This window comes from Sinohyriopsis cumingii, chromosome 6 (genome assembly GCF_028554795.1).
Source record: "Sinohyriopsis cumingii isolate HCF-2022 chromosome 6, ASM2855479v2, whole genome shotgun sequence".
Lineage (NCBI taxonomy): Eukaryota > Metazoa > Mollusca > Bivalvia > Unionida > Unionidae > Sinohyriopsis > Sinohyriopsis cumingii.
In genome coordinates, this window is record NC_142966.1 from 107,005,789 (window position 1) to 107,077,877 (window position 72,089).

General features: G+C 35.7%; 2 protein-coding genes and 1 long non-coding RNA gene across 3 annotated transcripts; all 3 read left to right on the top strand.

The window, feature by feature from the left end:
• Positions 1 to 7,349: 7,349 nt before the first annotated feature.
• On the top strand, positions 7,350 to 13,279 carry LOC149797659 (uncharacterized). Its single transcript, XM_089960787.1, has 9 exons — positions 7,350 to 7,460; positions 8,276 to 8,401; positions 9,030 to 9,094; positions 9,584 to 9,622; positions 10,642 to 10,680; positions 10,894 to 10,941; positions 11,972 to 12,034; positions 12,488 to 12,538; positions 13,234 to 13,279. Exons 1-9 carry the CDS (start codon positions 7,350 to 7,352, stop codon positions 13,277 to 13,279), a joined length of 588 nt encoding a protein of 195 aa, XP_089816913.1.
• Positions 13,280 to 20,276: 6,997 nt separating this feature from the next.
• On the top strand, positions 20,277 to 29,793 carry LOC149797660 (uncharacterized). Its single transcript, XM_089960455.1, has 7 exons — positions 20,277 to 20,453; positions 22,740 to 22,856; positions 23,283 to 23,441; positions 24,554 to 24,761; positions 25,382 to 25,477; positions 25,925 to 26,023; positions 28,914 to 29,793. Exons 1-7 carry the CDS (start codon positions 20,398 to 20,400, stop codon positions 29,193 to 29,195), a joined length of 1,017 nt encoding a protein of 338 aa, XP_089816581.1. The 5' UTR covers positions 20,277 to 20,397; the 3' UTR covers positions 29,196 to 29,793.
• Positions 29,794 to 45,309: 15,516 nt separating this feature from the next.
• Positions 45,310 to 52,751, top strand: LOC149797661 (uncharacterized). Its single transcript, XR_016421548.1, has 2 exons — positions 45,310 to 45,472; positions 50,043 to 52,751. It is a non-coding gene; the product is annotated as an uncharacterized LOC149797661 (long non-coding RNA).
• The last annotated feature ends 19,338 nt before the right edge of the window (positions 52,752 to 72,089 follow it).

The following is a 72,089-nucleotide window of genomic DNA, read 5'->3' on the forward strand; positions in this document are numbered from 1 at the left end:
ACTATCAATAGTGTCTATATTTGACAGAATTGTATAGTCAAAAAAGTTGTTTTACCTTAGTGAGATTCTTTAGTAATAACGTTTCTGAATTTTTAAGGTATCTGAATGAACAATAGCTGGACAAATATAATCCATTGATGAGACTTAACTAGCTTGACGCAAAAAGGTTTAGCGATCGATTCCTTTGGTAATAATGTCATCAGTGACATCTGTTTTTATATTCAGAATGTCCTCGTTGGCCTTGGATTTATGGATTTTCTAAGAATATATATATATATATATATATATATATATATATATATATATATATATATATATATATATATATATATATATATATGTGTGTGTGTGTGTGTGTGTGTGTGTGTGTGTGTGTGTGTGTGTGTTGTTCAGCATTAAGAGAGACAATACATCAGGTACCTTGTAACATCATTTCAAAACAAACGTTTAAGTTACTTCCTGTTCTATTTAGTCAACATCATGCCCTGGCACTACTCGCTTTTCACATTAATCGGTTAAAGATCAATCGATATCTCATGATTTGCATAATTGTCTCATACATGTACATTGGAACAGTCCCAAGCACTTCCCGCTTCCGATCGCTAAATAAAACAACAAATAAACAAAACCAAAATCATTAGGGAAATTGTAATATTCGTCGTCTGTATGAATATATTCTCCCAACGGCACGGCATTTACAGCATCAGTGGTAAAAACATCTGCACTTATACGTGACTGAATGGAATTTCGGCACATTTGGTAAAATACTCCTAATTATATAAAAGCTGTTAAACCTATTCAAAAGGCTACTATAGAAGTACTTTTACAAGCTTGACAGGGTGACAGCAAGCTTAATAAAAAAAACACCAAACATCTACAAATGTGACTGAAATTATAGAAAACGTATTGATCCTGTCAAATATCCATTCTCATTAGACTTGTATATCTGGGCTTGAAAATTATGATAGATATACCACTGCGAAGCTTTTAAGTACAACGTTCCTGTATGATCACAGTTGCTTCACTGACGAGAATTAGGTACACTTTAGTAAGTATCCCTCACAATTTTACATAACTTTACTGCAAGTCCCCGACAAATGCAAGTGCAAACATTTTTCGTACGTATGGTTGTGGAGAAAAAGATCGTGCATACTTTGTGTTCTTTAAATGCTGATCAAAATAGAAACTTGAACAAGGATAGGGTGTTACGGCACGAATGAATGGTGCCTTTTTCTCATATTCCGATCTTACAATTCAAATACTGGGAGCAAAAGTGAAATTAAAGTCCTGTTGAAACTTTATTCTAAGTATTATCAACTAATATCAAATATTTTCAGAAGGTTGCAGATGAAACAAAGGATTGCATAATATTACTTCCCATACAAAAGAAAATCTTACGCAAAATGATTTCTTAGATGTGCGAAATATTCATACGGATATCTTTGAGAGAAAAGAAACACACACTAAATGGCATAAGATTTTCTTACGCTTAAAAGTTATCAAAATTCTCTGCGTTATCTTCCTTTGCTTCATGACCGTGTAACCCCCATACTACATATACGGGACTGTCTATCCCCTAAACCACATGTACTGAAACGTCTAATCCCCATACCACATATACCGGCCGTCTAACTACCATTACACATACAGCGGACCGTCTAACCCCATACCACATATACCGGAACGTCTTATCCACATATCACATATACCAGACAATCTAACCCCCGTATCACATATAGCGGAACGTCTAAGCCCAGAACCACATACACCGGACTGTCTATCTCCCATACCACACCGTATGGTAATCCTGGGGTCTTGATACAAAATTTGTTAGACGATATGTGTCCTTCTGCTATTAATGCATATAGGAAAGTTTACTAAACCTAATTGACAAGTTTAACCGTTATTGAACTTTTAATATATTTCGAACTTTGAACTCTCATTTGAAGCCATAGGAAAGGAAGCGAATCATAATATCCCTTTTCCACAGTGTTACCATATCAAGTTCAATTAATTTAGACTCAGCGGTTCAATCGTTGATAGTGTTATGTATATTTAATTTAATCTTTTTTCTGTAATTTTTTAAATTTATGTTATTTCATTGCATGTTATTGTAATGTAACATTTTTAGCTGGACTTGACCTTATCCAAAACTGAGATAATTTCTGCTTGACCTGATTGACTTTTCTTTTTTATTCCATTTATGTAAACAATTAATAATAGCTTCATTATTCTCTGTGTGTATGAGCTAATTAACATAATTATTATTCAGGTACACAAGAAGTGGTAGATATATCGGGAAGATTAGAGTTTTGGAGATTCCTAAGTGAATGTTATAGACCATTGTGTTGTAAATAAACAAGGCTCATTAGATCATCCTAAAATGGGTTTTATTTTTCATTAAGTAATGATTATTATTAGAAAATGCTAATGTGACCTGAGGTCAAGCAGAGAACTATATTATCTTGTGATTGCGAGGATTTTGCCAGTCGTGCTTTAACATCTATCACTTTAAGTTGTATTATCTTGTGACCTGTTTGAGCTGAATTTTATTTTCTTCAAATTATTAAATTCAATTGATTATTTTCTCTGCAAATACAAAAGTACTCTGATAAAAATCTTGAAGAAAGACAGTCATTGGAATGTATACTGAATTCAATCCTTGAATAATATTTCCGTAATTCAACAAGAGACTGTTGACACATCAGCACTTCGCAGGCCATGACAGACACGTCATCGCGTTCAATTTGGGATCTCTTCGGGAATTGAATTGAGTTTTATTCAGGACTTTTTTTTACTAGGAGTTGTGTCTTTAATTCTTGGATTATTTTTGGATTTAATTCGTAATACCGTAAGTTCGTTTTTCTCATTTTCACTTTGTATTCTAGAGAAATAAATTATTTGTTAAATTTTACAAAGCTTGTTTTCTTCACTCTTTTCTGTTACTTATATTAAGAGCATAGACTCGTAACACTAGCGTTATGATTAGATCAGGGGTATCAAACTCAAACCACGCTGATGGCCGCATGACGGCATTTTCGAGGGCCCAAAGGTCGCACCACCTTTGCTATCTCTCAAGACACCTTGTGACGCCAATCATTTTGCGAGCCACAGGATACAGCTTGGCTGGTCGTGTGTTTGAGTATCCTGGACTAGAGTCCGTGGTTTTGTAATTAATAGTGTTATGACGACGTCAGGGAAAGGATTTCACAGTACCCCTGCTATTCTGAAAAAGCGTGGGGATAATGATGACATGACATAATCTATATGTTGGTTCAAGTGTATGCAGACAAAATCAATACATGGAGTACAGTTAAATAAAAAAAATCAAAGCGAATTATCTTCAAGACCATAATGCCAGAACGATTTATGCATCCAGTCATTTATGAGAACGAAAAACGGGAAGGGGAAAGATCTAGCACCGCTTCCCATTTTGAAATAGTGAAAAGACTATTCAGGGTCTAACGGTTCTGAATGCTATTTAAAAGGCATTGTTTTCTCTCGACCTAAATATACTTGTATTGAATACATGTATAGTGTGTGAAATATGCTAATGTATTACAGTAATGGATATTCGTCAAAGAGAGGACCCCGTGTAATCGAATCCTTCACTGTCTTGTACATGACACATAAACATTCACATGGATATGCCCGACATTTAAATATGGCTACCTAACAAGAGTATAGGTAAGTATTTCTCTTCCTCCTCAAATCATCCTCCATGCTTTTCTAAGATATCTATACAAATCAGCAGAATAAACATAGCACTGTAACCTACTTTTTTGCAAAATTTCGTAAGCCTAAAGAGCTGTAAGGTTGTATACCGTAGCTTTATTGGTGGCAGGGTACAGTTTCGTATATTGGCCCCTGGCAAGTTTCTTAACTTAAGGCTATAGTGTGATTTTTCAGTATTATTGTTTACTATTTCAAGATATGGATATATTTGTGAACAAGGTGTTTCGGGCTTGTGTTGTTCTTGAAATGGATCTCAGGCATATATACTTTCCATAGTTACACTGTAGTATGTTGATAGTGAAATACCACTAGTAGGCTATTAAGAAGAACTAGCCTCCCATTGCAGTAAACAATTGGGTTTGGGGCAAGTATCTCAAAAACGGCTTGGATGACGACTATTTTCAATCGCATCAGCCTGTTTAGTACACACTGTTTTACAGAATTGTCATCCAGGAAGAGGGCCTGTATTTGCACGGAGAGCATCACATGGTGTCAAAAATGAAATTCAGACATGAAGATTGCAGGTAGAAATTTGGGGTTGGGTGCATAAACATCTTCTGCTATGAAATGCCATTGACTTTTTTGGTCAATGCAATACTATTCGTATGCTTTGTTTTAATATAGGTATCAAAACATATGGACCTTTTTGACCTCACTTGTGTTTTTGATTTTGTATGATTTTTATACTAGGTCGCTGATTGCGGCATTCAATTTATACATAAAAACTGGTCCCTGCCCCCTATTACCAATTCTTGGACGCTAATTCAAATATATCTACATCTCACAATCTCGTTGTCATACTTGAAAAAGCGCGTCTTCCAGGCCTTGGGGTTTGGGAAAAAGCAATTTTCAGGGGAGCATTGACAGAAGCAAATTCAAAGGCATCAGGCTTCTCTCTCTCCTTCCCTCTCTCTCTCTCTCTCTCTCTCTCTCTCTCTCTCTCTCTCTCTCTATATATATATATATATATATATATATATATATATATATATATATATAGTGCACAATTGAATTGTTCAAATTATATGGCGGCGAAGGAAACAGCCCCACTATGCTCTACCAGAATCATCCTGTCTCCCTGTGGACACTCATAGGTTTAAGAGGTGCACTCAATAACGTCTCCTGTAGCACAGGCTAATTAAAGTACTCTAACAAAATTACTTTTTTATATCATTTGGCAGATTTATGCATATTGAAATGTTTACAAAGTTTGTATGCACGCATGTATCGAAGGGGTAATGAATGCTCTTGTATACATCCTACCTTGTACGTCACCAATATACTGATGAAATAAGCATATGTAGATACAATGAGTGTATTTTAATCATGTCAATAACTGACCTTTGTTGCTCCCTTCACCATTATTAAAACGTCTTCAAAGTTATCATAAATTAAATCGGTAGGTGATATCTCAGAGAATATTGCAAAATAGAAATAAAATGATAAATCAATCGCAAGCTGTTGTCAGGAGAGCGAAAATGAATATTCATTTGTTTTATTTATAACAAACGAAGACAATAAACTTTTATTCGTCTCCTGTATGCAATGGTCTTGCCAAGTTTTAAATTTAAAACTGTTGAATCATAATGAAATAAAATAATTCGTGAAAAGTACCTAAATCGTGTTCGTGCTCTGACATATTTCTTTACCTTTCTTTCAATTAGTCACACCACGCACATGGAAACGTATGCAATGCATAGACCGAAGTACTTGTTTTGTCGACAGTGACTAATGTAACTTTCCACCAATTCCTATTGCGTGTCGTCCGTCTCACGCTTCTATCAAACTTCAATGGAAAAAAAAAAAGATTTTTTAGATGAAGTGGTCAAATTCACCACAAGTAACTCTATCCGGAATTGAAGCTGAGGCGTGTTACGCGTGCAAACGGCTTTAAGTAATGTACTGCCTGAAAATATTTCCGAAATCGGTAACCATGTAACCGTGGCTGTCTATAATGCCTGATCTACCTGTCCCAATGTAATGATGCGATTTTACACCTAACCATAATAAGACTATTTAGTGGGGTTTTACTGATAACTGTATAATTGAACGACAACACTCACCGACGGTTTAAATTTCATTATATCCTTCACACACCCTTCGATGTTCACCCTCATATGGTTGCCGAATCTAAGTGCTTCCTCCAATTAAATGTGGCTTTGCTAATAGACGACGAAATTGACAAAATTGATAAACCGCACCTTACATACAGGTTATTGTACTACTAATACTGACAACAATATTTTTCAAATTACATGACTTATGTCTAAAAACATATCTGTTTTTAGTTAATTTATGTTTTTATTTTAACGGGACTTCTGGTTAGTAACATCATACTTAAAGAAACACAGTTTTAAATTTACAAGCTACAATACAGTGTCTTAGTCGTTCCTGATCCTACCAAAACATTATATGTTGATTCAGTGTTCATTCCTGGACTGAAGAAAGTAGGGTCCAGTGTCCGTTCCTGGTTACAAGGTGGAAGTCATTCAAACACACGAAATAATGAGGAACAAATAGCGATACCGGTTTCTCATTTATTCAAGAAAACTCAAACAAACAGTATTATCAGTCTCCCTTTCTGCCTGCCTTACGTAACAGGATTTGAATTTCTCGTTATTCTCTGTGCGCTACTTTGGAATAAATGCAACATTGAATTTGATGAAGATTTTAGTTTCTCTTCTTTACATTGTCTAGCCATGATATGTTTTCGAATTCTGCTCAGACTAATCGAAATCAGTAAGACAGTTATGTCAAGCCATGAAATTGGTCGTCCTTTGCCTTTGCCAACTGGTGCACTACCTTCAATGAGCTAATGTGGGATGCGCTAGGTCTGATCAGTCTAAAGTCAACCGTAACGATCTTTAATTCTTATTTTCGGAGGGTGTATGGGCCTTACGTGCGTCACAGAAGAAACCTTGCTTCAAATATAAAACGAATTATCAGTGGTACAGCCGGAAATAAGCCCTGCCAAAATCCAGTTGCATTAGTGATTTTTTTTCATCGTGTATGCAGCAGTACACAAATTTTGATAGAACCGTCGTCACATATATTCATAAAAAACATGGTATAAAACTGAATTAATCTACAGTAAGAGGTACAAATATTTAGCAAGCGAAGCGAGTACAACATACAAGTTATCAATGGTCTAGATATAAATATATGCCAGCTGTACGTCCAACATGCATATCGATGAAAATTTTAAAATTCTAATATGTTTGATAAAGTGGCATAGTGCCGGTTATTTTTTATTCTCCACACATTTATAATATGTGGCAGAATTTGCAGACGTACCCCAAATACTGAGACAAGAGTAGAAAATACAATAATCCTCGGAATAATGAAGGAAAAGCAGAAATATTCAACATGAACAAGGTTGTTTATTACTTTTAACAAATGTTGGTTTTATCATCGTCAATAGATTATTTCGATGACATAATATATTGACTAGTTATCCAGATTTGCATTCCAAACAACCATCAAAACCCACTTTTTAAAAGTACTAATAAATAGAACCACCTACTAATCAACCAACACATACATTTAAATTTCAATTTTTCGTTAATAGGTATACCATCTTCGTTCTTGTGCCCAAGTCATCATAATTAGGCGCCATGGCGGACTCAAGGGAAGCGGAAAATTCGGTACTAAATCTGATGGCCATCGGTCTCAAGGCTCAGGTGGACATAGTGACCAGACGATCTGACCACGAGATCAACGAAATAGTAGATTCTATTGTGGCCGAGACACGAAAGTTAAGTTATTTGAAAAATGATATTATGCTCTTGTCTCGGAAATGCTCTGGATTCAAGTAAATTCTAGATTTGCAATATGATAAAAATACAGCTATCAATCTCCTGCTGAATACGAAACTGTTGACATGTAAATCAAACGCACTCTAAACAGTTAATCAAAGTATGTCCAAACATCACGTTTTGAAACATGTCACTCGTAAATAGGTACCGTTATAGTTAAAGAAACAGTGTCCGTCCAAATATTGCCTACAATAATGAATGCATAGAATTTCCGTTGTATTGGTAATAATACTGCACATAATATTTCTTGTGCAGCAATAATAATATGATCCAATTCATGTAATGTCCGTAATTTCTTGTATCATGTTCCTGTCTCTTTCTCTAGGCCGTCCTGAGTATCAAAATTAGTGAAATATTGATTAAAATGTTTCAGTTTTTAAACTATTGGTAAGTCTGGAACAGAATTATTGTTGAGACTCATTTCAGAACTCAGTATTGCAGAGAAATCTGTATTTCATTGCCCAATTTGAAATTTCTTTCAAAGGTTTACATTTACTATGAAATAAAAACAAAGTGTTGTTAAGTTTCATCAAGGTATTTCTGCCTTACCACAAGCATATTGGCTAATAAAGAGAAGTAAATAAAGTACACCAAAAGTTGTAATTACTGATTTATTGGTTTTCTTCAAACCATAGTCTTGCCTATGACTATCCTTTTATGTCACGCTGTTACTGTAAAGGAACTTAATCGTTTGACCTTGTTTTATTTTAACTGATTTTATTTAGACAGGGAAATGGGCCTACACTATTGAACATAAACTCACCAGATTGGAAGAAGCACTTAGATTCGGCAACCATATGAAGGTGAACATCGAAGGGTGTATGAAGGATATAATGAAATTTAAACCGTCGGTGAGTGTTGTCGTTCACTTATAATGTGCTGATGAAACATTATACTGATTGTTTTAGCTGATATTGAGAGTAAATGAAACATTTTAGGTTTATAGCCAAACACGTACATTATTATAGCTTTATTAGCATTTTTCTATAAACATTCTATGTGTTTCATGTCAAAAACAATCCATTGACTAGTATTAGCAAATTATTGAATACGTTTTAAATAAATATTTATGCAAGATATCTACTGTTCGTAAGTTGCATGATAACTAACAAAGTGCATTCAATGACATATGTGTATATATTTATTGAAAATCGTACTAAATGTATTTTGCACTACATTCTGTTGATTTCAAGCGGTAATTGATCATGATGTATATCAAACTAAAATCACAATTGACTGCAATAGTTTATTTCTAGGTTTCCATTTTATTTATTATGTTATCAACACTGGTCTGAAATGGCAATATATAACACTCACGTGTGCATGTGTGTCCCTGCTGCCAATCATGATGTCACGAGTTCGAAACTCCAATACTTTAATACTTTTCTATTTTTATTTTGAACTTTTCTTTTAATCTCAGTCATCTCATTTTCTTCCTATCCTTGGACCGGCAGTTAATCTAGTTTGCTTATATTCCAGACCATTTATAATAGATTCAAGGGAGATAATCAAAATAGAAAAAAGGAACAAGACCACGCTGAGAGGTAAGGACCTTATGAGACAGTAATACTCGCAAAGCTCTTTTACCATGTCGTTATATTGTGCAACTGTATCTTATTTTATTAATATATTGAAATTGATGATGATTATGATGATGATAATGAAAATGATTATTACTGTGGTTCAATGATAATTTTTTTAATAATAATAATAATAATAATAATAATAATAATAATAATAATGGTGATAATGAGATGATGATGATGATGATGATGAAATAAATACAGATTTATAGGAAATGGTATTAGTTGAAGTATACAAGTTCTATTTTGTAAATTTATTCCTTTCAAAAGCCGTCGTCTTTATGTAACTGAATGGTATAGTTTCCACTGTAGTTGTCGTCTCCACTTACGAAGTTAATTTCCTATTCCTACATGATGGAAAGGAAATGCAAGTCATCAAGTTTATTTCAAGTATATTAAATTTGTATAAAATTTAAGGTAGCATGGTTTTCTTTTTCTAAATTTGACTAGTTCAAAGAAATCAAAGAAAAACAAGCGGGGTCCGACAAGGTAAGTTTGTATTGCAATTATTTGTATGTTTCTTGTCTATTTCGCTGCCCGATATAAAACCTGACAAACATTATTTTCTTTTGCAGTATACATGCCTTTACTTAGAAATGTTTTCTTTGTAGATCTTATATCCGAAAATAACAGGAAATCTTGCAATGGTAAAATCTTAGGAGTTTGAAAACCAAATATTGAATTTCAGAATAAATTAGGGTTTGGATAAAGAAACATCAGAAACATTTCTGCCATTTATAATGTCTCTAACTGAATAACATGTTCCGTATGATATTCACAAATGTCTCTAACTTATTATACAGTGACGTCGGTGAAAATGAAACCATTATTCTGCAACTGTAGCGCTACTTTATTATCATAGCGAATAGTACGTTTACATTTTTTGTAGTAATAGAATGATATTAACTTGTGCTTATGATATATGCAATGATCAAAAGGATGTGTAAAATCGCTATGGAAAGCAAGAAAATATTAGTCTGAATTGTTATCGTCACTGCTAGTAGGATATTCTTTCTATCACAATAAAGTGCTACTTTCATACATTGCGACTGATGCATAGGTTGTAATATATTTAATATATGTTTGCCTAAATTGTTTTCTTACAATACGTTATATGGCTCTGATGTTCTAATGCTGAGTTTATAGTCATTATGCTTCTATATAAATACATTTATGTCTGCTTACAAAGCACGAAGAGCAAGATCATCGTGGTTGCAATGTAATGATTTAATATTTCACATCGTATACAACTCTGAATTAAGCACCGTATTTGCTTAGAGGATTATGGGACGTCAAAATGTCCACCTACACTGCTTGGCCGACAAAATATTTTCTCACATTGATTACGTAATACATTTATTATGGTGGGTACATTAGTGACATTAGTTTTACATTAAAATAGTTTTATGTCCACGAACGTTCATATATTTTAAAATCTCTACATGGTTAAGCACTTCACCACCAACCTTGTAAGTATCCCAAACTGATATTATTAAATCCTATTTCAGGGAGCGAAAGGTGTCCATAAGCTTCAGGAATGGACCGACGTGAGTGGTTTTATACAATTCCATGATATATATATATATATATATATATATATATATATATATATATATATATATATATATACTAACGTAACTTATGTGGTTGTTCCTAATCAGATATAGGTACAATGATAGTTCCAGTGCAATGTTTAAAATATATATACTAACATAAGCTTTTATCAATTACTTGTCTTTAAATTGTTTTCTTTTTTTTAGTCCAAGCACAACAAGGACAACCCCTAGTGAACAGAGCAGTATCGTTTTGTAGGTATATTTATTACCAGACTAAACTAACAAAATATAATATTACAAACCTGCAAATTAAAAACTGAATCAAACGTCTTCCCAGCTTGAGGATCGCATTAACAAAATGTACACTACAATATGCTATATTGACACTCTGAAATGAATATTGAGATGAAAGTTTAAATTGCTAGAAATAATTCATCTCTTTCTAATAACAAAATAATGCCGGATTAGAAAATTACACGTTCTGCTTCAAAAGCAAACATTTTCATTAAAAGGAGATTAAGCTGATTTTTGTTACAAGACGAAGACGGAAACATCATTAGATATGTTTTATTTATCGTTTCGAATTGAGGGTCATATCGTTCACCTTGGATGCAGTAGGTTGCGGGTTCAAACCCCATTCTAATCATGCCAAAGACTTATATATATGGTACTAACAGCTTCCTCAATTGGCGATCAGCATTAAGATGATGATGTTAGAACTGGTCGGACTGGTGTCACGATAATGTGAGTCTTATTGTTGTTGTTGTTGTGGGGTTTAACGCCATTTTTCAGCACGATAGGCTATACATGGCGGCCAGTATTAATGGTGGAGGAAGAACCCGAAAAACCCCGGAAAGAACCACCGACCCACGAGAAGCTACTGGCAAGCTTTCTCACATGCCCACATTGGATGAATCTTAGACTCGAACCGCCGCAGACAGAGGTGAGATGGCAGTGATCCGTAACGAGGAGCGCTTTAGACCACTAGGCCACTGATAATGTGAGTAGGTGGGATATAATGCTACATGTCTGCGGCATGATGTCCAATGCTTGGCATCACCATAGACTGCCACATGTATAAATCTTAGCTATATGACTGAAATTTCTAAAGCAACGTTAAAATTCTAAACACACATATTTGGGGGAGATTTTTAATTTGCCTGCCTGTTAGGATCTTAGTATGTATACTCATGCTTATTCAACGCTATTCAGAATTGAATGGCTTTTTACAATAGGAAAATATGGTAAAAATTTTTTCAATAATCAATGTTATACAATGCAGAGAAAGAACTTCCATTAAGAAGACTTCCAGTAAGAAGAGCGATGGAGGATCTAGCCCGAAATTGTAAGCCATTTTTTTTCTTCTCCCTTTAAATGCAATTGTTAATGATAATATCATATCAAAATGTGATGTTCCATACGACAGAAATTTTAATCAGATCCCGACTTTTGTTGCAAATCTTAGCATCCGTTTAAAAAATTACAAAATATGGACCATCTCGGATCAAATTATACCTGTCATATAACCTTGAACTCAAATAAAAAAGAATAATCTTTGTAGTTGATATGTTATTTGTGATCAAAGGTAGAATGCAGTTATACTATGCAATCTATCAGCTGAAAGATAACGTCTTTTAAATAATTTTGGAAAATGTTAAAACCTATGTATCTCATTCACTTAGGGTAAAGTAATAGTTGCATTATCGATAATTTTAAATAATACACATTTTGTTGAACAGTTGAAAATAATGCAAACTTTATCTACTAAGCATAATTATTCATGTTCGTTTCTTTTCAGAGAAGATACACATCTTCCAAATATAGACGAAAGTCACCATACACCAGCCACGTAAGGATATATATTTAGAAATGAATTATACGCGTGTACATAAAAGTGACTCTTTCAGTTTCGACATTGGAAAACAACAGTCTCATTTCTCTCCTCTAACTGATGAAGTCAGAAAAAAACGAAAATATGATACAGTGTAAACATCGAGGACAGAGGCGGCGTTAGGAGTACGCGGGGCCTAGGGCCGACCATGACCGCGCGAAGCCAGAGTATCGTTATCTCGATTGGTATGCTACTGCAAACACTGATTATGTCTAGAGTAGATCAACTTTCGCGATTTGGCTCACGAATTAAGTTTTTTCATTATTCATTTTTTAAAAATCCTGTTTGTGGACAACGTTTTTTTATAATCGAAATAATAACATGAGACCTTAGGCCTGAAGCGCGGTCCACCTCAAGAGCGGGGCCTGGGGCATTCGCCCCACTTGCCACCCCCAAATGCCGTTCATGATCTAGGACGCACATCAGTACTGATTCTTATTCTTATCATTATTATTTGTTCCAGGTATTTTTATATAGGATGTGTTCTTATATTCAGCAAGGATAAATATAAAAACTCACATAAGAGTTTGTACTTTTGCTCTTTTTGATTTTGTCGTGGCTGACTGAGTTTTTGAGCTGTCAATACACATTTTTATATCATCTATAATAATTCTTCAGCTGCGTTCAAATGTATGATGAACGTTATTTTCCAGACAAAATTCAGACACATCTGGAGAGGAAACATTTATTACTACGTGAGTACCTTCACAATACTAACAGATTAAAGGTTGTTTAAAAATAGATATTACAATAGTATTGAACTACTTTTGACTCCGCCAATGTGGAACCGCTAATGCTACCAACATATATATCAAAGGAGCTATGATGTTCCAGCACTACCACAACTGCGAATAGCTATAGCTTCTGCTACAAAACACGGTTATATTGTTGCTACTAATGTTACTACCATCATTAAGACTTACTAAAATTGTATCCGAACTGCATCTAAAACTATTCTTCTCTTTCTTCTTCAAGACATTGATTAGAATTTTTATGTTAATTGCAGGAGAAAAGTTGAATTTATCGTCACTCATAGTGAGGTTTACAGCAAACGAATACGGTATCTGAGTCTCTCAACTTCCATACCTAAGTATCAACTTAATGGAAAGCTATCCACATTTTTGTATATTGCAATTTTAAGTAATCGTATTGTTGTTGTTGTTGTTTTAATGTTATGAAAAACATAATGCTGTCGATGTCGTTGATATTGTTTTGATAATTTTGATTATTAGGATGATGCTGATGATGGTGACGGCTGTGCTAACGGTATTGAAGACAAATGTGTTGTGTCATCACCATCGACGTCGTCGTTGTCATTGTTATTAGCATTGGTGATGGTAGTGGTGGTGGTATTATTATTATTATTATTATTATTATTACTATTATTATTATTATTACTATAAAGAGAGAGGTTACGGGCGTCAACAGTCAAGAATCCAGCTGGGTTCAAACAGTAAGTCACTTCAAAACAAAAATATATCGATTCATTAACTCGAAATATTCAGCAAATACATACGATTTCCACAATTGTCCATTTACGCTTCTCCTTCTTCTGGCTCTTTTATAAGTTTCCTTATATGTCTCCTTCGTCAATTATTATCAATGTCATCATTATCCAACATGCTGTAATGATCCAGTTTGCATGTAATCTCATTTATTTCAGTCTATTGTCGTCAAAAGAATAGACACAAAAGTCTGTACGAATCAAAGTTTACATTGAAACTTGACTTAACCTTGATTTAACCTTAGATACAACTCCATATAGTCATGTCCTCCAACTACTTGCGCTCTTCATATTTCTTCAATTTATTCGTCTTCTTCTTCTCCTTCTTCTTCTTCTTCTAAAGATCTAGATTATCTCAGCTGTCATTTAAACGTTAAACGTGTATTTGCGGTAGATTTTCTACACTTTCAGTCTGTTTTGTTTTTTGGGGGGCCCCGAGTGGCCGAGTGGTCTAAAGCGCTCTTCGTTACGGATCACTGCCATCTCACCTCTGTTTGCGTGGGTTCGAGTCTCGGATTCGGCTAATGTGGATATGTGAGAAAGCTTGCCAGTAGCTTCTCGTGGGTCGGTGGTTCTTTCTGGGGTTTTCCTGGGTTCTTCCTCCACCATTAATACTGGCCGCCATGTATAGCCTATCGCGTGCTGAAAAATGGCGTTAAACCCAAAATACAACAACAACAACAACAACTGTTTTGTTTTTCAGGAATAGATCACAAAGCTTAAAGGAGATCGAACCTGCCTTCTTTAATACGTAAATATCATCTTAAAGAATGGTAACATTAACATTTCTCAAAATATAGTATGTCATTGTCTTAGATGATATGGTTACTGTTAATATTGTTGCTATTATTATTCTGGACGACGACGACGACGACGATGATGATGATGATGATGATGATGTGCTGCTACTGATAGTAACAATAATAGTAGTATTTGATCTTTCAAACTTTGTTTTGATAAAGTATCGGATCCATTGTATCCAAAATACTTTCTGTTCATATACATCTGCCATAGTACAACCAATCATAGTCTTTAACTGATACCATGTGACTGGCTATTATAATTACATATTGTATTGTTTATAATCTAACGTAAATGCCAAGGTTATATTGGACGGACAAATCTGTATCAGATGATTAGAATCCACATTGTGCTGGATAGAGGTAAATGTTTGGCTTCATTAATAATTTTATTTTCCTTGCTAGAAATGTGTTTCCTCCACGTTCATACAAAGGTTAGATTTTTTACATCCTTTGAAGGACAATTAGACAAAGAATTCAACCACTATAATGACAAAACCAGCACCAACAACAACTGTTATTACAATCACACAAGAAAAACACCAAAAGTTATAAATTTAAGTCATAATCATCAAACTAATAGCGACGACAAAATAGTAAGTTGCAATTCAATCAATCGTCTTCATCATTTTTGTCGTTGTCGTTATAGTCCTCATCGTCATCGTCATCAAGTTAGACTCTCATTATAATTTATTTTATTGTCTATTGTATTTTTATTTATTTTTTTTTTATATTTTTTTTTTTTTTGGGGGGGGTCTACTTATGTCACATCTTAATTGTCCCTTTTTACCAGGGCTTGTACAAGCACATATTTCAGGGTCCAACAGTATTGAGCGGTGTTAAATTTCATAAAGATTGACTTTGACTGATCATTGATGATAAAAGAGGGTTTGAAAAATAAAGAATGCGTTATTAGAGTTAAGGCTAGGTGAGTAATGAAAACGTTATGTATGGATGTGCATATTATGGATTTGTATTGTTCTCGTTCTTGTTATATTGAAAACCTGTTTATGGCCTGATGTCTACGCAGTCTCGTCACATACAGGTCATTCAGCTCATCAGCATCGTACACTCAAAATCTGTGATATACAGATCACTGTGGACTATAATGAACATGCGACTTTGAAAAGTGTCCAATCATTTTTTTATTTTCTTTTTTATTCAACGGGCGGTCATTTCGTTGGTATATCCGCACTTGATGAATAATTACAGATCGGCATTGAAGAAATAATTGTTCATTTAATTTTCGTCAATATTTACAAGATGTGGAAAAGTTTGCATTCCATTGAAAAACGGTTGCTCTTTTTCTGTGCATATTAAATTCATATTTTCAGGGCATTCGTCACTCAGTATCCAACACTCACACGTTCTTCATCGTAAGTATACATATGAATGTATTAAGTACAGAATTTCGTTTTCGACTTTAGACTCGATTTAGTGTCACCATAACAAAACAATCTTATTTTTGAATTAGCGAATTTATTAATAAAAAATATATATCGATTTAATTCAAAAATGGTTTTAATAATCCATAGAAATAAATATGTACGTTTGTTAAATCTATGCAAAATCAAGGTTTTTGTGAGTTTGTACCCTCACAATAAACGCGTATGAGAGGGTACTTGAAAAGTTCTGAATATTTTGTTATAACTATTTGTTTCTTTTAACCTGTCTCGTAGCGATCTGACTGAAAAATTGTTAAAGCTACGACAAAAAATAAAATAACACAAACAGACGTACGCAGATACTCTTTGAATCTGTCAAAAAATGTAACTCCAAGCGATATACATAAAAACATTCTATAGAATGATCAGCAGCTGCACGTGCAGCACTCCAGACACCTGCAGATATGTGCATGTGATGTCGCATATATAGATGATACAGGCGTAACAATCTCAGAGAAGGAGAATAAGTATGTTAGTGTGAATAGAGTGTAATAAAATCCGAGTACTCGTAGGGCACCCTCTGACTTATATCAAGTCAGACTTGGATAATATATGCGGACGTCATTCTCTGTCATACCCTACGCTTCTGAGGTCGTTTCTTCGTTCTAAAGATGGCCACGAATCCAATAAAGATGACTTACTTTCTGAAAAACCGTTGAGCGCGAAGTGGCTGTTGTGAAGGGGACAATTGATATAGATGTTCGATACACAGTGGAGATACTTTTATTACCATTTGCATTAATTAGCCAGCTGTTTTTCAAATACTGATGAATCATCATACTACTTATTCCTTGAACAGGGTAATTACGTTTAAGATGTGGCAACTCCCGGCGGTTCATTTAGTTTCCTTCCTTCGATTAGAGATGCTTCTGACTCAGTGTGACACCGTTCCGATGGCCTAATTGGTTCGAGCGTCTGCTCGGATGTGGGTGGTCGCGGGTTCAACCCCGGTCGAGTCAAACCAAAGACTTGTACAAATAGTACTAGCAGCTGCCTCGCTTGGCGCATAGCCAAGGTTAAGAGGTTAGTGTTATGACTAGTTGACCTGGTGACAGGATAATGTGACTGAGTGGGACATCATGCTACATGTCAGCGGCATGATGTCCAGTGCTAGACATCGCTATAAGACGTCACACTGCAAACACCATAGCGATATGACTGGAAGATTGTCAAAGCTACATTCAAAATCTCTCTCTCTCTCTCTCTCCCTCTCTCTCTCTCTCTCTCTCTCTCTCTCTCACACACACACACACACACACACACACACACACACACACACACACCTCAGTGCGAGACGTCACCTTTTTGTGTTTCTTCCTTGCAAACGTCTGATAAATGACATGGGAATGTCAATGACATACAACGCTATGCAACGTTTATTTACCGTAAAGAAACAGAGGTGGTAATTATGCCTGCTAAATTTGCATATAAAATTAAGGATGTTTCATTAAAAATTCATAGAAAAGCTTAATGTATGGGTTTAACTGACATAAATTATAGATATAAAACGTGATTTGGTAGATTCGCAACTTGCATATCATATCTATATTGTTCGAAGATTATGGTGAATTTTGCTGAATATATGTATATATATATATATATATATATATATATATATATATATATATATATATATATATATATATATATGTGTGTGTGTGTGTGTGTGTGTGTGTGTGTATTTATTTATTTATTTATATTTATATTTATATAATCACAGGCAAGATGCACATATCGATAATACAAGCTAGAGTCCAAAGCATTAGCATCCAATAATAATAATAATAATAATAATAATAATAATAATTATTATTATTATTATTATAATAAAGTTTTTCCGTTATCAATTTGATTATCATTTATCCAAATTATTTTTTACTCAAATTCTTATGCAAGCAAAATATAAGTTTCGCTCCTGCATTCCTAGGAATTGTGATCCTTTCCATCCTGTTTTTTATATAACTATGGCAAAAGACAAATGCATGCAATACAAAAGGGTTTGAGTCGGTTTGTTTGATATTTTACGGTACAACAACACATGGGTGATAATAATTTCCAAGATCATTCTAGTTAAGTGCCTTGCCGATGGACACAGTGCAGTAGCCGGCCCTAGACTGATCCAATGGTAGAGTTTCGAACCCGCACCTTTGTGATCACAGGTCCGGCACACTACCAGTAAGTCAACGCAGGTCTTGCGGTGAGAAAGCGGAGGGGAGGGCGTGTGTTATGAATTTAAGGAAAACAACTACTGACAGATGGAGAAGTAAACCATTAAAGTCTTGCTCAGTGTGACCTAATTCATGAATACAAAAGTCGTTTGTTGCTTTGAACGAATGTGTGGGGGTCGTCAGTTTCCATGTGGTTCATTTACTGACAGGAACTATTATAATATTATATTTTATAATATCCATAAAAGTGACTTTCGGTTACCAAAACTATTTTATTTCTTATTTGCCAAGTGGAGACTTGAAACGGCGGTATGAAGAAAAAGAAAGAGAATATATAGAAAGAGAAAAGGAATTAAAAAGGTAAATATTATTGAAGTTATGCACGTTTAATAGTTTTTCCATCAATATGATGATTTACCGCTACAGCGCTAAAATGCATTGTCAAAACCGTTAGAACACGTTACTATTGTTCAATCCCTAGATGTCTTTGCTGTGCAATATAACCCGTATTTCCTTGTATTTAATGTTTATTATATTTCCATTATTGAAATCGCCTGTTAGTAAGGATTTCAGTTTTGTTTATAATTTTAAAACTCTTACATCGAATTTCTTCAATGTTGGTGAAATGTTTACATTGCAAGATTAGTATGATAGCTTTCCTTACGTTACAATAATCAAATTTAAGTCAGCGTGAAGATTGTACTAGGACAAATAACAATCAGTTATGCCGTATCGTTTTTGTTGTAATAATAATAATAATAATAATAATAATATTATTATTATTATTATTATTATTATTATTATTATTATTATTATTTGTTGATGTCCACAGTGAGAATGAAAGGCTTCAGGCAGTCAGCAACTATCTGCAGCAACTTTTCCATGACCTTCACGAAGCTTTCGTTAATAACTCAAAGAAAAAGCGGAAAATAGAGAACTTGATTCCAAAGCCACCGGAAAGTTTCACAAAAGAAATCTTTGCGGAATCTTGCTTTTCAAACGCTAAAGAAATCGGCAGGTTATACATTGAAAGAGAAAGGTACGTATACCCATTTTTGTCTGAAACATAGCTCAGTTAATACAAGAAACACGACAGTAATGTCCAAATTTTATATTTAAATATATACTTATGGCACCGGAAACAAAATGTCTGTAATAGTATCCTCTTAAGTGCTACATCTTTTCAATCATTCTGATATTCCTTCTCTCACTATAGTTAAAACTCCCCGTACCACGTCTTCGAATATGCCTACCGTTCTGACGTTCAAGGACACTAGTGCTTACTAAATTGTCGACTGAGTGACAATTAACATATTGGCAAATAATTTTCCAGATCCATTGACAACCATCCTCTCTCTCTCTCTCTCTCTCTCTCTCTCTCTCTCTCTCTCTCTCTCTGTTATATGACGGTAATAAAACCTAATTATATATTGCCTATATTCGTGTACAATGCACAGGAACACGTTAAGTCGAAGAACTTATTAAGCTACTGTGTTTTCCATTATACTGTATTAGGTATAACCTAAATTGGATTACACATAACTAAAACTTTACTTCCGACTGTATGATTTAAAAATGCACCTTAATACCTAAAATATCATACTTTAGAACATGATGAAAACCTATTACAGCTGACGCGATTATTGTTCTGATCAAGCTTTTATTTTTATTTTAATGTCGTTTTTCGTGTTTATTTTGTTAGTTAGGAAAATCCATTCACGTTAAAGAAAAATAGTATTTGCTGGGAATATCCTGTCTCATTTTTCTTGCCAGGGAAGCTGAGTATGCATGGCTTCTGCTGAACGAAATTGCAGAATTTGTGAATAGAGGAGAAAATACTGAATTCAAAAGTCCTACTCTTCCTAGGGCAAATACTGAAAAAAGCCACGGAGAAAAGTTAATGGCGAAATTTTGTATTGCATCTATGATCATCAACCGCATCAAGAACTTGGATGAGTAGGTGTTTCAACGTATTTTACATTACATTCCTCATTGGCAGAGCACATACCTTAGACCCCGCAAGGACTTGGTATCAGCTTGATGATGATGATGATGATGATGATGATGATGATGATGACGACGATGATGATGATGATGGTGGTGGTGGTGGTGGTGGTGGTGGTGATGATGATGATGATGATGATGACTGTGGTAGCAGTAATTATGATGATAAAGACCATGATAGTGATGATAATGATGACTATTTACATTATCCTGATGCGAGTGATAATGGAGATAATGTCGATAGTGGTGACTGAATGATGATGACAATGACGATAACGAGATTGATCTCGTCAATAAGAATAAAGATATTATTGTTGACAACCATGGTGATTATGATGATGATGAAGGTGATGATAAGAAAAACTATATTCATAAAGCGTTTCCTAATTTCCCAGTGTAGAAGTAGTGATACCATTAAATCCATATGAATACCATTCATGATTAGGTCGTATGTCATTAAGAACAGCTGATGAGTTATTCTCTTTCTTTTTCTTTTATTTCGTGGTTGTTTGTTTGTTGTTTTTGTTTGGACACATTTCACAACTGAAATGACTATGCCACGAAGAAGCACTCAGAACTGATGTAGTACTCTGTTATGGTCTGTACGTGAATACAATGAACTGTCTCTTCTTTCTCTGAGAAAAAAGTGAGACATGGCAGTGACGAAGACTCCGTCGTTGTCGGTGACCACGTGCGCGCAATGTTAATGTTTTTGTGCAAGTCTATATCTCGGAAAATACTGGTATAACTTTGATAGAACTTTAATACTTTATGTTGAAGAGAGTGGAATTATTTATATTTCTGTTCCTTTCTTTGTTTCTTCATCATATTGAATCCCACTCCACTGATAGGGATAGGGAAGGTAAAGTTCATTGCCGAATTTCTACATATTTGCAGAGTTCAGTGTATATATTATATGATATAAGATAGTACATGTCTACTAGTGTATAAGTAGATAGTTACGTTTCTTTTTAGGCTATGTTTTCCATAGGACATTCCCATTGTGTCTGTCATTACCAACTGGGGATTAAACCCTATGTGATACCTTGGAAACAAATGAGATCCACACTCACTACGGCACTGGACACAGAATGTATACTCGTACTTGTCGTTAGAAGAAATCCAAACGATCTAGTCCTCAGCCAGAATAATTAGCCAGTTGTTAGGGACAAACATCACGGAGTGTAGTGTTGACGAGATTTTATGATGGCATGGTTTAATTTCGCCGTGGGTTTAGGCCAGAGCCGAATAAGTGTTCATGTCGCCAAGTAGTCCATATTAAAATCCAATCATGTGGATTGATTGTGTGATGTGCAGTATTTGTAATGGGGACTGATACACTGTATAATGGAATAACTGAGAAGGGGCTGTTCCTTCGTCTGGTGACGCATTTTATTGTTGTGATGATGGCAAAGATGGTGTAAGGTTTCAGGAGAAATGATGCTTAAAATCATGATTTGACTGGCCTAGCGTAAAGTAGGAAACATAGTTCCCGGTATTTAGGGTTTGAGTTGTATAACTGCACTGCGTGAAATACTAGCGCTATGTTAGGGAGACGTAGTAAGGAGAAACCATGCAGTTTTGAGTTTGGCATGCAATTGTGAAGATATGATGTAAATGTGTAGTTGTGATATTTGTGATCATGTATCGATTACAGGAAATTATTTATAGTCTGGATCTGTTAGAATTATCAATATACACTGTTATCGAGAAGTCATTAGAAATCAGGGGCAAACGTTTGATGTCTATCAGGATTCACGCCAGGATGGAATGTGTTAAGTAAAGATACCCTTTTGGCTTACTACAATATATAAGAAATACATAAGAAAGAATTAAACTTTCCCCCGCCCGGGACTATAACTTAGGAACTATCCATCTATACAAGCTTAACGGATATATACTCGTACTTGTCGGTAGAAGAAATCCAAACGATTTATGTCTCCAGTATTGTCCCTGTATCTTGCTTCACAACTTTGGGAAATGACTGATTGGCCATACATTTGAACTTAATCAGAACACGGCCCTAAAAGTATATGCGCATTTACTTGGCGCAAAAGGGGGACCCGCTCATAGTACTTTCATAAAGGCTAACAAATCATTTTTATTTTACTAATCATTGTAACGTTATTATTTCTACAGCGTTGAAAACGACTTGCTCTTTAGAACTGTCTCATCTAAAGAATTTTCATCTTGCTTTTTGAAAGAACTAGGTGTTATAACATGACTTTTCCATTTCAGTTTCAGAGAGAAATATCAAAAGCTGGAAACATACCTAAAAAAGGTCACAGAAGAGCGAAATGAGATGCAAGCTAAATATAAACAAGACATGGAAAAGGAACAGGAAAAACGGAAGAAGTAATTTTCTTATTATATTGTAAAGATTAAATGTCATCAGCTTCATATGAAAATAATAACGCCCAAAAGCATTGAAATAAATTCAGATGATCTCCTTTTCCTTCCCTCAAAGCTGTATGCGTGTTTTATAAGTATTTCTCAAAGTATATCAGCGCATTATATTTGTATAACATGTTTCTCTATAGTATTAAAAAAATGTCTGTATATGTCTTTGTATGTTTTTGTAATTCTTTCATATTCATCACGACTCTGTAAAGACGAGAATTCTCAAAAAAAATTATTATAAAATTAGAACACTATCCCAACGATGCTGAGGATGTCATGAAGACAAGTACTATGTGATACTTAATTGTTTACACAGCAGTAAGAACGGTATGGTTCTTTGTTCTTATTAATGATTTCAGTATCTTATTTCCAACCTGACAGACTAGCCGTTAAATTCAAAAAGGCCGAAAAGGCAAATGAAGAGCTTTTGGAAGAGCACCAGACAGAACTGCAGCATATGGCTTTACTGGTAAAGCAAAATGAGATACTGACGGCCGAAAATATTATTCACAAAGAGCAGGTGCACGTACTCAATCGAGGGTAAGTTTGTCCTATATATGCAATATTAATCTAGGGTGGGTGTGTCCAGCGAATATCATATCAATCAAAGGTGAGTGTATACAATGAATACCATCTCTGTAGAGGATACATTTGTCCAATGAATGTTATCTCAATCGATGGCGGGTTTGTTCAATGAGTGTCACATTAAAAAAAAAAAAAAACGTAGTAATGATATGCATAATACTGACTAGAGAGGCAAAAGACTGCTGAAGATAATGTAAAATATTAACAAGGTACCGTTGTGGATGAAGAAAAAAATTATTGTATATAACTAATACGTGTACTTAATGAGAAAATGAAACAAAAAACAATAAAAACTGTCAACGACTTGCTATATTTTCTGATAAGATGCTAAAGTATGAATTTATAGTTTCTGCTTTGAACATAATTTGTAGAGAAATAGTGAGTGAATGAAAGACTCGTCAGACTTGTTTTCTATTTTGTAAAGGGAGTGGGCGTGATTTGCGATATCCTGTACATGCTATTTTTGTAAGAATATTTGCTCGCTATTTTTCAGAATTGGTCATATTTAATTTTCAAATGTATTCGACACTCATTTATTCACCCAGGATTGTTCAAAAATAGACGAAGTGGCCTTTATGCGTCTGCGTGCCTTACAGTACGATAATTGCTGTTTATATTGTGTTGTGTTCAGTGAAATTCTCAGATAATTTTGCGTATATTAGAACATTCCTCGTCGTCTTCTAATTTTACACAAGACAACAGAACATGACAAACGAATGGAACAGTATTGTTCGCGTTGTATAGTTTACATGCATGGCTGGGTTGAGTTCGGTTCACAATGTTGAAACATTATCAGTTTGTATGGATAAGATTATGCGTGCTGTTTAAGTACATGCATTTTGTTGGTATTTGACCCCCCCCCCCATAAAAAAAAAAAAACAAAAAAAAAAACCTACTATTTAGGTGTTTGCTATATAACATATCACGAACGATCATGCAGAAACAATGAGTCTTCACGATTTTAATGTGTGCGAATATGTAATAGGCCTTCATTCTTCGGGCTAAATACTTTCTGCGTGCTAGGACAAAATATTCCACCCAAAAATGTTTGTGTGATTTTATTTCAGCTTCATGGCCAATAGCGACAAAGAAGGCAGAACAAAGAACAATGTACCCAGGCCCGATCTTAGAGATCCTAACAGACCAATAGTCTTAGGAGAGCAATATTTGCATATATACGAACGCGAATGGAAAGATGCATTTCAGAGGCTGAAGGACGAGGGAAAGGAAGACTCTTCTGTCAGCAGTATTCGAACCCTTCTTTTCATCCTACAGGTTTGTTGATTGTATCCTGCTAACTTACACTCACATTTTTAAAAACAAACTCTAAAAGGAAGAACGATAACACTTCTTCTTTCGTACAGAGTCAGCTTAATACAACCAGGATTGTGAACTGCGCTTAAACCACAACGGAGGCTATGGGGCTTTTTTGTACCTGTATTATATACGTATTATATACGTAGATGCTTGTGACAATTCCAACTCCTCTAAACTCCGACGCAGAAACTCGGCAACCAAACACGGCCAAGGTCTCTTCATTGTCAAGCTGTATTCCAAATTTGGTTTAAAAACCAACAAATACTGGAACTATTATTATGACGAAAAAAACGAATAGTCAAAAAATGAGAGGATATGGCTTTGCTAAACGATGACGTACAATGCTGATAAATCAAGCCCATGCAACTTAGGATAGAGTCCAGTAAGAATTGAGTGCCTATATTGTCGATAAACGTAAATACCAGAATAAAAAGGGACGACTAAAGGAAGGACTGACTGGCTTAATATATCCCACCTTCCTTTTTCAGACAGTTAGCTGGGGAGGAGGGCAACTAAGTTTCTCTTTATTACTGCGAGATTTAAATCTGATCTTGAAGTATTGTATTCTTTTTCCTTAGGACTGTTACAGGTATTGTAGAGAAGTGAGGAAGGACCAGATGGCAAAGCTGAGGGCGTTGCTAATTCACCCATCACAGGATCCATCAATTTTTCAGGTTAGAATCGTGATCATGTGCTTTGACATGACTCAGAGAAACAGAAATAGTACGTCTTATAGTAATATGTAATACGTGACAGCAGGTTGTATGATTAGGATCTGTATACATTTATATAACTAGCTTCTACTGATTTTCACACCTATGTGCACATTAGGTACTTCTTGACACGTGACTCAAACCAATGCTTGATCGAATATTAAGACCTTGTTTTGACGCGATCCATATAATGGAGCATCCAACTTTCTGTATGGTTCTAACAATGAGTGAGACGATGATACTTCTTGTTTGCTATGATGCCGAAAATGCAATTACTTTTTTTTCAGTCTATCTTTATTAAATGTGATTATCTTGACACATGTTTCTACATAAGGTTTGTAAACTACAACTTGTCTTCGCGAAATATAATAAAGATGCATCATCAATTCCAGTTTTGTTTGCTTGCAGAAAACAAAAACTATTGAAAATGTTATTGACATGGTCGATGCCGATCTGGGAGACGCAGCCAAGCACTGCTGTGACATCACGTCCAAAGGTCTTGCAAAGGTATATTTATCTCGCAGATTTATGTTCATTGCAGAATAATTGTATGGAACATATGAGTAAATACACAAACAATATCAAACAATACCACAGTTAGGGCCTTTTCATTTTCGTACGACAGCCCGATAAATATTTTTCACTGCTGAATCGATATCGCTATGTCCAGGAAATTTTGAACTATGTTTGGAAGCTTGCATGGTCCAGTGGTAGGTATGGCAGCTCTGCATGCAGACAAACCAAATTGTAAACCCAAGTATGTGCATATAATTTTTTGTTATGCAATTTTTAAAAATCTATTTTTGCATTTATATAGGAATGATAATTTTGTTACTACTAATATTTTATGTGCGAATGTACACAGAACATAGTAGAACATAAACGTGTAACCGCTGGCATTATTGCGCATGATACATTACGACATTCGTTACTTCGGTCTGTACCGCTCCGTGGCCTAAGTGATTAGAGCATGTGCCTCGGATGCGGGAAGTTGCGGGTTCGAACCCCGGTCGAGTCATACCAAAGACTTATAAACATGTATTAGCAGCAGCTTGGCTTATAGCTCAGCATTAAGAGGTTAGTTTTAGTACTAGCTGACCTGCTGTCAGGATAATGTGACTGGGTGAGACATGATGCTACATGATTTATTAGATATCACTATAAACTGCCACAAAGCAGACGTAGCGATATGACTGAAAATTTGGTAAAGCTATGTTACAGATTCAACACACACATACACCAACACTTCGGTCTCTTATACATATTGCTAGTCAATACGAATTGGCATAACATGAAAAAATAATTTAATTGCTCTAAGTGAATAACGGACACATTCCATTTGGAGGTTGAAAAAACACAAGTATTATCATCCACTCGATGAAATATATGCGTTATTCTCTCGTTTTAAGTGCGTATTCTCTCTTTGTCTCTGAGTGTCTGACCGACTTCAATAACAATACTGTATATATATCAAATTGTGATCTGCCCATGGTGTATGGTTAGGTATGTAACTTTGGTTACAACAGTAGGTTGTTGTAGTATACTCTCGACATCAGTGATGAATTTACACTTAATAATTATTGACAAAAGACATTGACGAGTTGATAACCAGCATTGTTTAAATCACTTCAATACAGTGCACAATTTCATCGAAACTCTCCCTGCTCCCCTCCCCCCCCCCTCTGTCTCTCTCTCTCTCTCTCTCTCTCTCTCTCTCTCTCTCTCTCTCTCATAAGAGACAATATTACATGGAAATCTATCGAATGAGATAGAAGAAAAACCTAGACTTGAATTAAATCCTCGAACTTGAACATACGCCAAGTAATATACAGAATATGTGTATTGGTACAAAATACATTGGATTTATCTGAAGGTGTTCACAATACCTGTTATACAAAGTTGCAACAGCCTGTCGAGTTCGTGCCCTATATTTCATGATTAGTAGGCACATGTGATGTAATTATTTGATGATTTCTTTTGTTTACGTTTGTTGTTTTTTTAAAAATAACTTAAAATAACGTTCTTTACAGATCATTGTTATACATTCAAATGTCCGAAGTCCCGGCTATTGCTCTCTCCCACTGTTTTGGTTGTTCAAATAGTAGAATATTCAAACAATAGGGATGGACAATAAAAAGATAATCTCATGATAAATCACCCAAAACCACTCGGGCTACAGTGTCTCTAGATATATGGATGTTAGTTCCATTTACATTCAGACTATCCGACCAACGGAAAGGAGAAATATAGAAATGGAGGATAAAATTAATTTTATGGGCGGAATCATTACTACTTAAAGCATAATACTGGCTTAGATGAACTATAAATACATTTAAGTGTTTGAAGTACCTCTTTGTGGTCCGTCATTTCGCTAAGTCTATATTCCGCACTCATTTCAACAGACTCGTCGGTGACTGAATTTCTGCGCGTTTAGCGTTCTAGAAGCTAACCATGAAGTGTTGGTAGTGCTCTATTTTCTTTATTGAAGCCATCTTTCATGTTTAAATCATAAGTGACTCTTTTATTTATTTATTCAACATGAACGAACATAGAAGGTAAAGAAAGAAAAAAGGCGAAGTATACATTTCTAAAAGACTAGTGTGAGTATGAGCTATAGGTACAGCAAAGGCATTTTGTAACGGATACACTCGGCGAAGATGTGAAGAGTTCACTCCCTTCATCAATACACAGTTTATTGTAGTTATTCATAATTCAGTTGGAAATGCAAGTACTTGTATTTGCATGTGATATAAATATAATATATGTGTATAATGTACGCTATACATTTGAAATTCAAATTCTTTTATATATTTTTAATTTAAAGGAAAGTCGGTACGCCTCGTTTCCTTTCAACGAAAAACGTACACCTCTCATGGTATACCAATGATACAGTGTACATACTATACATATATAAAACTTGTCTTATTCTAATTTAACCTCCGGTATATTTTAATCGGGCATTTGTATAATGCTTTCGATAGGCAGGTAAGATACAGAGACAGACGGTGCACATTAAACCCTTCTCTAGTCGCATGACCAGGGCTTAAAGGACATTACCACTTCACTTTTCTAAATTTAAACACCTTCGTATTAAGCGTAATAAAAAAGCAATGATCCAAATGACGATTATTCTTAATAATTCCTTTCTGAACATGTAGCACCTTTAATGATCCGATTCTTTACTACTGAAATTCTTCAATGGATCCATGACATGTAAATATGAATCTACGGCCAATTCACTTCTAATTTGCCGATGACTGTCCAGCATAATTTAATCTCATTCTTTATATTTTGTCCAGTTCCTTTTCGTCTTTATTACATCTGCATTTCTTGCTTTAATTTCCTTCCGTTCCAGTAAAGGAATATTCATTACAAATCAGTTTCCATATTCTTTCAGGAATTTCAAGGGCTTCCGGACATGGTACATAAACATGGCAAAGTGTTATCACTCTGTATCGAGTACGTGGAAGCTTGCATCAAAATATGTTGGATGATGCACATATTGGATCCACCTGTATGCATTGAAACTAGAGGAAACAAAGGGGACAGGTTCAACACGACACTTTATGAACCCTATACAAAGCCAGGGAAAAAGCTAGCTTACGTTGTGTGGCCACCTCTCTTCCTAACTGAGGGAGGAAGCCTTCTCACCAAAGGTATTGCAGAAGTGGCGAAATGATGTCAGGATATACTGTTAAACAACAAAATTGCAACTCCACAAGTGGGACTTGATACTACAGTGGTTATGGAACTTTCCATTCCTGACATTTCGGGTTGAGCCCAGGGTGCTGCAATGGAAAAAAAAACACAGCAGAACATCTATGTCTTAAGCTTTTCTACGAAACACCCGTTTTCTTCAAATGGAGTGATCTGGAATGTCATGGATTGCATCTGATTCAGCTGCAAAAGAAATAAATTTACATTTGAGTTGGGTTATGGTTTATAAGTCGTCTATTTTTAGATATGTACTACATCAACACATATGATCAGTAGAAATTTGATATTATATTGTTTCGAAAATTTGTTTTTTTAAAAGTTGCAACAAAAAGGGATATGAAACTTTTTCTTGTGCACTTGGAAAAATTCGCTCAGGAGGTAAATATTTATTGTTTGGCATAGACGAGTAGGCTATCCATCCAGTGATATACGGGTATATACGTTACATCAAAATTGAAATTTTCTTGCTTGGTTTAGCTTGCTCATTTCAAATTGGATCACATAAAATATTTCGCAACCAATGGCGAAATATTTTCTTTTCATGAACGTTTTGATTTTCAGTCAACTCACTCTATCATTTATTAGGCTTCGCAAAATATCGATCCTACTCTTGCTTGAGCTACCAGTGCGAAATGACCACAGTTTGGAATCGAATTTGTTTACAGTTATTTCCCACACTTGTATAGTCTGTTAAATAGTGCATTGTGTCTGCGTAGGCAAATGGTTACGTTGAATATTAAGTATAAACATAAAGTAACCATATTATAATAAGTCTCGTCAATTAAAGTTTTTTTAATGCATATAGAAATGCTTATTTTAAATATGCTTGGATATATATATATATATATATATATATATATATATATATATATATATATATATATATATATATATATATATATATATATATATATATGTATGTATGTATGTATGTATAATGGATACAATTCAGAATGAATGGTCTTCATCTAAAGAAGATCAGATTAGCAGACTAATATAGCGATGACATGCAAAACTGTACGATACCAGCAGTAGAACAGTGAACTCGATCGATTACATGCAACACGTCAGTATTCCAGGACGCACGCTGCCCAGAATTACTTGTGACTACAGGCAATACATAGCTGATATGCGGAAATGCTAATCTATTCTGAAGCAATATTCAAATGCAAAGAAAAGATTCGCAGTGACCTAATAGGGCTTTATAAGTTAGGTTGCAAATGAAATCCTTAAACCACGAAGGACACGTTGCGATACCATATATGGAAATAGGTCAGTCGATATGAATATTTGTTCAAACAAATTCGAGCACAGATGAAATTACGAAAGAGAATACATATATGCAGAAAATCATAGAGAAATAGATTTTTCTGCCATGGTAGCGGGAACAATTATTCATCAAACAGAAATTGCACTTTTGAGATAACATATGTTCGCTTACCAGAACAAAAGAATAGCATAAATGTCCACGCAAAGAGATTGCAAGCCATAAACTTCACCTACATGCCGCAAGCAACAACTCTTATATCATCTTTCGATCTTAAAAGCCATAACTTTTACTTACAACAAACACCACGACCTATGTCATCTATCGTTTCTATTGATATAATTTGTTAGATGAAAAAGAACAAGAAAAGACAGAAAGAAAATTCGACTAGAAAACAGCATCAATCGTGCACTTTTCTCAGCAACCAGTTTCGGATCGGTTCCACCTTTTATTCCAAAGATCGTGCCCCCAAAGTTGGTTCGGAGTGTAAAACTCTTCCCTCAAAGTTGGATGAGAGTAGAGAACAAGAAATTCAGCAATACTTGTAAGTGTATTTTCCAAACATACCGTAACGTTTACAGTCATTGTTATGCTGGGTTATTGATGCAATCATGCAAGATTGTTTTAAAATAACGCAATCTTGGTGTTTTATCATAAAGCATCATGAAAACAGATTAATAATAATAATAATAATAAGAAGAAGAAGAAGAAGAAGAAGAAAAAAAAGTAGACACAGGAACATTCACACAACACATTATGTATTCTCACTATCTCCTCATCCACCTACCCTAACACACACATACTCTGCATACACTAAAGAAAATCATATATCAATCAATCTCAATCTTTTCTCTCATACAAACATTTTTATTCACCTGAAAACCCTAACATGCAAGTATATTTAGTATGGATATATCAATTACAACGGCGAAATTAGGCACTGACACTTATCATGTCATATTCCAATAGGGAATTAACTGAGTATAAACAGTTGACTATCTCTGGACCGTCTCAAATTTCTCAACATATATATATATATATATATATATATATATATATATATATATATATATATATATATATATATATATATATATATATATATATATAATTTAATATTTTAAATTCATATTTTAAAATCACTTGTTCTTTCAATGTGATAATATATTTGATTTACAACATGGTCATCGCCTCGTACCAATATATATTTCTGCGTTTAATTTTTCTTCGGAACGTTGAGAAGATGACACAAAATGTTTGGATAAATGAGCACATTTGCACTAATGGGGAGTGTATAAAGTTTGGCACATATAGCATGTATTCTGCTTAACATATACATGTTTAGATTGGCAATGCAGACTTTTTCTAGTGCAAATGGATAACCGTTCGGGGACAAGCGTGAAAGTTTATACATACAAAAGATTTCAGATAGTTGCCACAGAGCATTGTCGTATTATCTAGTTGTATGTGTGTTTCAACTGAAAACTGTAAACACAAGAACCCACTAGAAAAAGACTCAAACTATCTAAGAACGTCTGTAATTAAAATGTGGAAGAGAAGCAAACATGTTTATGGATAACTAATGAGAATTCAGTCATGGAGGTGCAAAGCATAGGTTTCCTTGTTAGTCTATTAAAGCCTGCAGTGGATACCGTTGCAGGTAGACAGAACAACTCTATACATATAAAAATAGATGCTCTTACAAAAGAAGTTCAAGAGGTACGAGTTTTCTTCTTTCTCGTTTTTCTTCTGTTTATATGTACATTCAGCATCACGCAGAAGTAAAATGGTGTCGTTCAGAAATTTGTTATCCTCGAGACGAACTAGGATAACCTTACTATTGAAATATTACAAAGATCTATCCTGGAATTTAGAAATGTCTTATTAGACCTCGAACTGTATTAATTTCATTGCAAATTGTGCACATACACACGTTCAGAATGTAGTAAATCGTTTTGGAAAACCGAGCAAAGATAAAGAAGTGTCACACATAAGTGATATTAAGTTTGGAAATGTGGTACCCTAGAGTTTCTAGTGCGTTTTATGCAACTAAATAGTCTGGCATTTTTATTTTAAGTATATATTAAAAATTTATGAATGTTTACATGCACTCATTACGTCCATGTTAATGTACCCATCAAAAGGAGGTTAGGGTGGGAAGCCAAGACAAACTTTAATCTGTGCCTAAAGTTTGAAATAAGTGCAGTGGGTTCATCATTAAACACGAGCTCTATAATGTATTATATTTATAATGTAGGTTTCTATATAAAAAGGAATTGTATATATATATATATATATATATATATATATATATATATATATATATATATATATATATATATATATAGTCCCGGCTGGCTGCATATCAGGCTCAGTTTCGACATTCCGAGAACAGTGGTCAGCAATACGAGGTCACGAACAGTCACTTCCTGTAACTTTGACTTCGTAGTAGTCTTCTCAGATTGAAAAACTAGCCATCAGCCCTGTAAATAATGTCGATGTCAGTATCATATTCACGGAATGCATCAGCAAGTATGGCAGAGAGGATCATACTTAAGAGAGTTGAGGCACCAGTAGTGACTCCTTTAGTGACTGGGAATGGTTTAGATAACGTGTGGTATTCTGCGAGGATAATAATAATACCATCATGGAATTGCCGAACTATCATTATGAATTTCTATGGGCAACCAAATTCCACGATTGACCATGCCAAAAGCCTTAATCAGGTCGATGAATGTCATGTACCGATCGGAGTTCTATTCCTTGCATTTCTCCTGGAAACATCATGCATGTGGTTCCTTGTCCTTTCCTGACAACACATCCAATGTTGATTGCTTTTGCTTTTCATTATCGGATATACTTGAATAGACAGAAGTGGGAATCATTTAAATATTCTGACACTGAACCGCTTTCTAGATAATTCTATACATGTACATTTACGAGAGTATATATTTCTACTGACTATCTAGCTTTGGTGAGATCTCATTGAACAATCCTAAATAAATAAATAAAGCAGTAAGTAGATAAATAAACAAACAAGTTGTGAAGAAGGTGCATACCCTTTTACCACTGAAGTTGGACTGAGATTGCTAGAGCAATAAATAACTGTGGTTTTCTGCTTGTTTGTTTGGTTTGTTTGTTCGATATCTTTTTTCTTTCTTTTCTTGTTTTCTTGTATGTTTATATGGTTGTTGTTTTGCTAGATGTGGCAAGATAGCCAAGGCTTGTGGATGGAATAGGAGATCCGTGGCTACGTCTTCAATGCTTAGACTCTGCACTATCAAACTCAGAAAGAAACAATGGCAGATGTAAAAATGCCGTCTTGAATATATATCGTACATGCATAGAAAATTCAGAAAATAGTAAATACGTGTAGAGAACTATGGCGGTAATCTCCCTCCGTATAATACAAGATACACAGAACCGTTTCCAACACTGGCATCTATTACGTCTTTGCACAGCAAAATCTAACTTCAAATTCAAATTCAAAGGATTACATTGTAAAATTAGTCTTACAATTACTAAATTAAATCCGAGTAAAGAAGAAACGTTCACGAAATTAAATATCTTAGAGATAACTACTCCAAAGTGAACATCTCGAAACAACCGTTGTAACAAATACAAAACAATGATTACAGTTAAAATGTTGGAGAACTATAAGTTTATATTTCCATGTAGAAAATATTAAACCAACAAAGGAAAAGGTTAGGTTTCCTAAACATGAGTTCATGCTTCATCAGAAAATCTTGGTTATGCTCACTGTTATCTTCGTGGATTGATTTACGAACTTTTGTGTGCAACGTCTACCTGTATGTATACGTGAGTTGCTATTGTATAGAAAAATATCAAAATAAATATGACGTAATGTCCTTAGTAATGGTCACACAGCAAATACTTTAAAGAAAAATGTGTATCTTACATTTAATGTACACTGTCACACTCAATTTTTGATACATCAGCAGAGCAAACTACAAAAATAATATGCAAATGAAAAAGAATGCATAAATTTTAAATCTCATTGTAGACCTATGATACTTTTATTTACTTTAACCATAAATGAATGTTGCAACACAATTAAAATGCATTCATGATTGAATCATTTTAAATTAATGAATTTTGAACACAGATGTTGAATGAATTCTTCAGAGTAAAAGAAGGAAATAGATTATTATAAGCATTATGCGACTCAGTATACTAGCCATTTATTATCTATACTGCCTTTTCCAGTTTCAATGGTTCTTTTGTAGATCCATAAAGGGTAAGTCTCCAAGGCCAAAAGTTATAATGACAGGTAACAACAGAGTACTACAAATATCAATATGTTTGCAATTCAAAAAATTACACGCACACATACACACACACACACACACACACACACACACACACACATATATATATATATATATATATATATATATATATATATATATATATATATATATATATATATATATATATATATAATGCATTGGAATGTTATAACAAACGCACAATTCATATTTCATATTTAATTATTTAAATGGAAAGTTCAATTTTACACTTTACAATGCGTTTTTAGATATGATTTTAAAGAAGCTTTAACAATTGGTACTAATGATGAATAGCACACAGTCGTAGTATTCTGTTGGTTGTGATAAAATAAAAAGAACAAATAGTTTAAAAATCATGAAAGTGCGAATGATGGAACGTTTCTGTTACAATTTCGTTTTATCAAAAATTCATGCAGTTTGCTTAGACTCCAGAATTCTACAAAAGAAGATGTATCTTCAGCAAAGGTAAGACGACAATACTGATGATAACGGTAGTGATGGTGTTGATGGCAATGAACATAACAATGACTTATTGCGATCTTGATATGGATGAAAAAGACGATGATGACCCTAAGAGTAGCAACGACGATTACTATGGCCCTAATTATGGCTACATACAAGGACACATTGGTCGCAAATATTTTTTTTAATTTTTCAAATCAATATTTCAGTCATTGAGGTAACACTATCTGAATATTGAACAGAAACTGTTTTAACCAAAATCATAAATTAATATAATAATGAAACTGGGCCTTTCAGCTATTTTATTCCTGACAATTAATAAACACATATAACTTATTTTATTTGATTTGACGTCATTTTTAGAGAATTTTTGAGAAATTTTTAGCAGTGGATTAACGAGTTAAAAAATATGCTAGTACGAAAGGATACGTGGAACTAACAAGCGTAGATCTGCAGTTCTTGTCCTGGCCATTGAATCAATTTTCCTTCAGTAATCAAGTACTCGGCTTATATTATTGCAAATTTGTAATTAATTTAAATGAATGTTTCTTTTGTTTGTAGAACCAGTTGTGACTCAAACAGCTAAACAATCAGAACACCCGAAAGAATCAGCATTTTATAACTTAAATGATTAAAATAGTAGAGACATTCAATAGCTTTAACTTTTCACTCAACTTGTTTACGATCCATAGTCTTCAGTTATGTCCTGCAATGTTCACGCGTTTTCAATTCATATGTCAGCAATAGTACATTAAACAATTAAATTATATCTTTGAATAGAGCGCACCGTGGCCTAAGTGGTAAGAGCGTCCTACTTGGGTATGGGAGGTCGCGGGTTCTAGCCCAAGCCGAGTCATAAAAAGGACATAAAAATGGTACTAGCGCCTGCTTCGCTTGGAGCTAAGCATTAAGAGGTTATTGTTAGGACTGGTCGGCGTGGCGTTAGGATAAAGTGACTGGGTGGGACATGATGCCACATGTCAGCATCATGATAATCCAGTGCTAGACATCACAATAAGCTTCCACACTGCAGACATCGTCGCGATATGACTACAATTGTTAAAGCTACGTTAAAAATCCAAATCACAAGGACACGCATACCTTTGAAAAACTAATGTGTATTTCAAACTGAATGGATGCTTTTCTTTTAAAGAAAGGAAAGATATGGAGTTCATTAAAGATTACCACTAGAATATATACTTTTACTAAAATATTAGTTGTGTAAATCAATGTTCGATGTGAACAAAACTTTGAAATTTGCAGGTATATTTCAAAGGAGTGCGCTAGTTAGCGCTTAACATTGAATATAATTCTTGCATATAGCGATGCAGGTATGTACATTCTATTTATGATCCTTACTTGTGCGGTCCATAGTGCCTACACGTCCATAGAAATGTAGCAGATTAGTTCAGAAATTGATACTATAATATGAATGGTGACATCGATAAATTATGCGACTAGTCTTTAAAACAACGGAAAGGAAATGTTATAACGCGAACATTCATCTTCTTTGTTAGGATACATACTATTTTCTATGTTCACATACGAACTACAGCAAACATGAAGATGAAACAAGATTTAAAACAGTGTCGAAGGTGCCGTTCATATTTTAGCTGGAAATAGAACAGAAGAAAATTCATGCCATTTTGTCTTCAAAATGTCCAGGCAGCTTCGGTATACATATTAACACATGTTCGGTTTGCTTCAAGATACCACCATTGTTATTTCAGAGACTCTCAAAAGACGAAGCCAGATAAAGAATTCTAGGAGAAAACTGAATTTGAACATCGAGGAAATGAAATAATCCCGAAAACCAAATCTCAACCTGAAAAACAGCTACAGACACCGTTAACTACATCCATGATGGTGGAAAAGGTTCTCAAACAGAGGGAAAGATGATTTTCGTTGTGTTATTTATTACGTACGCGTTTGTGGATAAAGTTACAAATGCTAATATTTTGTTTGCTTGTTTGTCCTTTGTACTTTCTTTCGGTTTTGATGTGGTTCGTGTTGTGTCTCAGCAGACAGGTACAGATAAGACAAACTTAATTAATGCCCATAAATATATCCAGCTTTACGTAAATTGCAATTCATCAGTCAAACATATAAACATACTCATACACTGTCGCATATAATAAAGAGATGTAATTTGTTTTCTATGGTAATAAAAAGTTATATAAAAACAAAACTATTCAGCCACATCAAACAAAGAAAACATATGTTTTAACGTATCAGACTTATTTTGGATCATGTTGAGAATGGGAGAAGATACATATCTATCAGATATTAATTTATTTGGCACACCAAACTCATACATATTGCAATATATTATTATTATTATTATTATTATTATTATTATTAAGCTTTATCATCGTTATTATTTATTCGTTTGAACTGTTCCACTGTGTTTTACAATTTAGCATCTCAACAACTTATATTCAATTTAATCTAAGCAATTCTGAATTTTGTATCTGGCCAGCTTTGTAAACGAAGTTCGAGCTATATTTTGGTCCACTTGGCAACCATTAAACAGTGTCGCTGCAAGGTATAACACCAACATTTGTCTTGTCCTACACATTGCCTTATAGTTTGAAAATCTCACATATTTTGAAACAATCGTTTCCATTATTCCAATCGCCTGCAAGTATTAACTCAGTTTTTTATTTGGCATGACAAAATAAGGATACACAGAAACCTTCCACACATCTAGGCTGCTAACAAGTTGAGTTATCTTACACCTTACAAACGATATCACTCATCCAGATGTCGAACTACACAACTGAGACGAATTATTTTGTGCAAGATCAGTTGTTGCACAGTTTGTAAAAATACACAAACAACCAGCTTGAGAAATCTATTTGTTAGAGGTAATATGCTAAAACCGCATTGTTAATTGCGAAATCATCCACAAGGTCTAATAATTTTAAATAACACTGCAGGTTTTAGTCTTTTGGGACTTGAAAATGAAGAAAAAAGAAATTTATAAGGAACAAGTTTAGCGATATTCTTTAAAAAGTTTTGTTTCTATTAAAATGTATGCACCTTTTTCAACGATTCTTACTTGCAGTGAGGCAAAATATGCTCGGCAGCTTATGGACGAGATCTTCAAATACGCTCATAAAACATATATTCAGAGCTTCTATAAGACTTACACCTCCAGATTTTAGGACAGGCACCGACCATGGCAAACACCTGATGGAAAAATATTACGCTGCATGTAAGATCATGAATCGTACCAAAGATCTCAGTGTGTATGTAAGCCAGTTACCTATTTGTCTGTCGTGATGTCGCATGCCGTCCTATTATTTGTACGTGAAACCAGTACATTAATTACGTCAAAAAATAGAAAACCAATGGACCGTAGTGTTGGTATTTATTCAGTGACTTAATATTTGGCATTTTATTTGAAGAAAAGAAAAACAGAGGATTTTTATTTTTGGATATTACTTTAGTCCAGACATTGGTTAGAATATTAGAAGAGATTGATTTGTATGATGTTTCAGAACATCTCTCTCTCTCTCTCTCTCTCTCTCTCTCGTCTGTATAGCGCTAAATGTCTCTAGATTCTCTCAACCAATGCAATTTTCTGCGCTCGACTGTTCATTCACCTTTCACAATCAGACCTAGAAACCCAGAGAACATTTGTATGATGGATATTTTGTACCCCAAAAAAAAAGACCACGTTTTAATAATATTTAGATGTGTTGCATACCTAGAACAATAAACAACATTTTAATAATATTTAGATGTTAAGTAGACCTGGAAACCTAGACCACAATTGTTGTTGTTGTTGTTGTATGGTTTAACGCCATTTTTCAGCACACGATAGACTATACATGGCGGCCAGTATTAATGGTGGAAGAAGAACCCGGGAAAACGCCGGAAAGAACCACCGACCCACGAGAAGCTACTGGCAAGCTTTCTCACATACCCACATTGGCCGAACCCACGCAGAGGTGAGATGGCAGTGATCCGTAACGGAGAGCGCTTTAGACCACTCGGCCACTCGGGGACTTATGCCACAATTGAATAAAATTAGATGCGTTTTAGGCCTAAAAACCTAGACCCCTTTTAAATAATATTTAGATATTTTGTCTAATATTCACCACATGATAATTTATATGTCGTGTATTCATCCACTCCGGTGGCGTAAGTCATTAGAGTGTTCGACTTGGATGCGAGAGGTTGCTGGTTCGAACCCCTGCCGAGTCATACCAAAGACTTTTTTTTCAAAAAAAATGGTACTAACAGCTGCCTCGCTAGTCGCTCAGCATTAAGAGGTCGGCGTTAGGACTGTTAGGCACGGTGTCAGGATAGTGTGACTGGGTGGGACATGATGCTGCTTGTTTGCAGCACCATGCCCCAGTGCTAAACATTACTATACAACTGATACACTGCCGACATGGTAGTGATATGACTTTAAAAAATGTAAACGCTACTTTAAAAATGCAAAGCAACACACGCAAACACACACACAATGTCGGGTATTCACCATTTGATAATGGATGTGTCGACGGCAATACCAAGTGAAAATGGATCTGTCGAGCATTCCCCACGTGAAAATGGTCCTCTGGAATATTCACCATGGGATAGTTTATTTAGTTTTCGTTTTGTTTCAGAATTCCGGTTGATAATATTAACGTGATCAACATATTTGTTTGATTATATACTATTTATTGCGAGTGTGTGTTATGTTTACTTTTTTTAGCAATGCTTTCCATCTTTTTATATTATCGTCTCGTTGTATTTATTTTCATTGGCACTCTTTTAACATTTTCATTTGCTATATTGTTTTCATTTATTAATTCCTATAATCTTGAGTCATCACAATCTTGTGAAAAGAATCGTTTCTATTTTTTATCTTTTATTTTGCACGAATTGCTTTCCATTAATAGTTACATCTTACGTGTACCGCCATACGTACATTACTAAAGTAAGGGAGATGACTCCTGATAACTTGTAGACTTCCATGCATGCGTACACTGTGAAATTATATTGTTTGCACGACGCATAAATTGCAGAATGAAGGCAAATGCTTATGTCGTGATTACGTATTCACGCTTATTCATCTAATTAGAATCGGTATAAACATATTGTAGACATCTGAGGAAGTGGAACAGCTCACTCAATACGCCATGAACTGTGTTAGTGAGGCTACAAAGTTAAGTGGAGATTTGACAGCCAGACGTCTTGCAAAGGTAAAGCACAAAAAATATTTTAAAAAATAACAGACTTAATACTTCAGTCGGAAGATATAACCATTTCTTTGAATGCTGGTTCTGAACTTTTTTTTTCATTTAGAAAGATGACACAGGCATCTATTAAACTTTGTTCTGTATAAATATATTTTTCCATATAGCCACATGACACGGTCATCTATTAAGACTTCTTGTTCTGTAATTTTATTGAATAAAGTCAGATGACAGTCATCTTTTAGAGTGTCGGTTTAGTGGTGACCCTAAAGTTTAACCACTGTTTTCAAACATGAATAATAATTCAATAAAAGCTACAGTGACAATTCAGTATTTAAACAGGTATAGCTAAATTAATAATCATTCAGTAAAATACAGCAAATGTAACAAGTATTTTGTTAAACCCTTCTATTTAATAACACTACTTGGTATTTATTCAGACTAAGAATAATGTAGACAGTACCAGTTAAATGCAATACTAACAGTTTAATTTGGGCATCACATCGCATGGGCATTGTGCGTTTCTAAGGCAGACAGACGGACGGAGACACATACATGCAGACAGACAGACATAACTGAGGGGTCATTTCTATAGGTATATTAACAGTTATTGCTATGCTACCAATTCATGGCGGCATGCTGGGGATGTCTAGATATAAGATTTAGTATCCAACTGAACGGGTAAGCGGGGATAAAATAGGATATCTTACGCGTTATTAGATCTAAACACTTGCTAAGACCTTTATGTAAAAATATACAAGATAAAATCGCTGCCTTCCATACAAATTATGTCTTGTGTCTATCACTGTGGAAAATGCGAGCTTTTCTTTGCATCTCATTTAATTTATCAAATTTTAAAGCAATCGATCAACTTTGGAAACATCTTAGCCTAACTGAGTCACTGAATGCATGCACGCGCTGTCGTTGTTCTCTGATTTTCATACAGATTTATTTTCGTATTCAAGATCTATATGATCGTTAAATTTATTTTGAATGACCTCACTAAACCTCTATTAACTCAGAATAGATTACTGTCTATACATACGTCCCCATAAAAAACAACAAAAAACTTTTTTCATCTTAACTCTCCTCTTTATCATGATGATGGTTCATTCGATCTAGTGAAAGGAAATAGGGTAAAGTTATTAGTTTATTTTGCAACTAATGTATGTTTTGGCTTTTTGATTAACGGTTTGAAACTGCTTCCAACTGACATGCACCGAATTGAACCAAACTAAGCAATCATTACACTCTTTAACTCCCGCCGCAACCCCCCCCCCCCGCCTCTCTCTCTCTCTCTCTCTCTCTCTCTCGTTTGTATATATAGGGTATTGACGAAGTTGCAATGGGTATGTGCTGTCTGATAGCTAGTTCAGTTGAACTTTCCAAGTGTAGGTACACGTGGCCAATCATGTTCAACCAGTTTATGTAACATGTGATGCGTATATACGTACCGTTAAATCTACACCTAAGCCTTTCTCTTGTCGGCTTTATGATGCAATTCTGACTAGATTTACCAGGAATTTTGCACACGCCTTCCCTGTGACCCGTAATTGTTACAAATGTCCCTGGACTGGTTCTATGACAAATTACCCCCCCCCCCTTTAATTTACCACACTCAAGCCGCACCCCACCGCCTCGGTCGACTACTGTTCGCGTCACTTGCCTTCCAGTCATATATTTCCCGGTAAATCACCTCTTATCAATTACTACCCGTGTCAAATATATGCTGGACAACTACGACTATGACATGGTTAGTCCCCCTGTATAAAAGAAGCACATACTGAATAAATCGGTAAAACCAGAAGTAAGAACGGTACATGGGACGACCGTACGGATATTTATAAAAAGACTATGCTTTCATGTGAGAAAGTGGAAGAGTTATAACAAATAGGTTCAGGTGTCAAACACAATCGATTGCTACTATTCAAAAAGTTATCCATTAACAACAGTTTTTATGACCTTAATTAAGCGGTGGTCTTTCTTATAATTTGGACAAGTTCTAAAGTTCTCCACTTACGCAGGTAATGCAATATATTAGCTGTAAACAACACTATTTATTACCTTAATTAAGTGGCGAGATTTCCAATAATTTGGATATAGTCCAAACTCTTTACTTGCCCATGTATTATGTATTTAATCCGCCCACTCTATGTATAATGCCGTTGTAAAAATAATACTTAACGGGTCATGATGATTAAGCTACTCTTATGTGGTTAACATCGCAGCCTCTTATCTCATATTCACAGAATTCGAGAATTGTCTAGTTAATCAAGCTTTGTGGCTTTTGTTGTCTTATGTTTAAAGCCTCAAGTGACCTGGCTAAATTGAATCAATAGTAAAACAATTATGCTGCTTTATAAATTCTTAAGAAAACAAGTATTTGAAAAATTATATCCGTAAGGTGTTGGTAACATATAGTTCAAAGCAATGGAAGTTGTGAAGTCTGAAAGAGGAAAGGATAAATTACTATATGAAGGCCACATATATGTGAAGTTTAAAAAAAATAGCTTTGTTGTGTCATTTGAATGTGAAAAGATGTGTAATGTAGCTGCATGCTAAGCAAAGTTGAACATAACTCTTTACAATTCATGGATTAGTTGATGGTCGATCCTTGCCATGTATATATGCCTTACGTACTGGCAAGACACAAGCAACAAATAGAGTTGATTCAACGGATCAAAATTTGAATAGCAATATAAATCCAGTTACCAGCTGGCACCACAGCTTCCAAGCTAATATTGGTAGTTAACATCCAGCCATATGAGAATTTATATATTGCATCAAACGTGAACAATCCCTGCAGCAAGTTTATATTATGCAAACTTTGGCAGGTCATCAACAGAAATCTAGAAAACGCTACGCTGATGTTAACGTTTGCCTATTTTGGTGTAATTCGAAAAATGATCAACGTAGCAGGATTGATTTCCTGCGTGGAGTTGCAGACAACTTATACTTTTAGTAGCCCTACCTAGTAGTCGTTTTTAATAGTGTGAATTAAGTTCCCACTTGAGACATAATTTATAAAGCTGTTTAAACTATATAATAGAATATCGAATACGTTTGTAACAACTTAAACAAAACAATTTGGATTGAAAGGAAAAGGATTTAGGAATGTGAAACTTTAAAAATGCAAACTGAGTGATACTTAGGAGCATAGGATAACTGAAATGTAATTTACAACAATTATTTATTAGTTATGTTGCAATGATAGCCTCTGCTAATTATTATACATTTAGTTCTCACTTAAAAATTGTTGTTATCCTTAATCAGCTAAACGTTGGTCATATTTGGTACACATGTTCGTATGCACAAGGTGTGGACCAAATTGAATTTTAATGCATCTTAACGTTTTCTGACAACTACCGTTGACACAATGGGAAATAATATAAAAATGCTATATATTTCTTATTATTAATATTGTGCGCCACCCATGCAAACTATATTGTATAGGAGCGTGTTTTAGTCATAGAGTAGCGGATTAAAGACATAATACCTGGACAGTTATAAAGTTTTGGAACTGATTCAAATTATAAGGATGCTCGTCATTTAATTACGGTCATAACATCTGTCGTTTTAAGGTTGTTGTTGCTGTTGTTGTTGTTGTAGGGTTTAACGATATTTTTCAGCACACGATATGCTATACATGGCGGCCAGTATTAATGGTGGAGGAAGAACCCGGGAAAACCCCGGAAAGAACCACCGGCCCACGAGAAGCTACTGGCAAGCTTTCTCACATACCCACATTGGCCGAACCCAGGCAGAGGTGAGATGGCAGTGATCCGTAACGGAGAGCGCTTTAGACCACTCGGCCACTCGGGGACTTATGCCACAATTGAATAAAATTAGAAGCGTTTTAGGCCTAAAAACCTAGACCCCTTTTAAATAATATTTAGATATTTTGTCGAATATTCACCACATGATAATTTATATGTCGTGTATTCATCCACTCCGGTGGCGTAAGTGATTAGAATGTTCGACTTGAATGCGAGAGGTTGCGGGTTCGAACCCCTGCCGAGTCATACCAAAGACTTTTTTTTCAAAACAAATGGTACTAACAGCTGCCTCGCTAGTCGCTCAGCATTAAGAGGTCGGCGTTAGGACTGTTAGGCACGGTGTCAGGATAGTGTGACTGGGTGGGACATGATGCTGCTTGTTTGCAGCATGATGCCCCAGTGCTAAACATTACTATACAACTGATACACTGCCGACATGGTAGTGATATGACTTTAAAAAATGTAAACGCTATTTTAAAAATGCAAAGCAACACACACAAACACACACACGATGTCGGGTATTCACCATTTGATAATGGATGTGTCGACGGCAATACCAAGTGAAAATGGATCTGTCGAGCATTCCCCACGTGAAAATGGTCCTCTGGAATATTCATCATGGGATAGTTTATTTAGTTTTCGTTTTGTTTCAGAATTCCGGTTGATATTATTAACGTGATCAACATATTTGTTTGATTATATACTATTTATTGCGAGTGTGTGTTATGTTTACTTTTTTTAGCAATGCTTTCCATCTTTTTATATTATCGTCTCGTTGTATTTATTTTCATTGGCACTCTTTTAACATTTTCATTTGCTATATTGTTTTCATTTATTAATTCCTATAATCTTGATTCATCACAATCTTGTGAAAAGAATCGTTTCTATTTTTTATCTTTTATTTTGTACGAATTGCTTTCCATTAATAGTTACATCTTACGTGTACCGCCATACGTATATTACTAAAGTAAGGGAGATGACTCTTCATAACTTGTAGACTTCCATGCATGCGTACACTGTGAAATTATATTGTTTGCACGACGCATAAATTGCAGAATGAAGGCACATGCTTATGTCGTGATTACGTATTCACGTTTATTCATCTAATTAGAATCGGTATAAACATATTGTAGACATCTGAGGAAGTGGAGCAGCTCACTCAATACGCCATGAACTGTGTTAGTGAGGCTACACAGTTAAGTGGAGATTCGACAGCCAGACGTCTTGCAAAGGTAAAGCACAAAAAATATTTTAAAAAATAACAGACTTATTTCAATCGGAAGATATAACCATTTCTTTGAATGCTGGTTCTGAACTTTTTTTTTTCATTTAGAAAGATGACACAGGCATCTATTAAACTTTGTTCTGTATAAATATATTTTTCCATATAGCCACATGACACGGTCATCTATTAAGACTTCTTGTTCTGTAATTTTATTGAATAAAGTCAGATGACAGTCATCTTTTAGAGTGTCGGTTTAGTGGTGACCCTAAAGTTTAACCACTGTTTTCAAATATGAATAATAATTCAATAAAAGCTAAAATGACAATTCAGTATTTAAACAGGTATAGCCAAATTAACAATCATTCAGTAAAATACAGCAAATGTAACAAGTATTTTGTTAAACTCCTCTATTTAATAACACTACTTGGTATTTATTCAGACTAAGAATAATGTAGACAGTACCAGTTAAATGCAATACTAACAGTTTAATTTGGGCATCACATCGCATGGGAATTGTGCGTTTCTGAGGCAGACAGACGGACGGAGACACATACATGCAGACAGACAGACATAACTGAGGGGTCATTTATATAGGTATATTAACAGTTATTGCTATGCTACCAATTCATGGCGGCATGCTGGGGATGTCTAGATATAAGATTTAGTATCCAATTGAACTGGTAAGCCGGGTTAAAATAGGATATCTTACGCGTTATTAGATCTAAAAACTTGCTAAGACCTTTATGTAAAAATATACAAGATAAAATCGCTGCCTTCCATACAAATTATGTCTTGTGTCTATCACTGTGGAAAATGCGAGCTTTTCTTTGCATATCATTTAATTTATCAAATTTTAAAGCAATCGATCAACTTTGGAAACATCTTAGCCTAACTGAGTCACTGAATGCATGCACGCGCTGTCGTTGTTCTTTGATTTTCATACAGATTTATTTTCGTATTCAAGATCTATATGATCTTTAAACCTATTTTGAATGACCTCACTAAACCTCTATTAACTCAGAATAGATTACTGTCTCTACATACGTCCCCATAAAAAACAACAAAGAACTTTTTTCATCTTAACTCTCCTCTTTATCGTGATGATGGTTCATTCGATCTAGTGAAAGGAAATAGGGTAAAGTTATTAATTTATTTTGCAACTAATGTATGTTTTGGCTTTTTGATTAACGGTTTGAAACTGCTTCCAACTGACATGCACCGAATTGAACCAAACTAAGCAATCATTACACTCTTTAACTCCCGCCGCAACCCCCCCCCCCCCCCCCCGCCTCTCTCTCTCTCTCTCTCTCTCTCTCTCTCTCTCTCGTTTGTATATATAGGGTATTGGCGAAGTTGCAATGGGTATGTGCTGTCTGATAGCTAGTTCAGTTGAACTTTCCAAGTGTAGGTACACGTGGCCAATCATGTTCAACCAGTTTATGTAACATGTGATGCGTATATACGTACCGTTAAATCTACACCTAAGCCTTTCTCTTGTCGGCTTTATGATGCAATTCTGACTAGATTTACCAGGAATTTTGCACACGCCTTCCCTGTGACCCGTAATTGTTACAAATGTCCCTGGACTGGTTCTATGACAAATTACCCCCCCCCCTTAATTTACCACACTCAAGCCGCACCCCACCGCCTCGGTCGACTACTGTTCGCGTCACTTGCCTTCCAGTCATATATTTCCCGGTAAATCACCTCTTATCAATTACTACCCGTGTCAAATATATGCTGGACAACTACGACTATGACATGGTTAGTCCCCCTGTATAAAAGAAGCACATACTGAATAAATCGGTAAAACCAGAAGTAAGAACGGTACATGGGACGACCGTACGGATATTTATAAAAAGACTATGCTTTCATGTGAGAAAGTGGAAGAGTTATAACAAATAGGTTCAGGTGTCAAACACAATCGATTGCTACTATTCAAAAAGTTATCCATTAACAACAGTTTTTATGACCTTAATTAAGCGGTGGTCTTTCTTATAATTTGGACAAGTTCTAAAGTTCTCCACTTACGCAGGTAATGCAATATATTAGCTGTAAACAACACTATTTATTACCTTAATTAAGTGGCGAGATTTCCAATAATTTGGATATAGTCCAAACTCTTTACTTGCCCATGTATTATGTATTTAATCCGCCCACTCTATGTATAATGCCGTTGTAAAAATAATACTTAACGGGTCATGATGATTAAGCTACTCTTACGTGATTAACATCGCAGCCTCTTATCTCATATTCACAGAATTCGAGAATTGTCTAGTTAATCAAGCTTTGTGGCTTTTGTTGTCTTATGTTTAAAGCCTCAAGTGACCTGGCTAAATTGAATCAATAGTAAAACAATTATGCTGCTTTATAAATTCTTAAGAAAACAAGTATTTGAAAAATTATATCCGTAAGGTGTTGGTAACATATAGTTCAAAGCAATGGAAGTTGTGAAGTCTGAAAGAGGAAAGGATAAATTACTATATGAAGGCCACATATATGTGAAGTTTAAAAAAAATAGCTTTGTTGTGTCATTTGAATGTGAAAAGATGTGTAATGTAGCTGCATGCTAAGCAAAGTTGAACATAACTCTTTACAATTCATGGATTAGTTGATGGTCGATCCTTGCCATGTATATATGCCTTACGTACTGGCAAGACACAAGCAACAAATAGAGTTGATTCAACGGATCAAAATTTGAATAGCAATATAAATCCAGTTACCAGCTGGCACCACAGCTTCCAAGCTAATATTGGTAGTTAACATCCAGCCATATGAGAATTTATATATTGCATCAAACGTGAACAATCCCTGCAGCAAGTTTATATTATGCAAACTTTGGCAGGTCATCAACAGAAATCTAGAAAACGCTACGCTGATGTTAACGTTTGCCTATTTTGGTGTAATTCGAAAAATGATCAACGTAGCAGGATTGATTTCCTGCGTGGAGTTGCAGACAACTTATACTTTTAGTAGCCCTACCTAGTAGTCGTTTTTAATAGTGTGAATTAAGTTCCCACTTGAGACATAATTTATAAAGCTGATTAAACTATATAATAGAATATCGAATACGTTTGTAACAACTTAAACAAAACAATTTGGATTGAAAGGAAAAGGATTTAGGAATGTGAAACTTTAAAAATGCAAACTGAGTGATACTTAGGAGCATAGGATAACTGAAATGTAATTTACAACAATTATTTATTAGTTATGTTGCAATGATAGCCTCTGCTAATTATTATACATTTAGTTCTCACTTAAAAATTGTTGTTATCCTTAATCAGCTAAACGTTGGTCATATTTGGTACACATGTTCGTATGCACAAGGTGTGGACCAAATTGAATTTTAATGCATCTTAACGTTTTCTGACAACTACCGTTGACACAATGGGAAATAATATAAAAATGCTATATATTTCTTGTTATTAATATGGTGCGCCACCCATGCAAACTATATTGTATAGGAGCGTGTTTTAGTCATAGAGTAGCGGATTAAAGACATAATACCTGGACAGTTATAAAGTTTTGGAACTGATTCAAATTATAAGGATGCTAGTCATTTAATTAAGGTCATAACATCTGTCGTTTTAAGTTTGTTGTTGTTGTTGCTGTTGTTGTTGTTGTAGGGTTTAACGATATTTTTCAGCACACGATATGCTATACATGGCGGCCAGTATTAATGGTGGAGGAAGAACCCGGGAAAACCCCGGAAAGAACCACCGGCCCACGAGAAGCTACTGGCAAGATTTCTCACATACCCACATTAGCCGAATCCGAGACTCGAACCCACACAGACAGAGGTGAGATGGTAGTGATCCGTAACGGAGAGCGCTTTAGACCACTCGGCCACTCGGGATCCCCGTCGTTTTAATGTAGTATATTGTATAGCAGTATCTGTTTTTGCTTCGTTAAAGCACATTTCTCACACGAAGACATCTTATTATAATTTTCGTAAGAACTTCGCATGCAACGCCTTACTTCTTGATTTACCCATTTATTCTTAGTATTTACTTCTTTTATACAGTGGAATAAACATGTGATGTATGTACTTTCCAGTGGGTAATTTGCACGGGTGGTAATTAACCAGACGGTAATTGACGGGTGCGGGTTAATTATGGGTTAATTGAGGGGTGGGGTGGTAATTTTCTTGCCACCTACAGGACTGTATATATGCCTTATACTCACTTTGGTTACTTTCGGTGGTACATATCGCAAAACAAAGCTTAAACTGAATCGGACGATCAGAATGAATCATCTAGATTATAATATGAATAGTTTCTTAGGTTTGTAAATTTCCGTCCCAAACGCAGTATACATCTTTTGTTAGGGTGCTGCTAATAAAAGGTAGAAAGAGGAGATAAAATTTTTGAATTATTTTAGCAAGCCTTGTTGGTTTTCATATTTTGATCGCATTGCTCTCACTGTCAGTAATAGTTTATTACAAGGAAACAGGATACCCCTTAACGGACGCGCTGTCGAAGTTAGGAAACTAAAGCGATTTAATGCTTAAATGTTTGTCGTGAAAAAATGTTAACCATTGCAGTTTGTCATTCATGAACGCTTTTCATTCATTCCAGAATTTATTGGTGAATCATGACATGAAGGTGAAACATGGAAAGCATATGGACTTCTGCAAGGACTACGTGGACTCGTGTGTTCAGTTATGCTGGCTGATGCATCTTCAGACTCCGCCAATTTGCCTTGAAATCAGGGGAATCAAAATGATAAATTTGACACATTTCTTTACGACCATCACATTAAACCTGACAGAACAAATGTATCTGACCAAATATTTATTTTAGAAGCTCAAAAACAGTTTTATATGGAATTGTACAAAAGTAGAATTGCTCAGCTTGATGATGAGGCTACTCAAGAAACTCGAAATAGATTTTTTAATCACAGTATTAAACTTAGTCAAGAGGTATGAGAATCATGCGACGGTCTGCTTACAATGAATGAATTCGGTATGTCTCTAAAACGGATGGAAAATGGAATAATTCCTGGCTCAGATGGATTCACTGTAGAGTTCTATAAATTCTTTTGGAAGTCTCTTGGGGGATTTATATGCAGATCAACAAAGTACTGATACACTGAAGGAAAACTTTCAGATTTTCAGACTCAGAGAGTGATCACATGTCTACCAAAGGAAGAAAAAGACAGAATATATTTTTTAAAAATGGAGACCTATGTCACTTTTAAATATTGACTATATGATTGCTTCTGGAGCCATTGTAGCTATAATTGAAAAGGTTCTTCCATCAATAATCAATGATACTCAAAAAGGATATATGATGGGTAGATTCAATGGAGAAAATACCAGGCTATTATATGATATAATGGACAAACTTGACAATAAAAACAGATATGGTTTATTATTGTTAATAGACTTTGAAAAATCCTTTGACTCAATTAACTGGACCTTTGTAGAAGAAGGTTTACAATCTTTTAACTTTGATGGTTTAAACTGTTTTATGATGCCTCTAAAAGTTGTGTTATAAATGATGGGCATATGTTATCTTTTTCTAAACTTGAAAGTGGATGTCGTCAACGAGATCCCCTTGCACCTTATTTATTAATCATTTGGGTTGAAATTTTAGCTATAGCTTTAAAGCAAAATGTTGATGTACGGGGACTGATCTTTTAGAAAATAACTTGGAAGATATTCATAGCTGCTTTAAGAGAAGGATGAGATCCATCAAGAAGAATTAAAAGCGTCATCGGCATACTGACCTAATTTATATTTACTGATGTCAAAGATCAGTCCCCGTACATCCACATTTTGTTCAATTTAACATGACAAAAATCAAAGCTATTTGCATTGGAAACAGGAAATTTTTTATGGAAAGAATATGTTCCGAAATGGGCCTAATTTGGTCCTCTTATAACTTTACACTCCTTGGCATAGATTTTTCTCCAGATTTACAACAAATGGTGGAAGATAATTATATTAAAAAACTAACAAAGGCAAAAAGAATACTGTCAACCTGGAGTCAAAGACATCTGTCAATATTTGGTAAGGTAATTGTTGTAAAAACTCTTGATCTGCCCATTATCATACATCTTTTTTCAGCACTTCCAATGCCATCCTCAAAAGTTGAAGCAAAACTAAATCGCACATCATTTAAATTTGTATGATAAACATATTTTCGTTCATTAGATATATTAAGATAAGATGGGTTAAAAGATTGCTGGAAAAGGAAAATGGAACGTGGCAGAACTTATTCAATACAACTATACTCAGAAATAAAAAGGATATTTGGAATTTACGGAGAAAGAAATTAGAAGAATTTAGTATGTTCATTAAAAACCGTTTGGAGAGATGTAATTTTGGCAATATCTAACTGGAAAGAGGAACCGCAAATTCCAAAAACGTATCTGTCCATGAGTATTTTAAATTTTGTTGCCCCTAAAATGTTATATCAACATAAATCCTGGACAGAAGCCAGTTTTGAAATTCTGAATGATCTAGTAGATGATCGCGGCATTTTAATACCTTTTGAAATAATAAAACAAAAGACAAGGAGCGATGATTTCTTGAAATACTTCTCCTTAATATCCAAAATTCTAAAAGCATGGAAACACGCCATAAAAATTATAAAAAAAAACATTTAGTACATAATAATGTTGATAAGCTGGAAGATAAAATAATGAACTTTCAGAAACAAAATTCACTCAAGTTGTTTACAAAGATCTTTTTTTTAAAAAAAAGCTAAAAGGCAACACACCGTTAAGCAAGACAAATGGATGCAAATTTTTAATAAATATATAAGTAGTGAGGAGTGGTCTGAGATTTACAGCCGGACGAAGTGCTGTACCAAGGATGCCAAGTTGGTCTCTTTTAACTTTAAATTAATCCATCGAATAATCGCTACTAATGATTTTCTGAAAAGAATTAACAACAAATGTACTTTCTGTAAGAGTGAAAATGAAATTATTGAGCATCTCTTCTATGATTGTAATAATGCTTCACAGTTTTGGTACCGTTTAATTGAACTTTGTGCACCTTTTTGTCCAAATATTGTACATTTGTCCAAAAAAGAAACATTTTTTAGAAGTGAACAACTGGATAGCTTGTGTAATTTTTTGCTTATTTTGGAAGATATTATATTTATACTTGCAGATTCAATATGAAAAATCCTTCTAGTTTTGCTTTTAAGCAGATAGTTGCAATGCATAAGAACATTGAAAAATATACTGTAACGGTAAATACAAAAGAGGACCAATTTCTTCAAAAATGGACCTCAATAATGAACATGTAACTTGTATCTGACCTGATGGTTAACATAATAAAAATACTGGAATATCACAAAGTCCCTCTCATCTAGATCGTGTGCCGTATGCATGTGTGCATGCGTGTATGTGTGTTTTCTTTATCTGTAGATTATATTTATTATCACTAGATTATCTGATAGCCAGAAATGTTTGATTGTAAGGCGAACTTGGGATGGTTCCCTGACCTAATGGTCAACCTATTACGTTTTTTTTAATAAAAAAAAAACATACATACATACATACATGCATGCATACATACAAACATACATACATACATACATACATACATACATACATACATACATACATACATACATACATGTAATGATGTAGTTACGTAGATCGTATACAATAGTCATAGGGAATTCATGGCTAATAAGTAGTGTCAATACTTTATCAAACACGTTGTAAATTGTATGAAGGCTGCGTGTAATTTTAGGTTACCGGTGCTTAGTCATTTTCTTTTTAAATAAAAAACAATACTCCAAACATATGCACTGGGTTAACAAAAAGCTTGAATATTATATTTCGTGCTGAAATCACTTATGTAGTTACGATTAAAGAAATGCTTAAAAATCAAAACCATTCTTAATATCCCCATGAAAGCTTTACAAGAATGACCATTGTTCCGGTTTGCTGCAGTGACTATTTAGCTCTATGTACCAATGCTCTTTTATTTCTAAATTCGCCTCTGTTGAAACATAGCACTACATAAAATTGCTTGGACAATTCAGCTTTATGTCAATGTATTGTGTATGTATTAACTTCTTTGATTGTTTCAAGGAAAAAGAAGTCATGCATGATAATGTATGTGTTAACTGGATGCATTTATTCAATATTTTACATTAATTTAATGTGTTATCTCTTACTAATTCATTTCAAACAGATTGCATTAATTTAATGTTATCTCTTGCTAATTCATTTCAAACAGATTGCATTAATTTAATATGTTATCTCTTGCTAATTCATTTCAAACAAATTGCATAAATTTAATATGTTATCTCTTGCTAATTCATTTCAAACAGATTGCATTAATTTAATATGTTATCTCTTAATAATTCATTTCAAACAGATTGTATTAATTTCTTCTCACATTTGTCTGGTCCTGCTGGTGTAAATACCAAATGTAATCTGCATGAATATTAATTACTACAGACAAGGATATTTTGTAATTACGAAATCATTATAACATTTTACACGACAAAATTAAACACCGTGCTTAAAATGTCTAATTACAAACATTTTTATCTGATATCAAAAGTTAATAATACCGTCGGTAGTTGACCGTTCGACGTACTTATATACCAGATACGGCTGTTGAACAAAAGTAAATTAATGTCAAAATTAAGAGTTTTCATTTCCAATAAGCTATATTTTGGGGTTTTGTTCGAACGCCTCTCTTGTGCAATACTTAGGTTTCAGGTTGAAACAAAATTTGCCAATTGATATCAGTTATTAAAATACACACTAAATCGTTTAAATTGAATTTGCAAACTAGTACTCTCTCCCTCTTTTCTCTCTCTCTCTCTCTCTCTCTCTCTCTCTCTCTCTCTCTCTCTCTCTCTCTTAGTATTTAATGACAATCTTGAAACTGAGAGTTTCGAATAAGATTATTATTTTGCAATGTTATCAAGAATTTCTGATTTTGACGGACTTACATCAAGTACTTAAATGACAAATATGTATACCCTTGTTGCAAATACAAAACACTGGTCCTTCGAGGATTTATTCGTTTTTTATTACTACGATGACGTTTTAAATGTTATCTGTTATGACAGTAGCCCATCAACTTTTCTTCTTTCGGAAGTTAATAACTGGTATAATTAAAACTGCAGTGAAAGTTTAAGTTGCTGTCTTTGACAATGTTAGACCCCAAGTCTCAAATATCGAGTTTCGCAGCCATTCAAATACCGCACTTTGTTTGAGAGCGACCAGTCAAGCGTAGCATGTCAGTAATTCATTATATATTTCAAAGCTTACTAATGATTTAGGTGGGGTCAAGTTTTCCTATTACTATTATCAGCTCAGTTTTTCAACTAATAGTACGTTTGATTTTAGATTTTAAAAATTCCCATAAAAGTGTTGAAAGCAATGCATAGAAACAAATGTATACGGAAACGTAAAGTTATTTGCATAGTGAAACAATTTGGGGTTTTTCTTCTTTTTATGTCGGCTACCTTTGGGATTTTCCATGTATTACACACGACAGAGATCATACAACTAAAAAGAAAGTCACAATTAACAGATGATTTATTAATGTGACATTTTTCTTGTTCAGAGAATTAACTCCTGTCAATATGTTGACATCGTTGCTACTCTATAGGGTTTAACAAATAAAAAGAAAATAAAGTAAATCTTTTGATATAGAAACATATAATTATGAGTATATATATATATATATATATATATATATATATATATATATATATATATACACACACACACACAGACACACACAAACGAATCCCGTTAAATTTGTTCACGGAGTTAATTATATTTCAACCAAATTGCAGCTAGTAAGTTATCAAAGTTACGCGGTAGAAATCAAAATGACTTTTCGATATGTTTACATTGAATAAGAGATGAAATAGAAGTACTTTTATATATATATAAAACAGAACATTTGTATGTGCAGTGCAAAATATTGCATACTGATATACATGTTAATATAAACGTTTAAAAATGAACTAGAAAATTAATTGTCAATGATTTTTAAGAATTTAATGATGTCATTACTAAGAGTCAAAAATATAATATTATGCAAATGCTTGAAGGAAATAAAAAGGTGGTATCAATGAAATCAATAATGCGTGTCTCTTCTCGGCTAAAAGACACTTGTTCCTTCTTTAAATAAAATTTTGAATGCCATATTTCGTAGCAGTTATTTTCATATTTTGTAGACGAGAGAGAGAGAGGGAGAGAGAGAAAGAGAAAGAGAGAGAGAGAGAGAAGATGCTTGTTTTTATATTTATAAGCTAGGAAAAATCTGATCCACATGCTTTCTAATGTATTACCTTAATAAGACGGCTTCGATTGCCTAAGTGGTTAGAGCGTCCGCTTCGGATGTGGGAGGTGGCGAGTTCGAACTTCGCTAGGCGCTCAGCATTAAGAGGTTAGTGTTAGGACTGGTCGGCCCTGGTGTCAGGATAATGTGTCTTTGTGGGACATGATGCTATGTCTGCGGCATGATGCTCCAGTGCTAGACACTTTATGATAAACTACCACACTGCAGACATCGTAGCGATAAGACTGAAAATTATTAAAGCTACGTTAAAAACCCAAATCACACACACACACACACAAACACACACACACACACACACACGCATAAGTATTACCCTTATAAATTGGGTTTCGAATATATTTACAAGTGGTCAAAATGAAATACTGATGAATCTGTCAAATACTTATACTAAATTGATATGGTTAGTCTGAACATAAGATAAGAACTGTAGATGATGTTCATACCACAGTCGTATGAATATGTGAGAGAAAAAAGACAGTGTGTTGCTTTCGTAGACTTTCAAAAGGGCAACCAAAAGTGCCTTTGGAAATGGTTTATGGTATAATGTATGTAAACATAAAATGAATAGGAGAAGTACTACGATTTACTTATGTCACAATTAAACAATGGGTAGGTATACATTATGTTCGAATTTTTCTCAGGTTTGAGACAATTAAAACTCGTCTTCCTTTTATTGTTTTCATTAGTTACTGAGAATCTAGAAATATCATTCCAAAGCACAAGTGAATTATAAGATATTACTCTAAAAACGATCGTTGTGCTAAACGGTTTTAGAGACTGATTAAGACTTGTGTCTGAAATTCTAGGATTATTTGGGGATGTAATTAGCAATACCGTAAGTTCATATTTTTTTGAATTTCCAGTTTGTATTCAAGATAGATAAATTATTTGTTGAATTTTACAAAGCTTGTTGCATTTTGCTTTTTTTCTATTACTTATTTTAAAAGCGTAGACACGGAACAATAATGTAATATTATTAAGTGATTTCCAAAACCCGTTGATTATATATATATATATATATATATATATATATATATATATATATATATATATATATATATATATATATATATATATATATATATATATATAATATATATATATATATATATATATATATATATATATATATATATATATATATATATATATATATACATACATATACATATATATACATACATATATATATATATACATATATACATATATATACACATATATACATATATATACATAAATACATATATACATATATATACATACTTATATACATACATATATATACATATATATATATATATATATATATATATATATATATATATATATATATATGTATATATATGTATATATATATATATATATATATATATATATATATATATATATATATATATATATATATATATATATATATATATATATATATATATATATATATATATAACAAGGCTCATGGGAAACAATAAAGGTGGGTTTAAAAGTAGATGATTTTTTTCTGACCAAATGAAGCATGGAAAGACGACCGGTGTAATATACAGCTATTAATTATTTGAAATAATTAAATGTAGCATTTAATTGTTCAACAAATTTACAAACGTGTTGCTGTTTTAAAAGCTATAGGCCTGACAGGTCTTAACTTTTTTTTAAAAGAAAATTAATAAACGGCATTGAAAGTCAAAATACTTGGAGACTGATTAAAAATTAGGTGTGAAATACCATTACAATTGGGTGGATATCAAAGAATTCTGAGGTATAACAGTTACGGATTCTTGTATTATTTTACTCCCAAAATCTTAAGCTTTAATTATTCAATGATTGCATCAATTCAAGCGTACTAAGTGGGTTTTGTTCTTGGGTAGTAGGAATACCCTGATTTAGTTCATTTTTCTCAATTTATTCCGATATATAAACGAGAAATACAACTAACCTAACAAATTTGAGGAAAGGTCGCAGAAAATCATCCAAATTATTTATTTTCTTACTTCAATTAAATACTACGTTTGCACTGCATTTTGTCTGGATGTGATAGAAAATGAAGGTGGCTTGTTTTCGTTTCAGATTTAGAAAAAGTGGGATAAAAAATCATTTTTGCATCTAGAATCGTCCCAATATGTTTACATGTTGAATTGTTTAAGTCTCAAAATAAGAAACAAAACTCATAGTATAGTTTTGATAAGTATATTTATAACGCAAACTGAGTAGAAAATCTTTGTCTGTCTGTTGAAATAGGTAGGTAGGTATTCTCTAATGTGTTGTATTAGTTTCTAATTTGTCCTATACCTGTATCAAAATCCCAAGTCAACATTTTGATAACACGATATGCATTATATTCTTTTGTGAATAAACTGTTCATATACGGACCCTGATTCCGGATATTCATGATGTTGTTACATGTACTTCCGTCCCCAGCCCCTTTCCCCCAACCCCACCCCACTCTCTCTCTCTCTCTCTCTCTCTCTCTCTCTCTCTCTTGTGACGGACCAACTGTTTCCCTGTTTCCTGAAAAGAAACTTTGCAAATGTAGACATTATTGTCTAAGAATCATATCCGCATAGGTGTACGCTCGTTTGCAAATCTCGTCAAGAAACTAAATATTACATCAAACAAAAATGCATTATTTCCGTAAGGAAACTACGTCTTTTAAACCATTAGTTTGCTTGTTACGAGTTAAAAACTAGATTTTGCATGTAACCTTATCTTGATAAATTTGATGGATTTCCTTTGTATCATCCCGATGCAACGGCTTTAGTAAATGCACCTCTAGAATACAAAACGGACGTAGCATTCTTTGCATTATTTATTTATTAAATGTACCTGGCGCAAATTTAATTATGGCATATGGCACACTGTACCCAGCTGATATCAAATTTACTTGAAGAATGATTTTTCAAACAAAATCAACGATAACTGAAATATTTAGCTATATACTCGCTTATAAACGAACATTACATAAAAGTATCTAAGGAGAATTGCACTCAGTGTCTGTAATAACCGGTGTCTTTTTGATGTAACTTAAATATTCCGTTGGTATACATTATTGCTTTTCTGTAAGAAATACAGTATTCGTGTCTCTTGGTATCAAAAATCCGATGTAAATTGAGAACATTAATAAGGGACTGTTGACCAAACATTGCTTTGATATTTTTACATAAATCTTCCGGCTTACACTTTTAACTGATAATTTGCTCTCTCCATAAGACTGGCATAATTATACGGAAAGTGGTAATCAATAAAAACAACACGTTGCATATAATTTCGCTTTGACCCACATTATTTTTTACTTTTGAAAGTTAATTCGAAAACCTTTTGTTTTTAATCAGTGCATGCATTGTAAGATTTTGGTAACCTTTTTTGTTTTTACATAAACTGTTTTTACATATGTTGACCCATCCAACTGTGTGTCGATAGTTGTGTATTGGGTCCCTTCATCGATTGTTTTTGATTTTACGAGGTCATATGACAGATTTATTTATTTGAATCAAGTGTATTATGAGTTTCGTACACTCCAGTTCATAAAGTTTCATGCCACTGGTTCTTTTGTGCTCCCTACACTTGCAAATAATTGAATTAGACCAAAGACAAACAGCTGTGTCTTTGATCGTGTATTTACTTTCCTTGTACAAAACACACCTTTCTTACCAACGAAGCTCTTTGTTCTACGTTCACTATCCATCGTGAAGTACTCTGGTCTCGTCTTAACAATACGATATGTCATGTCAAAAACAATTTTCTAGTCGACAAATTGTGAATGGAAATCTAATTAGGATGAACAGAAGAAAATAAACTATCAGTTACTTTGCCGTCTGTTGAAACAAGACGTAATTTAAAAAGTCAAAACTATCAGTTTACAATATTCATATTCAGCACGTATGTGAGTAATATGATCGAAGTGGCAGGTAACTGGAAAATATTAATGCATAAAAAAATAACTCGTGATTTATTATTTGATTAGTAATAAATGAAAAACATTTGGAGTCAATTCATGGATCGTCGTTATACATATCCTATTTCCTACTGTAAAAATTTCCATATGCTGACATGACTCCTATCTATCTATCTATCTATCTATCTATCTATCTATCTATCTATTAATCTATTAATCTATCTATCTATCCCTATATCTATCTATCTCTATAACTATATATCTCTATATTTACCTATATATCCCTATATCTATCTATCTATCTCCATATTTATATATCTATCTCTATATCCTTATATATATATATATATATATATATATATATATATATATATATATATATATATATATATATATATATATATATATATATATATTATCTCTATATCTATCTCTATATCAATCTCTCTCTCTCTCTCTCTCTCTCTCTCTCTCTCTCTCTCTCTCTCTCTGACTTGTACTGAATATTTCTGCAGCAAACATGATTAAATAGTGCAATTCGTTCGCTAAAGTATTACACTTATCCAGCGCTTCGTTTCTGTGGTGCCACGTCTTCTTAATATCGTGAATGAAACGTAACCATTAGAGAGGAACGTGCGGTACTGAGGCAATGACTCCTCGTTCCAGTTTGCCTGTTGCGGTATGATTCATTTGCATGTTTTGTTTTCCACTGAATTCTAACTTATTTAGTTAAAGTACTAATTTTATTCGTTTTACCAAATAGAGCATTGGTGGTTTCTATTCATATATTATTTGCTATGATTCCTTGTAGGCTGTTATTCCGTCACTATGGGCCGCGAGTGGCCGAATGGTCTAAAGTGCACACCGTTACAGATCATCGCCATCTCACATCTGTCTGCAAGGGTTCGAGTCTCGGGCACGGCCAATGTGGGTACGTGAGAAAGCTTGTCGTGGGTGGGTGGTTCTTTCTGGGATTTTCTAGGGTTCTCCCTCCACCATTAGTACTGGCCGCCATGTAGAGCCTATCTTGTGCTGAAAAATGGCGTTAAACCCCATAACAACAAAATCACTCACTGTGTAGGCTATAGACTTTTAAACAGGGAATTTATTTTAGAATGTAGTGGGCAATGAATGTTAACAGTTTTCACTTGTTAACAAGAAATCGGTGATGTCTTTAAGACAGGATGGAAGCATTGAAACTGGAGATATCATGTGAAAATCAGGGTTTTCCAAATTATTCTCCTTAGAGTGACCATTATCAGAAACTGTAAGTCTCCCAGGATTCCCTAGTTTATGTATCTTATGTAGGAAACAAAATATACCAGCCATAGGATTTCTCTGCGGGAAAATATTCAAGGTGTCCATTTGCAAACATTTGGCTGATGATGGTCAAGACACTTTCTGCGTTAGTAATAAGGGGGGTCACTTTAGTGACAATGGGAATTAGCATTAAAACGACCCCTGGGTCGTTTTAGCGACAATAGAAATTTAACATGGAGAAAAATCGTGGGTCGTTTTAGCGACAAGGGAAATTAACATGGGAATAAATCGTGGGTCGTTTTAGCGACAAGGGGAATTGAACATGGGGAATAGAGTTTGGGCTTGTCTAGGGACAAGGGGAATTTTTTTTTTTATTTAAATTTTTTTTAAAATTTAAATTTAATTTAAAAAAAGGGTAGGCAATTGAAAAGTCATTCTCTTTTCGAGAAATATGGGTGGCCCTGAAAAGGGCCTTTGGGTTTATGTTAATGTATTCATTAACATAAAGGGCACCGCATTGGTCTTCTTCTTGTCCTTAGGCTGCGTCTCACTGTTGGCCCGTAAATCAGCACTCTTTTCAGGCATCCTTGTCTTTCAACGTAGATCCTACGTATCCACAGGCTGGTGTTTGTCCTGTGGACAACGGTCCACTTGGATAGGACATACATGAGCATGTCCGTCCTAAACATCATGGAAGACACAAGGGTGGATGACTCAACTGTGGTCCACATCTTGAAGCGACGAGAACAGGTGAATCAATGCAGTGAACTGCGCTTATTTATAGGTAGAGGAAGGATTGAAACGGATTGAGATCATTCACCAATCCAAACACGCGTTACAAAATTCAGTCAGCCCACATCCAATCCGAAGAGAGCAGTCTGTGACGTCACGTGGTCTATATAGATTCGCTAGTGCTTGTCTACAGTCAATCTATGCGACAGTGATTCAACATGACGGAAATTCAGAAAACGATCCATTGGGGTGCACCAGCAGGGGAGACTGCCCAAGGGAACCCGGACTTACTTTCAGAAGAGGTGAATTGGGATTTTGTGGATTTTCTCTCCTCGCAAGAATTTGTTCCGGAACCTTCGTTACCTTCTTCATTACCGCAAGTGGAGAATTTTAGACAGAGACAGAAAGAAGAATTGGAGAAATTTATACAACGACAAAAGGAAGCGGAACAAGCTTTTCTCCTACAGCAACAGCAGCAAGAAGAAGAGGTAAGAAAAAAACAACAGCAAGAAGAAGTATCAGCAAAGAAACAAGAGGGTGAAAATCAAACGGTCACGGTACTGTTGGACATTTTAGCGGAGTTAAGAAGTCTGAAACAAATGTATCAGACTTCTTTATTACGACCGAAGAGAATACGACCTTCCCGAGCTAAACACGTCAACCCTGTCACTAAGCCTACCGTACCACCCTTAGTGATTTCAACCCAATCATCATCATCAACATTACGCAGTCCAGAAGTAGGCCTTGGCCGTGGCAAAGGCTTAAGGCAGTTAAAGTTGATTGCTTAAACTCACCCCTACACCAAAAACCAAAGGCCCTTTTCAGGGCCACCCACATTTCTCGAAAAGAAATACAATTTCAATTTGCCAATAACTCAAAAAAAAACCCACCCATTTTACCCTTATAGTACGTGTCTGTGTATGAGTGCTTGAGTGTAGCTTCTTATTTTAAAATCAAAACTCAAAGACACTTACCTTGTATCATTAATTTATTCTTTAATCCATTGTTACAATCTAATTCACAATTCACAACAGAACACTTTAATTAAAAGTTCATTGACTTCTTCTGTCTCCTTGTTTAGTCTCTCTGTTTTTTGAATTTTTTCACCGTCACACTCTTTTCCTCTTCTTCTTCCTCCTCCTCGCTTTCTTCCCTTCTTCTTTTTTTCTCCTGTTTCTTTTTCTTCACCTGTCTTCTTTCTTCCTCAGAAGAATCCCTCTCTTCCTCTGAAGAATCCCTCTCTTCCTCTGAAGAATCCCTCTCTTTTTCTGAAGAATTCCTCTTTTCTTCTGATTCCTCTAGTTTCTTTTTTGGGCAATCTGGAGACCAATGTCCTTTTTCTTTACAATAATAACAGGTATCTTTACTTTTGTCTTTTTTAGCCCTTGTTTTTTTTTTTCTTTTTTGACGGTCTGGACACTCTGAAGACCAATGCCCTTTCTTCTGACAGATATAGCAAGTATCTTGACTTTTATCTCGAAAGGAAGGAGAGTAGTCCGTGGGCTGGTCTGAAAAGAATTTTCTAATGACCCCTCGCAAAGCCCTGACGAAACGTTCGATTTGGTTAGTCTCTTCCATCGTTGTGCTCGGCTTGAGAGTGAAATGAATAGTGAAACGACAAGACACACACCCTTTTATATACGCTGGTCTGCCATGACTATAAATTAGTCTATGGTGTTTAAACTTGAGTCATTTGACGTTTTGCACTCAAGATGAAACGATCCTATTCATTCGAGAAGAAAGAAGAAGAAGAAAGTAAGAGGCAGAAACGTGATCTATCGCCTCGTACCAGGGCTGAAATCTTGGCACAAATTCATGCCAGTGATTTTGAAGAGGACATGAGTGAACCAGAATCCGAACCCTCTAAACCAAGTTCACCACCCTTAGTCAACCCTGAAAAGTACTATTCTATTCGAGAGACGGAAAAGGGCTCCTCTAGAAAATTTAGAACCACGGCTTACAAATACACGGTGAAGTTTAAAGATTTCAAGGCTGAAGTGCCGTTAGAGAAAGCAGAAGTGTTTATCACTGGGGTGTGGGATTCTTTGCTCACTGCACTCAAGCGACAATGTCAACCCAAAGAAGACGATCGCTTGAGACTTTCCATACAACACGACGGTTTGAAATCCCCTGTTTGGATCGAGTTTAGCACCCCTGCAGAATTGACTGCTTCCAAAGTCGTGGACAAGATTCAACACGTACAACAATCTAATGATCAGTTTGACATAACCGATGGAAAGGCCACACTGGACATGACCCACGTCTCTCCTCCTCAAGGAACTGGACGCAAAAAGATGTTATTGGTGGACGACCTTCGCAGCACCAAAAAGAGTCTCGTCCGAATTAACAACCCTCAGGACCAGATGTGTTTAGCTCGAGCCATCGTGGTGGGACGAACCTATGCCAACAAGAACGACACGGTAGAATGGAAAAGAACCTGGAAAACTATTCAACGATCCGATCGAGCCAAACAACGAAACGAAGCAGAACTCCTGTTACAACAAGCCGGACTGTCCAAAGACACACCCTGTGGCATTCCTGAAATGCAAAAATTGCAAGATGTCCTAGCTCCACGATACACCTTGAAAGTGCACCCTCAAGAAGTGCTCGGACCTCTGTTGTTTCGAGGCCAAGATTTTAAGGACGGAAAATACATTCATGTCTATTATCACGATGACCATTTCGATACCATTACCACTATCACCGGATTCCTGGGATATATTTATTATTGTGAGAAATGTGATTATGGTTATAATAATCGAGAGCAACACAAGTATTGTGGAATGAAATGTTCAGGATGTTTGGCCTCTTCACCCTGTCTGAGCGAAGAACCAGTGCCTTGTTCAACTTGTCTGCGCACGTTTGTCAGCCCTACCTGTTGCCAACAACATCTGAAAACACAAGGTTCACAGAAGAAATGTGCTTGTCAACTGCTGAAATTGTGCCCTACCTGTGGACAAGGCATACTTACCAATAAGGCCAAGGCACACGTATGTCGAGGAAAGAAAAAATGTTACATTTGTCACCACATCGTGGACTTGGAACACCAATGCTACGTGCAAAAATACCAACCCCCACCAGAGAAAGAGGACGGTCAAAAGAAGAAAGGGAATTTCATCTTTTTCGATTTCGAATGCATGCAAGAGACTGGCATTCACATTCCTAATTTCTGCGTGGCTCATCGAGCGTGCGAGAAGTGCATTCAAGAACCTATCTTCAGTCATTGCCCTCACTGCAGCAAGATTCCTGGAGGGCGTGAAAAAATCTTTCGGGGACCGAACACGCTAGCCGATTTCGCTCGATGGGTCTTAGACCCCATCGACAAGACGTGGAGCCAAGAGGACATCGAACGTTAAAGAGATTGTCATCGTCATGCCACGGTGATGGCTCACAATTTCTCCGGATACGATGGACAGTTTCTTCTCAGATACTATACGGAACAACGCACCGAGCGTCCTAAAGTGACTTTGAACGGAGCCAAAATCATTTTCATGCAAGTGGGACAAGTGCAGTTTAAAGATTCGATGAGTTACTTGGCCATGCCTTTGAGTCGAATGCCTAAAACGTTTGGAATGACAGAAATGGCTAAAGGGTACTTTCCACACTTTTTCAATACGGAAGAAAATCAACACGTCGTTCTACCCCATTTACCCGAGGCTCACTATTACGACCCTGACAACATGCGTACCGAACAACGAGAAGCTTTCTACGCTTGGTACCAGGCTCACGCCTCGGACCCTTTCGACTTTCAGGAAGAAATGCTAAAGTATTGTCGTTCCGACGTGGACATTTTACGACGTTGCTGTGGAAAATTTCGAGAACTGTTCATGGAACACGGAGGGGTCGATCCTTTGAAAGAAGCTTGCACCATTGCCAAAGCGTGTTCCTTAGTGTACCGACAACGATTCATACCTGAAAACACCGTGGCTGTCATCAGCCCTCAAACGACCCACTTTGTCAAACGTCAATACTCGGTCAAAGCCCTACGTTGGTTACATTACTTTTGCGACAAGGAAGACAAGTGGATTCAGCATGCCCGCAACGGAGGGGGTGAAAAGACCATAGGAACGTATTCGGTCGATGGTTGGGACTTAGAAAACCCCAAGATCGTGTACGAGTTTAACGGTTGCTTATTTCACGGATGTCCCGTCTGCTACCCTGACCGTGACACTAAAAATCAGTTTTTACAACGGACCGTGGAAGACCTGTACCAGGACACTTGTCAGCGATGCCTAAAGTTGGAACAGGAAGGATACCAAGTGGTGGAAATGTGGGAACACGAGTACGATCACCGTATGAAAACCGATCCCGAGTTTAAACGCCTCGTGGAAAGTTACCAGTTCATGGACCCGCTGAACCCGAGGGATAGTTTGTACGAAGGAAGGACCAATGCCACCTGTTTGCTGTACCAAGCCGACGAAGAGAAAGGAGAAGAAATCAAATACTTGGACGTGTGTTCGCTGTATCCCTACGTGTGCAAATATTGTCGCTTTCCTGTAGGGCACCCGCAATTGCTGACGGAACACATCGACCTGAAAAACATTCGACAATACGAAGGTTTGATCAAGTGTAAAGTTTTGCCTCCCACGAACCTATACCATCCCGTCTTACCTCACCATTGTCAAGGCAAACTGATGTTTCCCTTGTGCCGTACTTGTGCCGAAACATGCAACCAAGACCAACCTTGTCAGCACACTCAGGAAGAACGTGCCTTGACGGGAACCTGGGTCAGCGTAGACTTGTTCAAAGCTCTGGACATGGGATACCAACTGTTAGAAGTGTACGAAATTTGCCACTTTCCCAAGACACAACAATACCACAAGGGTGATCCCAGTCAGAAAGGCATTTTCGCCGACTACGTGGATGCCTTTTTGAAACTGAAGCAAGAAGCCAGCGGCTATCCTTCCTGGTGTCACACTCCCGAAGACCAAATACAATTCAAAGAAAAATACTACGAACAAGAAGGCATCTTTTTAGACCACATCGAAAAAAACGAAGGCAGGCGATCGTTTGCCAAAGTGATGTTAAATTGCTTGTGGGGTAAAATGACACAACGACCGTGTTTACCCAAGACGGAATATTTGACAGAACCTTCCCGCTACTTCCAGATGATTCACGACAAAACCAAATACATGAAACACGTGGACGTCGTTCGAGAGAATTTGATCTTGGTCAATTACGAAGAAGATCTGGACTTTGTACAAGATGACCCTTTTGGAAATGTCATCATTGCGGCTTACGTGACAGCTCATGCTCGCTTAAAATTGTACGAAGCTTTAGAACTGTTAGGGGAACGCGTCCTGTACTTTGACACGGACAGTTGCATTTACATCCATCACCCGATTCAACATCACCCTGACATCGAAGGAGACCGTTTAGGAGCCTGGACAGACGAGCATCCCGACGACAAGATTCTAAGTTTCGTCAGTGGCGGTCCCAAAAATTACGGCTACGAATACCGGGACAAACAAGGAGAAGTGCACACGACGTGCAAAGTGAAAGGACTGACTCTGAATTATCGTACCAGTCGAGTGGTCAATTTTGGGGTATTGAAAGAAGTCTTGCAATAGGGAGAGGATGGACACTTTAAAGTGACCACCTATCAACCTAACAAGATTGTACGTTTACCCACTCATCACATCGTCAGTCGGCCCTTGGAAAAAGTCTATCAAATCGTGTACCAGAAGCGAGTGCGACTTCCCAATCATTTCACCTTACCGTATGGACACGTCGGTATTGGTCTGTATATAAAAAGGAACCCTAGGCAAGATCGATAGTTCATTGTGACTACCAAGACCGAGCGAACAAGATGAATACTTTCAGAGAAACACAGAACAAGTTGTTTAGAAAGGCACAATTCAAGTGTGAGGCTTCGGAAGTGGAATGCGATTGTGAGCCTTGCGATGGGTACGATGCTGTACCTTGTGACCTGAGCGATGCCGTAAAGCATCATGGGAACTTTAGTGTCCCTACCCCTATCATGGAAAGTGATGCTGTGCGTGTCAAACCTGAGGTATGCGAAAGTGATGCCGCTCGTCCTCTTGGACATTTTACTGGGTTTCGTTTTAAAGGGGAATGTTCACCTTCACGTCTACCCCCCTACGGATGTCATCCAGCCCTGAGCAAACTCCTGCCCATGTCACTCAACCCTCATCGAAACGAACCTGTGAAAGACGAATATTCGTTTCCTGTGCGTTTGTCGGAATACTGCGACTTTGAAAATCGTCTTCAATCGTTCAAAGGAAAATGGCCAAAGTATCTGGGAGGACCGACCCCCGAAGAATTAGCCAGAGCCGGATTTTTCTACTTGGGCGAAGGAGATAAAGTCAAGTGCTTCAGTTGCGGTGTGTCACTTCACCACTGGGGACCGCAAGATTCGGCCTACGTTGAACATGCTCGATGGTCACCGAATTGTCATTACTTACCCTTAGTGGGACCGAGACATTGAAGTAACTTCTTACCATAATTTGTTCATGGATACTTTACAAGAGAACATTCGTGCTTTGCCTGTGGAGTTGAGAGAACTCATTTACCGAGAGCTGGTCAAAATACAAGTGAAACGTAAAGAACAATTGCATCTGTTATGTCACCGGTGTTTGAACCACTGGTACCTGAAGGCTATACAAGGATTGATTCAATTGAAAGTGTTCCATCGGACAGACATTGATGAACGATCCTCTAGTTTTAAAAAGGATTGGTTTGTTATGGACGATTCTATCTACATCATTGTAAACTTACTGCATCGAATTCCAGAGGAAGAGTTAACGAATTACCAACATCTTGAACACAATGTCAACTTAGTGAAAGAGGAAACTTCTGAACGAATTGTAATGTGCAAATTAGTGACTAAACGATTTAAATTCGACACTGAAGTAAAACTATGTTTGTGCAAACAGTACATTTCTTGTGTCAAACCAAAGAGGATTTAGTATGACCTATTCATGGATACTTTGCTAGAGAACATTCGTGCTTTGCCTGTGGAGTTGAGAGAACGCATTTACCGAGAACTGGTCAAAATACAAGTGAAACGCAAACTCAAAGTGATTCGTCCGTTTTTAAATTATGCTCTGTTCCAAAGTACAAGAAGACTGATTATGAGTGGATATTACATTAGGCACAAAGTTAAACGAGGCTATTGGCCACCACCCAACGATTCCAAAAACAGTGTATATACTTATGGATACTTTACAAGAGAACATTTTGGGCTTGCCTGAGGAGTTGAGAGAAAGGATTTACCGAGAGCTGGTGAAAATACAAGTGAAACGTAAAGAACAATTGCATCCGTTACGTCACCAGATCTTTAACCACTGGTACCTGAATGGTATAAGAGGACTGATTTGTCAGAAATTTTTTCAGTGGTCAGACCTTGTTGAACACTTTCAGTTTGGGGATGATGATGGACTAGACGTTCGTAATTTTGGTTACTTCGAGATTCACTTACTGCAACGTATTGAGGAAGACGAGTTAAAGGATTACCAACATTTGTTACATGGAATCTGCTTAGAGAAAGACGAAACATCTAGACAAACTCTGACGTTTCAGTTACAGTATGTAACATTTAAATTCCCTACTGGAGAACGAACATGTTTGGTTAGAAATTACCTTTATTGCTTCCGAAACAAAGACACTATAAAATCAAGTTGCCATGCCACGGATTATGTCACATATTATTGAACAGATGCCGTGGAAGGTACTCAATGACCATATTCAAACCGTGGATCATTACCATCAATTATTACAAGAACTGTATCCATTCAATTTGGGACGACAAGTGGTGTGTGTCTTAGTGACTTGTTTTCTGGGATTTCGTTTACCAGCCGATTCTTTCTGGACTCTTTACGATCAGTACTTACCACCTCAATGGCCTTAAATGGTCACGAAAAACTCCTTTTGCTCAAAGCCTTGCGTTTTCATCTGGATACTTCTCGACCTCAACAGGAAAAAAAGATTCGTCAACTTTTAGCTACCCAAGACGTGTATGACGATGTGTGTGTAGCTTGTGACTTACATCCCCATTGGACAGATGTCCGTGCCTGGAAAGAATGGGGTTTTGAGGCTTGGACCCAAGAAGTGGCCCAGTATGCACGAGAGTTGTTCAAGGAAAAAAGTTACTTTTCAACCCGTGTTAGTGACGGTGCCAGAAGAACCCGTCACCCAGGACAGGACTGTCGTGGACAGGCCTGAAAGACCCTTTCGGGAGGACACTTGTGTGACCTTACCCCCTAGTATAGAACGGGTTAGAACATTACCCAAAACATGTTGTACAGACACTTGTTTTTATTCCACGTTAATGGTTATCATGTGCGTTTTATTCTTATACTTAAGCCTTTGGCTTTTATGTATTTTTGTCTTTCGTATTCATGTTTGAAAAAAAAACATTCAATAAACGTGTTCTGAAAAAGTATATAAACTCTTGTCTTGTTTGTTTTTCGTGTCACAAGTGACATTTCTCACACACTTAGATCGTGCCAGTTGGGAGGCTTTGTATCTTCGCCATCCCTTTAACATCTCATTGCTGGACCTAGCGGTTCAGGCAAAACCGAATTCGTCAAACGTTTGATCGAACATAAACATCATTTGATCGATCGGCCACCTCAACGGATCGTGTGGTGTTACAAAGAGTGGCAATAGGCGTACAACCTCTTGCAAGAAAGTCAAGGCGATTCCATCGTGTTTGTGGAAGGCATTCCTAAAGAAGACGACAGCATCGTCTCTGACTCCCGTCAAACTCATTTGGTCATTTTCGACGACATGTTAGGAGAAGACGAAGAAGAAATTAAACTGTGGTTCACGCGCAAAGGGCATCACCGTAATGCCAGTGTCGTTTACATCACCCAAAATTTGTTTCAGCAAAGTAAAGCCCATCGCACCATCAGTCTCAATGCGCATTACGTGGTCTTGTTTAAAAGCCCTCGAGATAAATCGCAAGTGCAAGTCTTAACCAAACAGTTAGGAACGCCTTGGCTGACTCAGGCGTACGACGATGCCACTCAAACGCCACACGCCTATTTACTCGTTGATTTGAAACCTACGACTCCCGAGGATTTGCGATTTCGTACCCACTTGTTTCACCACTGGTGCCAAGACGGAGGGCCTGTCCTGTACACGTCTCCGTCCTCGACTTCATTTCACTCCCCATAAAAAAATCTATTAAAACCTCAGACCCTTTTTCGTCTGTCTCACACAGTGTGAACATGACGTCCCTTCAGTCGCATCTTCCCGTCAAATTGATTCGTGCCTTGTATGGCATCAGTCGAGAAAAAAATCCACAAACACGAGCCCGTGTCTTAGAAGCTAGTCTCAAAGAAGTCTTACGATGGTTCACGGTGACGGCACGTCAAATACTCCAAGGAATCATTCAGATTCCTCATCAAACCAAACGCTTTTTCGATCGAAACAAAGTCGCTTTGGTCCAACTGGCCGATCCCCGCATCGACACTCAAACCAAAAAACAAATCATTTTGAAACCTGGAGGGAGCGGTACTCTAGGAGGGGTCATCATTCGCTCTCTCTTAAGATGGGATCCTAATGCCCCCAAAGTTATACCCAAGAAAAAAGTCCAACGAAGCCCCAAGAAGAAGAAAAAGACCAGGTACCCAAGGAGAACTTCTCCAGTGGCAGGACCCTCCTCTGATCAGACACCACCACCCCGGAAAAAGAAAAGAAGCCCCCAGAAAAAGAAACAGAAAAAAGTCCCCAGAAAAAGAAAAGTCCACAGAAGAAAACTAGTCGCAAGAGAGGCACTTCGGCCAGGACGCAACCTTACACTCGCAAACCACGACCTGCCACAGCGGTGACTGCGTCTCCGGCAGCCTCACGTGTATCCACTTCTCCGTTAATGACACCCAGAACTGAAGAGTACTTGGAGACGTTAATCACACCAAGAACTTCTCCGTTGATGACCCCCAAAAGAACTTCCCCAGTGGCAGGACCCTCCAATTTAGTGGCAGTGGCTGCTGCTCACAAAGTACCTTCTCCCAAAATCAAAGTCCAAGAAAGATCGGGCATGTTACAAAGTTTACTGGATTTGTCCAAGCAAGAACTGGCTCGATTTAGTCCGTTACGTACCCTGCACGACGTGTCATGCCTGTCCTCAAACTGATATGACGTAAAGACAATCAGTGGCGACGCGTTCCATTAAAAAAAGGCCTGTGACCGAGTAGGGTATCAGTTTTTCTGGTGCTCCTGAAGACTCAAAGATGTCACCCTCCAGAAAACCCCAAGGAAAGAAAAGGAAAGGACTGCCACCACGTTTAGCCAAACATGGGGACATGTTATCTGTCCTGTCCAAAGCTTCTCCACCTCTACGAAAAAAACTCATTCAATCGGCCTCCAAAGAGGTCATCGATACCGTGTGCGAATGTTGTTTGAACGTTTTGAAAGGCACGATCCCTTTGTCCAAACACCAGAAACAATGCTTAGGCAAACATCGTCACGTTCTTCGCC

What these genes read in the sequence shown, in the direction of transcription:
- LOC149797659 (XM_089960787.1), top strand. Translation starts at nt 7,350, where the DNA reads ATGGCGGACTCAAGGGAAGCGGAAAATTCGGTACTAAATCTGATGGCC. An exon ending in AACAAGCGGGGTCCGACAAG is followed by an intron (nt 9,623 to 10,641) that starts GTAAGTTTGTAT and finishes ATCCTATTTCAG; the next exon opens with GGAGCGAAAGGTGTCCATAA. An exon ending in AGCTTCAGGAATGGACCGAC is followed by an intron (nt 10,681 to 10,893) that starts GTGAGTGGTTTT and finishes TCTTTTTTTTAG; the next exon opens with TCCAAGCACAACAAGGACAA.
- LOC149797660 (XM_089960455.1), top strand. Translation starts at nt 20,398, where the DNA reads ATGGCGAAATTTTGTATTGCATCTATGATCATCAACCGCATCAAGAAC. An exon ending in AGGATCCATCAATTTTTCAG is followed by an intron (nt 25,478 to 25,924) that starts GTTAGAATCGTG and finishes GTTTGCTTGCAG; the next exon opens with AAAACAAAAACTATTGAAAA. An exon ending in CGTCCAAAGGTCTTGCAAAG is followed by an intron (nt 26,024 to 28,913) that starts GTATATTTATCT and finishes ATATTCTTTCAG; the next exon opens with GAATTTCAAGGGCTTCCGGA.